Source organism: Lepisma saccharinum, chromosome 28, assembly GCF_977018435.1.
Source record: "Lepisma saccharinum chromosome 28, izLepSacc3.1, whole genome shotgun sequence".
In the NCBI taxonomy this organism is placed as follows: Eukaryota; Metazoa; Arthropoda; class Insecta; order Zygentoma; family Lepismatidae; genus Lepisma; species Lepisma saccharinum.
In genome coordinates this window covers 1844580-1916668 of record NC_139256.1, presented here as the reverse complement: position 1 = coordinate 1916668, position 72089 = coordinate 1844580, and the positions used below count along the sequence as shown (strand labels likewise).

General features: G+C 37.6%; 1 protein-coding gene across 2 annotated transcripts; it reads left to right on the top strand.

Annotated features, from left to right (window-relative positions):
* Positions 1 to 20907: 20907 nt before the first annotated feature.
* On the top strand, positions 20908 to 49023 carry LOC145980966 (uncharacterized). Of its 2 annotated transcripts, none has more exons than XM_083114056.1 (4): positions 20908 to 20990; positions 36596 to 36656; positions 46637 to 46834; positions 48621 to 49023. In XM_083114056.1, the coding sequence occupies exons 2-4, from the start codon at positions 36606 to 36608 to the stop codon at positions 48834 to 48836; spliced, it is 465 nt and encodes a 154-aa protein (XP_082970182.1). In that variant the 5' UTR covers positions 20908 to 20990; positions 36596 to 36605; the 3' UTR covers positions 48837 to 49023. The 2 variants fall into 2 exon arrangements, with proteins under 2 accessions (XP_082970182.1, XP_082970183.1); XM_083114057.1 differs by lacking the exon at positions 20908 to 20990 and adding an exon at positions 23801 to 23944.
* The last annotated feature ends 23066 nt before the right edge of the window (positions 49024 to 72089 follow it).

Sequence of the window (72089 nt, the reverse complement as noted above, 5' to 3'; positions counted from 1 at the left end):
TCGAGATTTCCTGAGCTTCGGGAAATTTCGAAAATTTCCCGACTTGGTCGGGAAATTGCAAATGTTCCCCGTCCCGAATGTCGGGATTTAAAAAATTCCCGTCCCGACCCAAAAAAATTCTGTCCCGCACACCCCTATTATTCATTAAGGCAAGAATTAAGAATACCGGATCATTTTGCAATTTCTATACTACGTCTTATACTCACGAAATAATTAGTCGTGATGATTTTTCTCAAGTTAACATGTTGGGGTGAGGTGAAAAAATTGTTCATTAACGTGTAGAAGTTGTAAAATAAGCTATTCAATTCTCGCAATGATTCTCCGTATACAAGTATGGTAGCCATATTTGTTGATATGAACAATTGACGTTCGCAATTAGTTACGCTGTCTACAGCGTTGCCACACTGTTGATTTCATACTTGGAGAGCATGGATCGTGTAAGAATGCTGGAAGAGAACAGTAAAAAAGTTGTTAATGTTGTACAGATTTTTAGGTGGAGATGGAAGCGGCTCCGGCGCCCACCCAGCGTCGAATAACATGGGTATCTGGGGGAAACCCTGGGGGGTAAAGGCGGTCAGGGGCGTGATGCTGATCACATCACCCTCACTCACGACCGGATCAAGAAAGTGTGGGGCGTTACCCCCACACCCCCTATACGCCTTCATGGCGTGGTGCTAAGCACAGGGGAACACTTTACTTTTTTTTTTAGAGGGTGTGCAGGAGGATTGCCGTAGGGTAATTAATAAACTTACGGATTTCCGTATATTGCCTAAAGAAGGTGATTACATGTGACAGTGACAATCACGATGTAGAAGAACATGTGGAATATGGACTGATTTGATTACAGGTACGTTTGGCAACAGTGCATCGATCGTAAAATTGCAGGATACGAAAATGGCGTCTTCTATGATGAACGTTTGCCGTTAAAGTGCTACGAAAATAAGATTTTTTTATCAGTTCGTAATCACAATTAGCGCAAAACCATTCACGGATAGCCCCACTGACCATTCTCGGTAAGGTTAGGTTAGGTTAGGTTAGGTTAGGTTAGGCAAACATAATTAAAATTTGGGGTCGAAAAACCATGCACGGGTAGCCCACGAACCATTCACGGTAAGGTTAGGTTAGGATAGGTTAGGATAGGCAAACATAGTTAAAATTTGGGGTCGTAGTAATATCAGGAATGTATATTTCGTTTTTTAAGTATTGGAAACACAAAACCTTCCGGTAAATAATGAGCAATCGTGCCGATCGCGGACTACTCAAATTCACTTATTTTGCAATTTCTACAGGTGACCCCCAAATTTTATCTTCAAATTCATGATTAGGAGGCCTCAATTAGTGAGTATGCGAAATATTACAAAAATCGGGGAGGGGTTCTACATTGTAAATTCGCTCCTTCATTAATTGTGGAAGCACTGAGCAGAAAGATTTGGTAAGTAAATATCTTCTGTTTTGCATGATAATGAGGTGTTGCTTTTTTTAATCGCTCTACTTGGCGTAGGGACATTTGGTTAGTTGTAGGGAGATTTTGACTACATCTGTAGGGACATTGCCGGAAAATGGTTAGCAATACTGGCGGCTACCAGACGTAGTGAGTCTACGCTCATTCATGTTCACTTCTGTTTGCGTTTATCAGTACGCGTGTTGTTTATACTGTGTTATTGAGTTGATGTGCTGGTGCTTTATTGTGTGTTAATTTTTATTCATTCATTAGTTATTCCGCTAAACAAATATAGTCATGAACAAAGAGTTTTTATGTACGATAATTACGTGAAAACTAACTCTTGCAGAAAAGTGGTCAGGCAATTACGAGAGACAGAATTTCTTGAACCTAAGAAACGTGTTGTATTGCTGTTGAAGGAGGTCATTTTCAATATCTCTTATAACACACAAGGTTAGTGATCATTATTATTACTTTTAAATATCATTTTACGCTTTTGGTTCGCTTTATGCGCCGGGATGCTGTCTTCCCTTTCTGTCAACTGAGGATAAAGTAGCGATGTCTAATCTAAGATTAGATGTCAGAAATAAGGTGCCAGAAATATTTGTATTTGGGAGGACACCTTTTCCAGCATCCTTGCGACAAGGTACGTGCTTATTTCAATTGTAATTTTAACTGTAATTGTGAAAAGTGGAAACATTACAAAACAAGTGGTTTCTGTTACGGACTTCCTGTAACGCAATTTGCGGGACCTGTTGCATGAAGGTGCCGCTGAGCGGCCGACGGGCTCGCGGTAAACGACTGAAATAACCTCCCTGTAGTTACAATAAATGAGTTCCAGAATCATTTTGTAGCATTCTAGATAACTCTACCTTGTATCATTACAGGAAAAGTGCTTCAATGGAGGTCATGTTACAGTCAACAATACTGCATATGGATATGGAATGGAATGAAATCAATTTCACATTCACAGACTTATTTATCAGACTACCATTCATTAATTTAAGTTGTCCATTTCTCGATACAAAATAGTCAGCTTTCCGTGTGATTTTTTTCCAACGGATAGGAAATTTCCTGAACCTTGAACCTCATCAAATGTGACAGATGCCGGATGCACCTGTCCCAAAAAAGTGGACTTTTGTCCAGAGGCATTTTCAAAAATAAGTTCGTATTCGTAGTTTTCCCCAAAAGATTGAGCACTTTGACACCAACATATAAACAGGTAAGGAGATATCTGTACCTGCTGATAAAGAAAACTTGATTCAGTACAATTATACAAATCCAGGAGTAACATATAATCTTTCAGAGTATGGTTTGGGAAGTCAAACATCTGATCACCATTATGAGGGTTCGAACGCCAATCACACTCTTTGCAAGGTACATTATGGTCTTCCTCGAGGTGATCCTTAAACTTTTCAACAGCTGTCACCATTTCTTTGCATCCTGAAAGAGGGCATTCGAATGGTTTATATAGGCAGTGCTCCATGTGTTCCTTTCTTTCACGTAGTAATGTTTTTTCCCTACATCCATGGATCTTGTATGGACATGGCAGATAAATAATTTCCACAACGGACTCCAGTGTAAGGTTTCTGGTAGAAATTATCTCAGCTCTACAAACAGGACAATGTAAACAATCCTGTTTGCATGCATTGCAAATATGGTGGCCTGATTTGCACATGGAAATTGGTGGTGTTACCACTTCAAAGCAGACAGGACATTCCAGTATCTTCCAAATATTTTCCCTTTCGTCCATTGTCATTTGTGTCTTATCCATGTTCACAGAAGTCTGTATTGTCTCTGAAATAAGAAAAAATAAACTGAGTACTCTATAATTAGATATTTTTCTGAAGCTTATACAGTATATAGAAGTAGCTAGTTACATGCAAAGGAACGTGTGCACATATCAGTTAAGTCAGAATCTCTCTCTTTCTCTAACACACACACATTGGCGAATTTAGCGAGGGGGCACGTGCCCCCTCAAAAAAAGAGATAACTAGATTTTAAGAAAAGAGATGATCCTGTTATATCCCAACGAACAAAAATGTTCCGTTCCAGACTGCCAAAAAATACAGGGAAAAAGTTTAGAAAATTAGTCATTGGTTCTATTTGAAATTGAAATGTGTCGCCACTGAAAATCGAATCCGACAAATTTATATCATAGGTCGATAATGTTAATAGAGTATACGAATGACGTTAATACACTTTTCCAAAACCTGTGGCGGTATTACAATTTTGTCCACCCTCCTCCCCCTCACCTCTGATTAAGGATCCCTGTATAAATCGCATTTCCTAACTTCTCTGTAGTTCCACTACGTTAGATTTACGAATAAATAAAATAATAATAATATAGTTACATTTTACCTATGTAAAGTAGATTTTCTTTGTACTTCGCTAAGACGTGGGTCTCCGAGTCTATTTATATATCTTTCATCCTGTTTACATCCCCACAGACATTGTATTTGTTACGTAAATTATTTTGCAAAATATTGCATCGACGGACTTGTATAACTATTATATTGTCAAAAAAAAAACAAATAGAAACCCTTGATTGATGAATGATTTCTTCTATTAATGTGTCATTAATGTTTCAAATTAAGTTTCATAGAGGGGAATTTTGTATCTTCTTCACATTGTGGAACAAAATATTCCTTAATGTCAGTGATGATTCGGATTCTAAAACTATGGAAACAATATCATGTCAGCAATAGCGCTGTCACGATCAAGCCAATAATCTTGTCCTTCAGTAATTTATCCACATGCCCCTAACAACCCCTAAAGTTTTTTTTTACAAAGGACCCATTTTTGGCCATTTTGACTCTATATTTACCCTTACACCCTCTAAATATGAACTTACACCACCCAGATGGAAAATTCTTGATAAACCTCTGGGCCACTTTCCTTCCGATAATTCATTTATAACTGCACGTACATAAATGTTGCTTATCGTATTAAGATGCGGTGGCATAAAGGAAATAATTCATAATATTTACACTCCACAAGGTGCCTAGATTATCCGTATAGTTTACGAATCACTTTCTAACAGAAATAATAAATGTCAGGAGCCTGTGAATCTTTGATACGTACGTAGTTGACAGAAGCGTACGGTAAAGGAAGGTGGAGCAAGCGCCGCTTGTGTTGCTTCTTAAAAATAATTCTGATATCTTAAGTTCATGATTTTCAATGACATTATACACTTTGGAATGTAATTTATCTACTTTAGCATATTTACATATGCAGACTTTTCAATTCCCCGATTTCCTTTCGTATTAGCTGCAAACATAAACCAGCTGCACCTTTCACGAGGCTCGGCAACGCGGCGCAGCTGATCCGCCTTAGAAGGAAAAGGACTGCTCGCCTTTCACCCCGCTTTTAGAGTGACTTATGCAGTTCTTGCATGGTCACTGTCCTTCCTCCTTCACGAGAAAAAAGGTCGACCGCAAGCGATCCCCGGCCCGCTTCGTCTTTGGCAAGGGTGTTGGAAACACCTCGTCCACGCTGGCCACAAGTGTTGCTAATTTCCAGAATTTTCTGCGCATCCGTAGCACCACCTAACACGGTACGATTATTCACGTGTGAAACTGAACAGTATTGAACAAATTATCATATGAAGTTAGTCAATGAGTACCGGTCGTATGGTATTTATCAGTGGCGTAGCGTTATAGTACGCCCGTACGACCGGCGTTCCCAGATTTAAAATTTCAAAAATGAGTAAATGCTGTAAATATAAAGTAAAACTTGACTAATTTCATATATGTTTGACCTTCATGGCATTATAATAGCTATTTCTCGTGATCCGCTTGCAACGCTCCACTAACAACACTCGTTCTAGCATGTTTTTTTCAATGCCTTTCCTGGCCGGACGCCGGGCAGGTTCGGCGTAAAGGACTCTATATTCCTTGCTGCCTTTCTGGAGGGAAAGCTTGGATATCTACAGCACGAGCGTAAATGCTCTCTCGTACGCCAGCGTATGGAGCAGAGGGCTACGGTCGCTACGGTGATTGGGTCATGTGACCCATTCTGCCTTCTGAAGCAGACGACAGCGGAGAATTCCTACCCGGTTCTTCGCGCTCGTGCCACTCGTGCTATGTAATGCTACAATACGCAATATTGACTGACGTAACTTTACCGAACTCAAATATACCACTTCATAATGGCCAATGTATTGTATTATATAATTTATCGCACGAACAGCGATGTGCATTAAAAACTAAAAGATCAACACAGTTTTTGTCAAATAAGTTGGTGAAGTCCTCGTGGTAGAAGTTCAGCCTGTGGCTGCTCTACCACTTAACCCGCAAAACTATTATTATTTTTTATTATTTTTTTTTCGTTAGAATCTGTCAATGGAAATGTTTAGCATTCATTTGAAAACTCTTAACATCGAATGATCCCTGGACAAAATTATTTTAAAATGTTTATCAACATTCTCAAGATGTAATAAACAGTGGTCTGAATTACTAATCGGCACTGTTACGTCAGTTGAGTGTACTATAGTTGAATCATCCACCCATCTTCGTGTCAAGAGTGTTTTGCACAGCGCGCCAAGATGACAGAGGCCCCTGATTCGAATCCCGGGGTGAGCACGGGTGTTCTTTGTGAGTGTCTCTTCATCAACTTCATCAATATCATCACTCCTATACATATTCGCGATTAACCAAAAGTGGTAGAAAAGCGAAGTAAAATAAACCAAATCAATCAGTAGTTGGATCATCCACAACAATGATGTCTACTGTTGTGCAGAGGCGCTTGTGATTCAGGTAGGTTTTAATGACTTGCGTCATGCAGAAAGGTATATAAGAAAAGGTATAAAACACCAGAGTTCAAAACATTTGTGGCATAGTGAGGCATCTAATTGTCTAGCTAAATCATGCATGGATGATGTTTTATTGAAAACCCAGCCGACTTCAGGCAAATAAACAATACCTGTGGCGACTAATACCATAAGTAAATTATTAAGCAAGAAAGGGCCGACCCTTCCTTCGGACTTGGCGTTCCCACCCGAAATGCCCATGCTACGCCACTGGTATTTATAAGATCTAATACCACCAGCCAATTCTTGGACATATCCGTCATGTGGCCAGTAACTCCGAAATACCTAGGTATAGAGGGTATGCAACACTGCAAACAGGGTGAGGAAGAGGCGCAATTCGAAGAATGGGAGCTGCGGATACGTGTTTACTTTACTGTGGTCATCGTCCAGTGTTATTCAGTTCTTTCGTGTGGTTTTTTTGCTGTCTCGTGTTAAAGTATGGTCTATTTGAAAATAACCAGCAGGTTTGACAAACTAGACGAGCTATCGATTTGGACTTGTGAAGGTAAGGACTTGAGTAGAGATCTTCTTTGAAAACCATTGAGTTCAAGAACTTGTACCGAAATGTTGAAGGAATTGAATCATGAGGGACCGTGTCCTGAACTATACATAACCAAAACAAGTAAGAAAAACGGGAAAGTTTTCACTAAGTAATTAAAAGTGTCTTATTAAAAAAAAAGGAAAAAGTACACTTTATGCACAGAAAGGCTACTTGGGACTCAACCTACAGTTTAAAGTGGGATCCGAAACATTCGACAGAATATCGAAACCGGCCCCTTCATTACAAGGCAGCGACGTTACGTATTGTGTGGTTATGTAGCAGCAATATTATTAATCCGTAAATAATTTTGTTTGAACACGACAATATACATGCCACAAGACTTCATTAATTTCCATAATGCAGTGCAAAGACATGAACATTCCCAAAATCACACTCGTGCAGTGATGTACAAAAGGTGGATTGATGGGGGGGGGTCATAACACTTTTGGCATAGTATTCCTAAAAAAGAAACCTAATGGCAGGAAAACTATTACAAAATACACATTGCAGGCGTCCGGTTAGCGGGGGGAGCAAGAGTCCCCCTTACAATAACAGCCCGTCCTGTGTGTACACCAGTGATTTATCCAAAAACACCCAACACCCACTACCAAAATAAATTTCCTCAATGCCCTCCTAAAATGTTTCACCAACGCTCAATTTTTGGTAATTTTGGTTCCAAATTACCCTTATACCCTCCCCCTATATTACATTTGAAAATGTTATAATTAGCCGAAATGAAAAACACGAAAGTGACCCATCGCTTGCCTATAAATTTCACGGTACGCCCCAGGATAGAACATATAGATTTTTTGAGGATTTGTAGCATCGAAATAAGCAAAAAGAAAAGACCCACAGTTTAAAGTTGGAACACAGTACAATGTGCCTTTACTGGGGATCGAACCTCCTGATTAGAAGATGACAAAGTTGATCATATCTTTATGTTCTCTACCCTCTGTAACATTTCATCGGCGATTACAGCGACATCCCATACATATCCACTTTATAAGCGCGCGCGCGCTCGCACACGCACACACACACACACACACACACACATGTCTATATATTTATGTGTATATACACACACACATACACATTCATGCATATAATGATACACTATGCATGCTTACAGCTCACGCAGGACCCTCCCAGAAAAAGATTATGGATCCGCCTATGCCCTCATATATATTCTGCCTTCACTTCGTTCCGTCTCCAACCTCTTCTGTAATTATTTCGCAGTCATATAATAACCATATCACAGGATATCTGGACTCTAATTAATGCAGTACAGTAGGGTATTCGTCGTCTGTGCCTATTCAGGAAAAGAGCAGTTTTCGGTTCGAGGATTCTTTGGAAAATAACTTCCCCTCTCTTCGGTCTTTGTGGGCTAATCTTTCTTTCAGGGACCTCCTCAGACAAGAAGGTCATTGGCTATTCAAAAAGATGCACGTGTGTAAGACATAATTCTTGGAATATGAAATACTTACTTGAACCAATCTCCATATTTCTTTGTAAATTTATAATTGGTCAGGGGACACAATTATTGTCCGAAGTAGAACAGTCTGCATTCGAGCAGGAGTGTTTCAGTATCATGAAATGTGAAAAAAATATTTTCTTGCATTAACTTGCAATAGAAATCCTTTACCAAAAGCATATATCGAGAGTGTAGTGACGCCGGAAGATTAGGGTACTGAAATTCGTTGCCTGATTAAAAATCAGTTCACTGTTGTTTCATTTACTTCTCTCCTTACGCGTATTTAGAATTTTAGGTTACATATTTGTGTCTTGAGGCTAGTGGTGGAATAGTAAACAAAATCCAACGGATACATTTTCATATGCATTTTTTTTTCCACTGCAACCACCAACGTTCCAATTACAATCCACGAGCCGCCATTGAGGCAGTCATTGAATGATGGATAAGTAGAAAATTGTCCCGCTTACTCATTGGCGTACGCAGAGTTTTTTTTTTGTTCGGGAGGAGCTGGAATTGTAAAGGTGGATAGTACGAGCTGATTTCTAAAGGGGGTAGAATACACGCACAAAAATGGCATATTGGGGGCCATTTAAAGGGAGGTTTGCATTTACCACTCTAGCTTTCCTCGAGTTTTTCACAGTTTCCATTTGAAGATGTTGACTTTTCTCAAAGTTTCGGAGGAGACTTAGCCCCATCAGCTCCACTCTGCGTACGCCAGTGTGCTTACGGGCAACATATTGATGGAGATCTTTACGAGAATGCATTTTTTCGAGCATTTCATGCATTTTTGAACTTGTCGAAAGCTGAAAACTTTTTACATAACCCGAAGCGGTATAACGCCTAACAATTCCTTATCTTTTTAAAATATGAAACTTCTCTTTTATTCTGTATTATATTTACGTAATTTTTTTCTCTGGCCAATCTCGAGAATGATGATGATATGAAATTGGTGAAGGCATTGATTTATCTAAACCCCAAATGCACCCCCCTGTTCATTCGCACAAGTCCCCAACACCACCCTAAATTTTTCGCAATGGCCCAATTTATGGTAATTGTTTTTGGTTCTAAAGTTACCCTTAAACTTCCCAGATTGAAATTTTTGGACAAACCTCTAGGTGAAGGAACATTCACTGCAGAAAACACATGCTCATGCTAGGATTCGAAGGTGAGGCTGTCGGTGACATTGACAATACCACTATAGAACAGTTGATTAGCTGATTTGCTTACCTGCTTGATAGTAATACATCAAATAATGATATCACAATGCTGCTCTCTATGTGCTGACCTGTGATATGAAATTCTAAAATCCGTACTACAGTCAATCACGCACCAACATAAGCAAAACACGTCTGTCCTTAAAACGGGGAATTCCAGCATTGCGTCATCCACTGCCGGCGAAAAAGTCAATAGTGATGTTGCCACATTTCATTACAGTTCCACGACAATCGATTATAGTAGTGTGATATGACGGCATTCTTGATGCAGTGGCGCAGGAATATTTTTAATTTCGTGAGTTACAAAATTCAACCTACACGCACATTGGCGGGGGCACGTGCCCCCTCCAAAAGCAATGACTCGTTATTATGAAAAATAATAATATCGATATATTTCAATCAATGAAGTTATTAGCAATGTAATAATAATAATCATCATTGGTGGATTTAGGGGGTGGTCACAGAGGCAGGTGCCCCTAAAAGAGATTATCAAGTATTATGATGTGTGACACGTTATATCTCGGCGAAGCTAAAATCTTTCCATTGCAGTTCGCTTGGGGCAATGTCACAAAAAAAGCTGTGGAGATGAGATGTAACAGTGCAACTTCAATGTAGGATAAGCGTTTGAGGTCCTTCTAGTAAATAACTCATTAAACAAACATTTCACATTCAGGATGTGTTGGAAAGTGTGAAACAAGATCACAAAGCAGTCACTCCAGCAGAAGCCCACAAAACATCCTCTTGTTTCCCGAACATCAGGGTTCTTCTGCAACTGATGTCAATTCTTCCCATCACGACCAGCACTGCAGAAAGATCATTCTCAGCTTCTCACCGAATTAAAACTTATCTTTGCAGTTCCATGACAGAACAGCGGCTTAATGGCGGAGTGGTTAGCACATCGCGCTACGATGCCAGGGGTCCCGGGTTCGAATCCTGGCCTGGGCATGTTCAGTTCATTCATCAATTTCATCAAGTCATCACTCATCCCCATCTTCGCAAATTAGCCAAAAGTGGCACAAAAAGCGAAGTAAAATAAATCAAATCAAATCACAAGAATGCAAATAAATAGTTGGAGGATAAATATCGATTCAGTGAAAGTAGAAATAAATATAAAGATGTAGAGAAGATTAAACGATATGTAAACAATGCATAGTAGATGGAAACAGAAATTGAAGTTGTGTTCTTCCCTCAGTAAGTTAAAGCGTAATTCAATATAGTCTTTCTGTTCATTGCCACTGGCGTAGCAAGGGGTGGGCGAATTGGGCCACCGCCAGGGCCCTCGAGCCTGAAGGGACATCACGTCCCATGGGGTTGATACGAAAAATATAATGAATGGAAGTGAGAAAGAAAGATGGAAAAGGCTAATTTTTAGGGCCAATAAAATTAAATTTTGTTTTGATCTGGGTTTAGATTATACATAGTTAAACGTTATGTACGTCAAAGCATGGATGTAACATACAGACAGGGCCGAGAAAAGTAAAAATTATTTTTGTATTCCTCATGTGTAACATTTTCGCAAAAATTCACGATAACTTACGTGGACATTTTTACTCGTTTATTCTTTTCTTGAATAAAAATCACTTTGTCCTGTCTTCGTTCTCTTGACCTTGCACTCCCGATTCTAATATTTTAACAATAAATCACCTCCAACTGCCACGAAGGAAGTGCGAGACATTTAAATGCTTGCGTTGTTTTCAACCCAAGGATGATATGTGTAACATTAGCAGTAATATCTTTCTTCCTACAGCTTCAGATCTCAGCTTTCGGAAGACAGAGAAATAGATTTTCAGGGTGAATGAAATTATTAAATATAATTTTCGTCAGTAATTTATTACTCTTATTTAAATATGATAATTTTCTGACGTATCCTGAAGATTTTGTATCGATTCACATCGAGATTTTAAATAAAAAGAACGGATGGGGACCTCGCATTCTAATCTTGTTTAGGGCCTCGCGCAATATGTTGCTACGCCACTGTTCATTGCTATTATTCTTCAAAGGAAAACATATTTAAATTTACTGCTGTATAACTTAATAAAAAAAAAAGAAAAAAGGTAAAGTGTTCCCCTGTGCTTAGCACCACGCCATGAAGGCGTATAGGGGGTGTGGGGGTAACGCCCCACACTTTCTTGATCCGGTCGTGAGTGGGGTTGATGTGATCAGCATCACGCCCCTGACCGCCTTTACCCCCCAGGGTCTCCCCCAGGTACCCATGTTATTCGACGCTGGGTAGGCGCCGGGGCCGCTTCCACCGTTAGAAAAGTTCCCGGATTTGAACCGGCCGGGGATCGAACCCGGGACCTTTAGCATGGTAGTCAGACGCGTTACCGACTGAGCCACCGCGGCCACTTGTATAACTTAATACATTCATTAAATGTAAAAGTCAATTTAAGCTAAGATATACCTGTTATTTGGATGTTATCCAGATATTTAAAAAATGCATACGTACCTAAAATAAACGTATTCTTTAACAGTGATACTTAAAGTACTCTGCTCCACAAAACTTAAAGAACACCAAGGGATTATGATAGCAAGTACAGTATTAGAGAATATTTTAAATCTTGAGAATACCATTACAATAAAATATCCCTTCTGCACATCATCGTCCCAAGTTTATTTAAGCTTTGTCACGCTACACTGGCGTACGCAGAGAAGGGTTGATGACACTACAACCCCTTCGTGATTGAGAAAAGCAACATTTTGTATTCATATGTTCGTAATATCCGTTGAACATTTGGTCCCGAGTTCCTGTTTATGGATGGCAATGCTCGCCTGCACAGCGCACGTATTATGTTGGAATTGCTGGAAACAGGAGATATCGCCCGTATTGAGTGGCCTGAATGCTCACCGGACCTAACTCCTTTCGAGCATGTTTGGGCTGCTCTTGATCATGTCTTATGAACAGCAATAATGTACAGATGCAACATGCAACGAAAACGACCAGCAACATTGTAAAATGGTACACAGGATGAACACTGTTTTTGCGTTTGTTTCCTTCTGTTATCTTGGTGTTCCTTAAGGTTGTGGAGCGGTGTATTTAAAAATTAAGCTATTATTTTCTTATTTAAAGCAGTAAATATGTAACGTGGTCAAGGTTTTATTGAGCGTTGAAAGTAGGGGGACCAGAGTGGAATGGGGTCCAAAAATCCTGCTCGTGCGGGTGAAAATTTTATATTGAGCTTTCCCTGGTCGTGACGGGTAGTGACGTAGTGGCCGCCCTCCGCGATGCGAAGGGTGAGCGAGGTGTAGGTGTCCCTCTGTGCTCCTGAAATTTTATATAACCCCAGAAATTCAACAGAGAGCGTTGCTTGAATAAAAAATCGATTTACGAAACAGAAATCTTTTCCCCGTAATATGACGAAGTCTACGATATTAAGCAGTGCTGTATTGTCTCCGCCAGAGGGGCCCGGCAACTTGGCATGTGGGTCTCAATCCGAAACGCAGAATTAACTTACTTGCTCGCAGATGGCCATCGATAAGAAAATATCCCTCATCTCATACCTTTGTAGCTATGAAGTTGGTCGTGAAAGTGTAGTGTCTCAATCTTCTACAGTTACGAATCCAGTAGAAAGGTTCAGTTTCTCAAAACTGAACCTTGGATGACGATCGGATCAAATTGCAATGTTCATGCAGTTGTGGGTGTAAAGAGTCGACGACCTTTTGCTACACAATAAATAGTAATGGTAATGATAATGGTAATCCATGAACGTTTACCATTAATATTCGTCTTATACGTGATATTTCTAACGTAACTTCCCACAAATATTTTCAAAGAGGCCCGAAGCATTTTCATGTTGAAATAAGAACTGAGATAACGTTTGCACATTGTCCACACCTGTTACGTTTTACTTCAAAGGGGCCCAAAAACTCAGTACGAGGTACAGACCAGGGACAATTATCCCTTTATCCTAAAAGCCAGTTCATCTTCTTCTGCCACGGATGGTACACAGCGTATACCCCAAATCATCGGCAGCACTGCAAAAGCCAAATGAATGCCCTTTCTCGCTAATATAATTTGTTTGCAGTCAAAAATACAATGTACGTGCAGTGTGCAGTGTATACGCTTTATCTTCGACCCTGATTAGGGTTAGTAGGTTTTTCTAATGAATTATATTTTGTGCTGTTTTTGTAAAGAAAATGGCACTTCCTCACACATGTAGCACTGATGACAACACATAACCTCGCGGAACTCATCTCTATTCAGATAAATGTTACACCTACACAAACGGTTGCTTCCTCACAGATGTAACCACTATATCCAGTGCAGGATCTACATAATAGAGGGTTTGCGTATGTAAAAATAAACGTAGTTACTCAGGGGTACAGAAACGAATACATATAGCACCGTGCCATGAAGGCACATTTAGGGTATGTTGGGGGTTTTCGATGTCGGCCATCTTGGATGTGATGTGATCAGCACCACGCTCCGGCCGTCTTTACCCCCACCGAGTACCATTTGACTTGATGCTGGGTGGGCGCTGTTGCCGCTTTATGCGGGGACAAAGCAGGAAAAATTCCGACCTTAGATCAAATTAGGCTAGAATTTCACGAGAAATGCAGTGGTGAAGGTTTCTTTGACCTACCTATGATCAGGAAAAAGTTATGACTGCATGATTGTAACAAATGTATCATTTTCCAGGTGTGAGAAAACAGTGGCATATATATATATCACATCACCACGAGCGCCAAAACCGGGGAAGCCAGGGTGGCCGGGCCCCTCCAGTTCTCGTTTGCCCCCCCTCCTCTATAGGGGCCCAAAGTATAACTTTCAACATATTACATAACTTTTGCACACAGAAACTTCGCACACAACAGGTAGGAAATTACGCAGGATTCTGCTCTGAAATGGCCAGAATTAATAATGTGGGACTATCACTCACTTTGAGTGTCTTTCTTGTGTTTGTGAGTTTACAATTTAAGTATTTCCTTTTTCAAACAGTTGAATGAGTCAGTCCATTGCAAAATAGGCACCTGTGCTTCAAAACAATACGTGTATGTGTGTGTGGGCAGCTTAAGGGCCGGGCGACCCAAGCGATTGCCCGGGGCACCGCCCTCGACGGCACCATAACGGGACTTCCCAATTTAGTAGAGTCAAATCCTTATTTCTGATTACATAAATGTGGATATTTGTTTTATAAGGAGTTGGATTCCTGTAAAGAAAAAATATTTGAAGTTACTTCTCAATGACATACTCGTATGTATATTGCAAAATTATGTAGCAATTTAAACTAAGATACTACTCTTACTTTGATAGCAACCTACATACAATATATGAGTTCATTGACATTAGGGCTTTGAAAAAACAAGGCTATTATTTATCGTCGTTAAAACCATAAATATACAACACGGTCATGTTTTTATTGGCCTAAGGTGGGATCAGGGTAGAAAGTTGAGGCGGGGGGGGGGGGGTGACAGGGTGGACAGTTAGGGTGCCAAGAATCGACGACCTCGCCTGTATGACAATATAAATAATACATTGTCATAACAACATTTCAAAAAGGTTAAGCTAAGTTCAAAGTTCTACATTTGTGCAATATTTATAATAAGTTAGTATTACAGTTATTTTTGACTGGCAATATGAAAAACAAATATCTTCAATCATATGTGTTCTTTCAGACAAGAAAGATATGATATATTCAAATTTATAATTAAATTTATTGAAATTGTGTACATTTGCATTGGCTTCAAGGTGTATATACAAAGGTCAACTCTTTAAAATTGTTCAATGTTCAATGTGATGTCATACTTGGTATTTTGTATCAACATTCAAAAAATGGTAATTGTAATCATTAGATAAGTATATTGTAATTTACATAGTAAAATAGCTATAACAGAGCAAATATGTACATTTACAACACAAACATTCAAGCTGTTAAGCACTTAGGGACAAAAATATAAAACAAAAACAATTGAAGATTGCACATACTAAAAAATCTGGCTTGAACTAGTAGCTCTGATACTAGTTGTCTGTGACTTGGTGAAGAGCTCAAGATGGAACAAAGATAAGTACAAATTTAGCATTATGGAATGGGGATATATTTGTACAATAATTGTTGCTTTTAAAGCATTAAACTTGGCAATGTGATAATAACTTGGATGCTTAAGTTATATAGAAGCCTTTTATGACTTGAATGAACTTTGATCATGATATAATCTGATAAAGATTCGAAAGTTGTGGAATGACACTGATATGTATAATAGATGCCATGTTGAATTGGAAGCAGTGAATAAGTATCTGTTTTCATCTTCCTTAAGGGGCTGGCTTGTGAATGTTAGAGTGCCTCAAATGAGTGCTTGGAGGAAGGTCGCATAGAGTGACACTTATATGTTCTACGTTTGGAGGTGATTTGAGAAGATGATGAATTTCGAAAACTGAAGCTCAGAATTGTAGATACAAAGACTTGCTTTATCCTGGAAGGAGATAACAAAGATATATATATATATATATATATATATATATTCTTATGTATAGCATTGATATCTTATAAATATTCTTGTAAACAAAGGCATAATTTGATGCCATTGTAATTTTTGTTGTTTCTAGTTTTTTCTTTCATTTTTATCAATATAATAATTATAAAGTTATCAGTATATGTAAATTTAAATTTCCTTTCCAATATAGCACCATAGCTACTACCTATTGTGCTGATACTGAGTTTGAATTATACTGACAAACAGGGTTAAACTTAGATTATGAGACTACTGTTCATTTTGATGGACAAAAATACAATATAATATTTTGAAGTACAAGTTTGTGATTTATTTTACGCACAATTTAGTTGCATGATCACTATATTTAAGTTTATTAGACTTAAATATAACTCCGCACGTTTGTGGGAAACTTGGCATTATTATGCACAACAAAAGCAAATTTTAAAACACTTTAATAGTTCATCTATGTAACAAACTTGAATAGCTGGTGAAAGATGTTACCCAAGATGTTAGTTAAGCAGTGGTAGTGTACCAAGAATGGAAGTGCATTTAAAATGCTTATATACGAGAATTATTTTATTTGCTATTAGGGAATTGTTAAGTCAATAATTCCTGAAGATGAATTGTTTCCTTGTATATTTTATGAAGTTGACATGTAGCAGAGACATCCACTAGATGATCCAAGCTCGTCACTCATAATTCCATGCCACAGTTGCATGAAAGCATTGTGAAGTGTTCACGTAAAGGCAATAGTGAGTCCTATTGTGACACTTAATGTAGAAATATTTATTATATGAATATATATATATTTCTTTTTATGATGCACATTTATCTCTGGTGCTTTATCAAATTTAGATTCTTCCAATAGTAATCGTGTAGTGCTGATGGGTTGGGTATTTATGATTTCAAATACACATATCAAGCTGAGCCACAGGATGATGCTGCTGTATATGATGATTGAAGGTTGACTATTTCCACATCTTAGTGGTATAAATTTATGAAGGAAAAATACATATTAAGACCAGTTACACTAGTTTTTTCAGGGAATGTAATGTTCCATTTATGTTATAATATAAATGTACTTAATTAAATAAGTGATTACTCTGAGCCACGTGTCTTATATTTATAATGATCGTAAGTATCAAGTATCTTTTGAGATAACCATTCTTACCATGTTTTGGATTAAATCTATGTTAGATGTATTTTTGATGACTTCTGAAATCACACATGACTACGTTAAAAACGTTTTAGTCAATTAAGCCTCAGAGATATGTTATTTTATCAATGCACTTGATAGGATAAAATATTTATACAGACTAGGATGAAATTTTGTTGGTATGAGGTATATTTTAGTTGTTTTATTCTAAATGAATAACAACATTAATTTGTGATTTATTTTGACAGCTTATTAAAGGACTTTGACATGATCATATAATATATTTGCACTTGAAGATATTATAATAATGAGCTTTCACAAGGTAGTGTCAGTGTGATGTCATTCTGTATAAGTGTGATCTATATTAAGAGTAGACACAGATTGATTAATTATTTGACGATTTCAGATAGTATTTTCTCAATTGCAAACTCAAAGCAATTCTGATAATCAAAAATTGATTCATGGTTGTAAATTATTTTTAATACACACATGTATATGTTTGACAGTGTTATGCATCTGAGATTATATATCCAATATTTATGTTCATACTTCATAAATGTATAATGCAATATTTTCAAACATATTACAAAACATGATAATGATATCTTAACTGATAACATATTGTTTATTTTGTTGGTTTGAAGGACAAAAGATACTGCTTTGTTTCACAAACATACCCATGTGGGTTGGTTGGTTGAGTTCTTCTCTTAGACTGTTGCTTAAGGGTGGTACAGTGAGTCACAGTACTTTATGCACAATTTTTCTTTAGTCAGACGTCAATGTAAAAATTTTCTCATTTTTCGTGCTTCTTTCCTTGAGTATGAAACTTTAGTTCAGGTATGAAGTATTCATGTGTAGAGTTTGCCTTAAGTTGATCTTCGTAATCTGACATTGGTCCTCATTCGTATATCTTGATCCTTAGTTGTGATTAGCGGTGGAAAAATTCAATATAACAAATATTCTTTGTTATGTGTATTTTGGGTGCAAAAAATGTATAATATAATGTGATAGCATGTGCATAATAGATTTTAATATTAAGATTTAGCTGTGGCTTAAAAACATTTTCTAGAGCTCTAAGATTCCAAGAGTTGAATTGTAGGCTCCAATAGAAATAAACTTGACAAGAAGCAAAGACATTTTGATCTAAGCTTAAGTCAAGTAGTAGGTTCCTTTAAAATGATAGAATGCATTATGGCTCCAAAATGTGTTCACAAAGGGCAGAATAGGAAATTCGTGCCGTGACGCTGTGAGTTCAGGAACAACAGTTATTTGAGATTTATAATTTTGTGCGCACATCATAATTTATACATTTCTTGCATGAATTGATTTGTGATGTAAGAAATCTTAGTTTCGACACTCTGTAAATCTGAGGATGTTTGCTTTTGATGCAGGGACTTAGATTCTTGTCTTGTTAGCTGATGTTACTAGACAAATGGATGAATACACAATGGGAAATTTAGTTGGATCATAGGTAACTTACTCTACATATAGAAAATTATAATTAATATATTTTTGGCTAAATAAAGATTAATATAGAAATTATGCTCTCAGATTAAGAATGAAGTTCTTAATGGTGCTTCATTAGTTCATAATAAACAAAAATGTTATGTAGCTACATTGTTTTATGTAAAAATGGTTCATATGGAACTTCACTAGATAATAGTTGTTGGTATGTAGAACTTGATTTTGTTTTATTTGTTTTGCAACATTATTATGTACTAAAAACTCATTATGTGTAGTTGCACTGTATTGGTTCATGATGAACATGTTCTTGTTGTATTGTTGGAAAACAAATATTCAGTTATACTCAGTAAAAAAAAAATATTCAGTTATACTCAGTTGATTATAATGCTAAACATGAAAACAGTTTGTAAATATAGAGGCATTATATTAATTATTATATGTTAAAAGTCTCAGTACTGCTCAGATATGTTGTTGTGGGTTCGTCCCTTGTTGAGCGCCAGTATGACAATATAAATAATACATTGTCATAACAACATTTCAAAAAGGTTAAGCTAAGTTCAAAGTTCTACATTTGTGCAATATTTATAATAAGTTAGTATTACAGTTATTTTTGACTGGCAATATGAAAAACAAATATCTTCAATCATATGTGTTCTTTCAGACAAGAAAGATATGATATATTCAAATTTATAATTAAATTTATTGAAATTGTGTACATTTGCATTGGCTTCAAGGTGTATATACAAAGGTCAACTCTTTAAAATTGTTCAATGTTCAATGTGATGTCATACTTGGTATTTTGTATCAACATTCAAAAAATGGTAATTGTAATCATTAGATAAGTATATTGTAATTTACATAGTAAAATAGCTATAACAGAGCAAATATGTACATTTACAACACAAACATTCAAGCTGTTAAGCACTTAGGGACAAAAATATAAAACAAAAACAATTGAAGATTGCACATACTAAAAAATCTGGCTTGAACTAGTAGCTCTGATACTAGTTGTCTGTGACTTGGTGAAGAGCTCAAGATGGAACAAAGATAAGTACAAATTTAGCATTATGGAATGGGGATATATTTGTACAATAATTGTTGCTTTTAAAGCATTAAACTTGGCAATGTGATAATAACTTGGATGCTTAAGTTATATAGAAGCCTTTTATGACTTGAATGAACTTTGATCATGATATAATCTGATAAAGATTCGAAAGTTGTGGAATGACACTGATATGTATAATAGATGCCATGTTGAATTGGAAGCAGTGAATAAGTATCTGTTTTCATCTTCCTTAAGGGGCTGGCTTGTGAATGTTAGAGTGCCTCAAATGAGTGCTTGGAGGAAGGTCGCATAGAGTGACACTTATATGTTCTACGTTTGGAGGTGATTTGAGAAGATGATGAATTTCGAAAACTGAAGCTCAGAATTGTAGATACAAAGACTTGCTTTATCCTGGAAGGAGATAACAAAGATATATATATATATATATATATATATATATTCTTATGTATAGCATTGATATCTTATAAATATTCTTGTAAACAAAGGCATAATTTGATGCCATTGTAATTTTTGTTGTTTCTAGTTTTTTCTTTCATTTTTATCAATATAATAATTATAAAGTTATCAGTATATGTAAATTTAAATTTCCTTTCCAATATAGCACCATAGCTACTACCTATTGTGCTGATACTGAGTTTGAATTATACTGACAAACAGGGTTAAACCTGGATGAAAATTTTATCTTGGGCATTCCATTTTTATGTAAATTATGTGTGAAGATATTAAACTCCTATAAAGGGTTGTAGGAATAGCTATTATAAACCGAAAATGATAATGATAATCAAATTCTAAGTCAAAAGTTACATGTAAAGTATTGTGTTGTATAATTACATAATCAAAGTGGTACAATTAATTTTTTGTCCAGCTAATAAAGCTCGATGTACCCTGATATATATGTATTGTTGTCAAAGCTAGTTATTGTATTTGCCCCTTCCCCCCCCCCCCCCCCCGCAAACATAAAGAAATCAGTACTCATGCTTTACTTAGCTTTGGGCTCTCCAAAATCTCTGAAGAAATCGGCGCCTATGCACTTCACCCGCTTCCCATATAATAATTTTGAGTGGAATTCAATATAGCGGACGTCCTCTTGGAACACACCATTTAGTACCCTCCAAACCTAACCTGTTTCTATCATGACAAATTGTATCCATCCTAACTCGTTGTGTAATATATACGTGTATGTATGTATGTATGTATATGTATATATATAAAAAGAGGGAGAGTGGAGAGAAAATCCTACGTGTCCGAAACCACCTTGTCAATAGTCATGCGAGACGCTATTGTGCTCCAATTCCAGGAAGCGGATGTTACAGTGATACAAAACTGGGGTGCATCACTATTGAAGCAGGTGTTTTGTGCTGAGGAGTTGGGATAGTTGTCGTTTCACAACCACAGGTTAGTGTTATGATTCCATTTTCAACTAATTTTGGGAAATATGTTTTGTTTCTTACAATAACATGAGCGATGTTCACCGTGCAAAATTGCAATGATAAAAATGTCGTCATTTTGTCAGGAAGCACGAAAAAATGAAACCGGATAATTGTTATTATAGTCAAGCAGTGGCGTAGCAATCTATCGCGAGGCCCTGGGCGTATCTTCAGGGATACGTCAGTAAATTATCACATTTAAATAATAGTATCAAACTACTGACGAAAATTATATTTATTAATTTCATTCACCCTGAAAATGTATTTCTCTGTTTCTCGGAAGCTGAAGGAAGGAAGAACTGCTAATATTACACATGTCCTCCTTGGGTTGAAAACAACGCATTTAAATGTCTGACACTTGCTTCGTCGCAGTTGGAGGTGCTTTATTAAAATGTTAAAATCGGGAGTAGAAGGTCAAGAGAACGAAGAAAAGACAAGATGAAGTGCATCTTATTCAAGAGAAGAATAAATAAGTAAAAATGCCCAAGCAAATTGGCGTGAATCATTGCGTAAATGTTTCACATGAGAAATACGAAAACAATTTTTACTTCTTTCTGGCTTCGCCCGCCTGCCTGTGTTATGCCCCTGATTTGACGTACATAACGTTTTACTAGAATTTAATGCCAGCTAAAAAACAGAATATGGTAATTTTATTGGCACCAAAAATTAGCCTTTTCCATTTTTTTCCTCACTTTTATTTATTACTTTCTTCGTATCCATCCCATAGAACGCGAAGCCCCTTCAGGCGCGATCGCCCACTTCGCCCACCACTTGATATGCCAATGTATTCAAGTCAATTGAGCATACGAAGGTGACACGTCAAGATTTGAGTTTCTACTGCACCATTGATCGCAATGTGGGGAATTTCGATTGATGATGGAAATGGAAGAATCCTTGCTGTACAATCAATGGTAACTTTTTAAAAAAAAAAGGATATCTTGTTTTCACGTTTGATCTAGTTGTGCGTGGACATGGGCGTATATATAGTTCACGTAAGGGGTGGGGTCAACTATTGGTATGATTAGGGTTGCTATATTTCATAAGTGAAATCCGTGACACAGCTGACCTGACCTGACCCGGAGGGGGGGGGGGGGAACTGGACCCGACAAAGTTGTGTGTATTTACGTATGAGCCGTTGCGGATACGAAGGGCGAACTCGACAAAAGTATGTACTCCATATACTGTAGTGCAGCGTAGTAAAATCATCCATAAATAGCATAAACATTATAATAAAAAGAGGTACGTGGTGTGGTTTCCCCTACCCATGGTGATTTACGCACAGCACGTCATGCCACCATGTTGAACTGCAGTTCCTCCCAGATGGTGTACTGGTAACGTCGTCGCCTTGTCATCAAGGGCCCCGCTCCGGGTCCGACTGATTCGAATCTCACTTTAAACTGTAGGTCCAGTCCCAATTAGCCGCTCTGAGCATAAAATGGACTTAGAGACAAATTCAACAACAACAAGAACCGCAGAATCAGAGCTTGCCCGTTTATGTGGAGATTTTAAGAAAGGGAGCCCACGAGAGAAGAACATGACACCAGTTCTCGTGGGAAAATACAACAGTTTTGGTGCCTAAGATAGATCAAAACAGTTCGTTGCAAGACTTCGTCCAGAACAGTTCGTTGCTTATGACAGTTCGTAAAGACAGTTCGTAGTTCGTACAGTTCAGTTTTGTGTAAGGCACTCGAAGTACAGTTCGTTACAGAAGTTCGCACCTCATGGATCCCAAGAGACGGAGTACAGTAGTTGTATTTCTGCCAAAGGCTCGAGTAAGCCTCTCCTTACATAACAATTTCCATTTGAAGGTTATAGAGGAAGGAAAAGGCGCACTTGAGACAAATTGATATATATATATTGCCGTGGATTCTTTGCAGGGGCCGTTTATTTGTTTCTTAGTATGAATAAGAAAAAAAGTGAAGTACGGATAACTTGTATGCATATTTACATAAATCTGACGTTTATATATATTTTAGCAAATATGCAACGACTACAGGACTGTAACTCCCTCCCCTCAATACAACCTTCAGTTTCTAAGAGCCCACTCATGAAATCGTGGTAACGTCCTCCCTCACCTTGTAATCAAGAAGTCCCAGGTTCGATAGCCGGTGAAGGCACTTAGTGGTTCGGATCCGATTTTAAACTGTAGGACTGAAAACCCAAACTTCAAGAACTCACTCACGTGACGGCTTTTGATTTTTCTGGAGAGAGAATGCTATCTAATACCCGAAGTGAAAATTCCTATGACGTGGTGGCAAGTGGCGGGATGCTTTCGCAAATTTGAATTATTGTTCTTTTAAGTCCACATTATGCACAGAAAGGCTAATCGGGACTGGACCTGCAGTTTTAAGTGAGATCCGAATCACTTTGCCATGTGCCTCCACCGGATATCGAACCCTTGCTGGAAGTAAGAAATCCTTTAGTTGACTGGTTTCATCCCGTATTTATTTCACAAACACTTGTTAATTATTACTCGAACTCTAACTTAACTGTTCGTAATTTGTAAACGAACAAAAACACGGGGAGAGTAAGAATCGTAAACAACCCATGACGTTAAATGAATCTATCTACAGATAGGGTTCGAGACCCAAAAAAACAACAATTAGTCAATTGCTTACAATCTTCTGCTTCGTCATTCTAATGGTTATTCTTTCCGAGCGCTGTAACAAAAATAGAGAAAAGCATAGGATTCGAAGTTTTGTTGTGTGATCAGTCGACATAATTACGCAGATCCGGTTCGTAGAATTCCCCCTGGGCATTTCCAGGATGAGTAAGAACTAAGTGCTTCCCCTTGAACATTTACACTTCGACCACAGAGTGCTTCGAACTGCTCCGTTTAGAAGACGTGCTTTGGAATTAGAGTTTATAACATCGACATGCTGTTCTTTGCTGTCTTGTTGTCTGCTCTAACTTTCTGTGCAGGTAAGTTTTAGGTTAATTTTGATTGTTTACGTTTCTTTTATGTAGGGTTGCCACATAATATCTTTTGCCAGGAAAGAAATGCAATTTTACTTAAATGAAGTATTTGACTGTTTTACGAACTGTGAACTTACTTTATGAGTACTATAAGCTGCTTGATCAGAAGTAGTTACAAAATCCTTGTTTGGAAATATCAATTCGTTACTGGATATACGAGTTCGTATATTTATCAGTAATTTGACATTTCTTAATATTCATTTTTCTTGCAAGATAACGTAACCCACAGCGCTACAGCTCTTTGAAGAGCCTTGGCTTACCTACCGACTGCTGGTCTCCCTCCCACACTGTTCCTCCGTCACCTAGTATCGCGTGGAGATCTTAGACCAGTAGTGGGGGTGACGGGTGATCAGCCCGACGAACCCCCAGCCGTTGTTGTAGGTCTTCTTGACCGGGTTACGCTCACTCACTCGGAGCTGTGGGACGGCGTAGGTTCGAATCCGGCTCTGGTCGGAATTTATTCGGCCTACGTATAGGGCCGGTGGCAACCCACCATCGTGAGGAAATTGGGGAGCTCCGAGTGAGTGAGCGTAACCCGGTCGAGAAGACCTACAACAACGGCTGGGGGTTCGTCGGGCTGATCACCCGTCACCCCCACTACTGGTCTAAGATCTCCACGCGATACTAGGTGACGGAGGAACAGTGTGGGAGGGAGACCAGCAGTCGGTAGGCAAGCCAAGGCTCTTCAAAGAGCTGTAGCGCTGTGGGTTATGTTATATAGTCGCTCGAGTTAAGAAAAAAATTGGAGGCAATCAAAGGGGAATCGAACCCAGTATCTCCTGCGTGTCAAACTAACACGCTACCAACCCACCACCTGGTGTCTTTTGTCAGTCGGACAATCTAATCGTCTTATTAGTAACGCTTGCTAAGTTTCTAATCTTTGAAGCACTTGTAATTTTTGTTGTGTGTCACGGAGTTATGTTTACTTCAACATTTGAACACACAATCCAAACATACGTAAATTTTATACACAGAAAACATGGGTTTTCTGCACATAATTACGGAGCATGCGCTCTGTCAAGGACTAGAAGGAACCTCTCGAAAGTTACTGAAGCTTGTCTTCGGTGCTGACAGTTGGCCCCGGAGTCACGTGGTATCTCGGGTAAATGCCGAAAATCCGGGAAAATGACCTAAAACCTGACAAATGGCAACAAATGCAAAAAAATGCACTTTAAAATTACCTTTTTTGGGTTCTAGATGAAGTGTAATATTGTGTATATTTAATGGGCATCGTGTCCGAGATGTCAGAAAAAAGATGACATTTCATCAACTTCCGCTCCCTATTTATAAGTTGTGTTAAGCGAAATTCTCCATTTTTATTCTTTCCATATATGATATCAATATCACATTGCAAACAGTTATTAATGGTTTCAATGTCATTTGTTGGGAAAAAAGTTTCGTATTACTTTAGATTCGAACATGCAAACGCCTATCAAAGTGTTGCTTTACACAGCACTCATGATTTTGAAACGTGGAAAGGTAATCATTTACGGGAAACGTGAAAGTTGGTGTGTGTTGACAGACTGTAGCTACTGCCAAATTAGCACTGACAACTAGGAAGCGTTCTCAATGATCACGTGGCTGCATGTTTTTCGCTAATAAATAAATGCGTTTTTTCAACACATACACAAATACATCGTCGCTTCGGAACATCAAATTTTCATCTTTGCTGCTTTAAACACATTGACTGCCACCGTGTAACTGAAAATGTATCTCTTCTGGGCCAATCCGATTTTCTTGTTACTGACCGACTGTGAATGAAATGTGTATGCATAATATCTCAATACAATTTAAATTAAGCCCATTGTTGAGGTTTTTGTGGTGTGTATGCATTTCTATACACGCGGCGTAGGTTTTCAATTTGACGTTGTATGCCACGTGGATATGATTTCATACACGTAATTATTCGCTTTGTGTTACCACATTTTGTCTTGTTCTTTTTTAATATCACGCTGTTTTAAAATTTTGTGGTGATCAAAGTACCAAAATTATCAGACTACTGGAGCACTAGTGCTTTGTTTGATTTCCTCTTCCCCGAAGTATAATGAGTAGAAACAGTTTTGAACTGCTTCTACGAATGTGGCATTTTGCAGACAATTCACGTGCTGTCTCTAATGATAGATTACATAAAATTACGAACATCACCAACAAACTCATTTCACAATTCCAAGAAATATACTCACCAGGCGGAAAAAATTGTGTCGACGAAAGTATGATACCATGGCGGGGAAGACTTTCATTTCGGCAGTACATCCCTTCCAAAAATAATAAATACGGAGTGAAAGTTTTCAAGTTGTGTGCCAGCAGGGGCTATACATGGAACATTATTCTTTATGTTGGAAATATAAATGGCCGGTAACATGCCAGTTCCTGAAACTGTTGTGTTACAGCTTGTAAGAGATCTTCTCGGTGAAGGCCGGCATCTTTACACAGATAATTATTACACCAGCGTTCCTCTTGCTTACCTTGCCATTGACAATAATACCCATCTGATCGGTACAATTAGGTCTAACCGTAAATATTTGCCAGCAGATGTTGTTCAAGATAAATTGAGGAAAGGTGATATTGTAGGAATGGAAACTCAGGAAGGTGTGACTATTCTGAAGTGGAGAGATAAGAGAGATGTGTTAGTCCTATCTACAGCTCACTCTGCTGAAGAGGTAACTGTAACAGAAAGACATGGTTCAGAAATTAGAAAGCCTACCGCAATTATTGATTACACTACTAACAAGTCCTTCATTGACGTAAGTGATCAATTCGCTTCATATGGGAATGCTCTGCGAAAGACTACAAAATGGTACAAGAAAGTTATTATTGAATTTATATGGGGAACGGCTCTCGTGAATGCCTACATTCTCTACAGTGACTGCATCCAGTCCAGTAACATACACATAAATGAATTCAGGAAACTTGTAATCCTAAATATTCTTTCTGAAAAATTACCTCCTGGACAGCAAACTCACTTTACCTGTGCAACAAGGCAGAAAAACTCAAACTCATCACTTGATAAACAAAGTAGGGGATAATGGAAGAAAGAAGCAAGGACGCTGTGAACATTGCTACAAAATCTATGGCAGAAGTGGAAATTCTGACTCGACAGGGAGGAAGTTTGCCAGGTGGGTGAACACAGTATTTGACAAATGTCCCAAAAATCCTTTTATGTGCCGGGAGTGTTTCAACAAAAATCATTGAACTTCCAAAGTGTTCGGTATAAAATATGCCATTCTTATATCTATCTATATATCTACAAGGAACATAAGTTTACAAAAAAATATTATATAACGAATCGTTTTGTAAGAATTATGATGTACTAGCAATGTATTCCATAATGTATAATCGTTTACTGTGAATTCCAACCAGAAAAAAAATGTATTTACACATTTACCCTTCCTTTTTTAGTTGTCAATACATCTGTACTAGTGAAAAGAATACGTAAGCGTAAATAAAGATTTGAAGATTTTTTTACTCTTGTAAGACATTACAGAAATTAAAATTATTACTGCCCCATCTTAGCTGTACGCCACGGCTATTTAACAGTCATATAGTTTTGCTTGAACTGTGTATGCGTATCCATACACGTGGCCAAGAATCAGGTTCTTGTTTGTGTATGGAGTAGCATACACGTGGCCCAGAAGCAAGAAGCCATGTGTATGACATATCATACACACGGCAGTCAATGTGTTAAGATTACCAACATACGAAGTGGCATGCAATTGAAAAGGTTTTGCAGAAACCTCAGTTTTATAAATAAGATTGGATGAAATTAGACAAAATAAACTTTCCTTTCGCTGGGCTCGGACTCGGGTTGCCCGCATGCTAGTCCGACACGATAACCAACACTCCAAACGAGACAACACGAAACTATTTCGCAAGTAGTCGACTGAAACGCAAGTTAATTTTCAGATTGCTAATTCCCAAGGTATAACATGCCTAGGCAGATGTGTCTTCCATTTTCTGTACTTTTGTTATTTCAGTCGCTTTGGTCTCTCCCTAGGTTAATCACGGCAATAATGAGAAATAATTTTTGACAAAGATGATAAACAGATACACAAGAATAATCACCCTCGCAAAAAAAGCCAGAACTCGAGTCTGGAACCTTCGACGCGAGGTGTGTTTCTTGTTCTAACTATATCTGTGTTTTCGTTAGATATGAAATGAAGTAAATAAATAAGACAAGTGGGTGTAAGGGACTGGAGAACCGCAGCTACGTAACCATTGAGAAGACATCCATCGCCTAGATAGAGAATCTCTATATCCCATTGCGATAGAGAACTTATTAGAAGAATGAAAATACAGATTAAACGAACAAATTTGATGCGTATCCTTTCGTCAAAATGCCTACAAAACAATATTACATACTTCTTCACTAATAGAAAAGAATGAAAAAATTGGCCTTGGTGGGGATCGAACCTGGACCTCACTGATGAAACCTCTGTACGCTAACCAACACTCTATCAATAGCACCATGCTTTCTTTTTTCCAGTCAGTGTGTTTCTTTCCTCAGCACCTGAAGATGAAAATGCATGTTAATTTCTCTCATAATTGTTTCATTGTCTATTAATAGAAACCACGTATGTCACAAATAGACGCATTCTTTCTGTGAAAAATCCCGTTTCGCACATAGTGCTTCTCCATTTACTGTTATTTGGACATTCACTTGGAAGTTAAAACTTAGCTTTGTGCGTTTGTTTTCACGTGCATGTGTGTGAGAAGAATGGTGTGAACGTGTGTTCGATGTTTTTCTGGACATTATTTTCGTTCAAAGCATTAATGTAATTGTAAAATATGGAATTTACTGTAATGCAAGGAGTGAAAATATAAACCCAGTCCGTCAGGTTCGTTCCCAAACAACATTAAATAATGGAACGTAACGTGGACCGAGTATTATTGCATGTCGAGAACACGAGACATTACGATCGACAATCTTCATCTCGTATTTCTCTTTGGCATCACTACTCAATTTACAGAGATGTATACCCGTGACTGGTATACAAGCCGCAGAATTGCAATGCTGGTTGGGTTGTCTAGTCACAAGGCGCTTGGTGGTCAGACATGGATGGCTTGCTTCAGTGCTTCTTCAATAGGGTCGTTACAACCCAGAAGTGTCCGTGACTGTACATTCACGGTGCCAAACATGGTGTTCGCCTTTGCTGATCAAGCACTTTGGACCAGATGTACATGGTTCAGCGCCGCGATCAGGATCACCGCACTTCCCACTTCACACTTGACACTTGAAGCACCACATAGGGTTTGGAAGGTACGGCCGAACATCGAGAATATAATATCCAGCTCGCACTTTATCCGGAAGAGTGATCGTAGCAAACGTTAGGATTAGTGAAGTTGTGGGAACAAGTTCTCCCGATTTTCGCTGTACTGCCGTCTCATGTTGATCAGAGAGTTCCCAGAAACTCTTCCTCGGTAGCATTAGCAGGGCACTGTTGTGACGTCACTTGTCTCTTCGAAATTAAGCGAGCTGAAAGTCCGCACCCGTTTTGGGGGTTTTCCCCGTTTGAAACGTTTTTTGTACCCATAAACAGTAAGATTTGCTAAGGAGGGTACATAAATTCTCGCCTCGACATGCCCTCTATGCCGAGGAAGGCCTACCCCCAAAAATGAAGGCTTCTCCAAGACCAAACCGAAATCAACGAGGCCACGTTCGCGACTGCACCTACCCCTGCAGCCAACACTGCCCCATCGGCACATGTAACTAACACCTTCGGATAGGTTTTTTTTTTATCGAGGTTGTCTCCTCTAGCAGGACCCTTAGTTATAGGGAGGTCAACGGGATGGAAATGAATGGTGTGATGGAAGGAATGCTGAACATTTGAGTTGTGGATATGAAGGATGAACGAAATAAAGATATGATAATGGCAGCCCCCATTCCAGTTCATTATTTCTTCTTCTCCTTTTTTCTCTATTTCCTTGGCCTCTTTCCACTTCCTCACTATTCCTCTCTTCTCCCTCTCTATCCTCCTAGTCTTATCCCATTCTATGTCGTGTCCCGTTTCTTTTCTGTGCTTGAATATAGGATTCTTCTCCTTCTTTAATCTTACGTCATCCTTATGTTGCTTCAACCTCCCTTTAAGTCTCTTTTTTGTTTTCCCTATGTACACACTCTCACATTCCTTGCACTGAACCTCATATAAAGGGTGGCGCAGAGAAACGGCAAAATTTGATTGTGGAATTGGCAAAACTTTAGCGCCGGAATTTGTTCGGGACCGATGCGACATCATTGAGGAGGGTTTGCCATTCAGTAATTATGCAGCACTGGAATAGTTAGGAGCGTACTTTCGCTGTGAAAGCTTTTTATAAGAACGGTGATAGTGTGACTACAGCGCAAAGGGTATTTCGGCAGCATTACCATCTAGGACGTCATGCTAGTGTCCCATCGGCTCGTGCGATTACAACATGGGTGCGTAATTCGAAGAAACCAGTTCAGCGTTAAAGAAGAAGCCCCCAGGTACAGTTTGAACCGTACGTATAACAGAGAAAATTGAAGCAGTTCGAGTTGCCATTCAGAGGATCCCTCGTCACTCCGTTCGACAACATGCATCAGCCCTGCAATGTAGTCGAAGAAGCGTACAAAGAATACTGCATGAAATAAAGTTCCACCCTATAAGTTACAGATTGTACAGCAATTACATCCTGAAGACCCTCTGTTGCTTAAGAAGTCTTGCGAATTGGTGTTGGGTAAGGTTAACGAGGACGCCAATTTCCTTAACAATTTGTGGATGTCTGACGAAGCCCATTTCAACCTTAGCGGCTATGTTAACAAACAGAATTTCCGTTACTAGTTATAGGAAAATATTTGTCAGCTTCACGAGCATCCATTACATAGCACCAAGATTACGGTATAGTGTGCAGTGTCAAGTCATGGTGTTTTCGGCCCTTATTTTTTTGAAAGTGAGGAAGGCATTGCAACAACAGTGACATCAGATCGATATGTTGCTATGCTTCAAACATTCTTTGCACCGAAATTACACGACACACATCTTGACACCGACAACATGTGGTTTCAGCAGGACGGAGCCACGTCACATGCTGCTCGACAGTCGATGGAGGCGATTCGCAAATTGTTGGGAAGGCGGATCATTTCACGTAACGGTGACATTTCATGGCCTCCGAGGTCCCCTGATCTCAGTGTTTGTGATTCCTTTCTGTGGGGACATCTCAAAAGTAAAGTGTACAGCACACGTCCTGCAATCATTGTTGAACTGAAACAGAAGATTGCAGCAGAAATCACTGATTTTCCTCGAGACATGATACAGCGGGCATTCCAGAGTTTCCACAGAAGACTTTCAGAATGTGTACGACGAGATGGAACACATCTTTCTGATGTAGCCTAATCTTTAAGAAGTAAAGTGACATGTAAAATGACATGTAAATGTCATAGTTAATGGCATACTATTGTATGTACAGTGTCTCTCAAATGTTTTAGGACAACGACATTTTAAACTAGGCAACCCAAATTACGTAAGGCGCTGGTGGGTTGCGTGTAGAGTTAGGCTCAATTTCAGGGTTGCCATATGCACAATAGATATTTATGAAATACGCGAAAGAAATAAAACCAAATATTATTGTATAAAACTCTAAAAAAAATATCAGTATTACATTTGTCGCAAATAAGGAATACTTTCTGAAAGAAAAAAATCGATTTTCTAGTATTTCATTGCTGATGAGTCTACACAAAGGAAAAGAGGAGAGAGGAAACGAAAAGGGACAACAAATGAGAGGAGAAAAGAGAGAGCGAAAGAGGGAAGAGGAAAAGTAAAGGAGGGAAGAAAAGATAGGACAGATGTGGATAGGAGAAGCAATGAGGAGAAAGTGAAAAGATGCTGGGAGAGATGAGGAAAATGGAGCAAAGAGGAGAAGAGAGGAGGGAAAGAGAGGAGGGGAGAGGAGGAGACGAGAAGAGGGGAGTTGAGGGTAGAGTAAAAGAGAGAACATGAGAAGAACGAAAAGAAGAGGAGAGGAGAAGAGTGCAGTGGAGTCGGAAATCTAAGACAGTGGAGGAGATAAGAAGAGTGGAGAAGAACGGGATGGATACAAGAGACGAGAACAGGAGGGAAGGCGATGACATATAAGCAGAGGAGAAGAAGGGGAGAGAAGAAGGAGAGGAGAAGGAGAGAAGAGAAAGGAGACGACAGGAGAGATGAGGTATTTGTAGAAAATATCGTCTCAGCGTCAAGAATTGATGCATTGATCAAAATATCGACATGAAACACTCAATAATATTTTAAAATGAATTGGAGAATATATTAGATCGGTGCGAAATGCCTTTTGGCTTTGTTCAGAGCGAGATAAAATCTTCCACGTAAGTTATTTGATTCTACCTGCGATTATACCACTAAAAACATGAATGTAATTTTCATATTTATAAGAATTATCCAATTTTTCTCCACTTCTCAGTTCGTTGAAATGGAGGTTTTGTTATTTAACAATTCTCCTCCCAACATCGTTAATTCCAAACAGAATCGTTCCGTTTCACACTGCTTGGACAATGAACACAATGGGATATGTCTAAAACTTACGAAAATTTTCTGCCACCGGATGGGTTTGAACCTAAGACCATCAGGTTGACAATCTACAACGGTAACCACTACTCTACAAACTTTCGTTCCTGAGAATAGCTATGAGGACGATGTTCTCTTCCCGTGATACTGCAACAGACGAAATGCCTTGTGTACTGACGAAAGTCTCGTGTTCAGAACAGTATTATGAAATGTATTTGCTGTGGCGTAAGAAAACGCAAAACAAGGATATTCTACATAATATACAATGTAGAAGCCTCTAAATATTTTCCATTAATAATGTCTAATCACAATAATAAGTTAGAAGAAATAACTCGCATTTTCACAACAGCTAACAATATTATCGTTTTTTATATCAATTCGAATTTTTTTCTCGAAGATAGCTGCTAATACAAGAAAAGCAATTCAAAATTAAAGTAAAAGTTCAACTACATGAATATCCAACGACATTTACAATATTGGAGTGACTGAATATATAAAAATTGTTGTTTGAGCGGAAGGTAAAGGCGGTGTGTAGTGCTTAAAGTTCTCGACTGGGCATCTAGCGGTCCCAGGTTCGAGTCTCCTTACGACGTGTTTCTTTTTCTTAATTCTCCTTTTATTACACAAGAGCATTGTAACATTATTTGTAATAGTGTAGAGTGGCTACATTGTTCTGTATCTGGAATTTACTAAAAAAAATTAAACAAATAAATGAATTGACACATGTTCAAAGAGATCGTGAATTATGATACTCCAACGATAATTGTGTACTGCTTCAAAGACATTGACAAATATTAATGAAATAACTATTTATATTTGTTGTAATTTAGGACATACTAATTTTACCCCTTTACCCAATCCATTTCAATGCAAGGATAATAATAATAATAATAATCCTATAGCGCTACAGCACAATATTGGGCCAAGGCTTACCTACCGACTGCTGGCCTCCCTCCCACGCGAGCCACCAGGGGGGCGTGGAGATCTGCAGCCAGACTAGGGGGACGTGTGGTCGGCCCGACCGACCCCCAGCCGTTGTAGGACTTCGCGACCGGATTACGCTCACTCACTCGGAGCTCCCCAATTTCCTCACGATGGTGGGTTGCCACCGGCCCTATACACAGGCCGAAAATTCCTGGAGACTGAACACGGGATCAAACCTATGCCGTCCCGCAGCCGCCGTCCAAAGCATGGTGCCTTAGACCGCACGGCCACGAAGGATACCTCCGCAAATATCGAATGAAAAGTTTTCATCATGTGCAATTCTCCATTAAATGTTAGTTCCGATTCGTACTACTTCGTTTTCTTTGTTACAAACAAGTATTCTTTGCACATTACATGTAGGAGGAGAGTTGCATCTATATTTCACACTGGTCAGCTCCTTATAGCTATTCTCAAAAACGAAAGTCTGTAGAGTAGTGGTTACCGTTGTAGATTGCCAACCTGATGGTTGTAGGTTCAAACCCCTCCTCTGGAGGCAGAACATTTTCCTAAGTTTTAGAAATATCCCATTGTGTTCATTGTCTATGCAGTGTGAAACGGAATGATTCTGTTTGGAATTAACAATGGCGGGAGGAGAAATGTTAAATAACAAAACCTCCATTTAAACTGGAGTCTATACTTAGGCCTTCATTCATTTTCATTATTCTATCCCCCACTTTACAGTAACCATTATCCCAAACAGTTTGCAGAGTTTTCACTACGCGTTTGTCATCCCATTCTCCTATTATTTCTTGTCCCATTTTCTTCCTAACAATTTCCACTATGTGTCCCCTCTTGATGCTTGGGAATATGCTTTTTACGTCTAGGCTAAATATTGTCGTCTTGTCCCCACTTACCTCCAGTCCTTTTATAAGTTCCACCACCTGCTCACTGTTCCTCTCTCCTCTGCTTTCTTGCTCTTTCACCAACACTCCAATTATCTTCTTTAACTTCTTCTCCAAGGGTTCCAAAACATTGTTCCTGCAATCCATTACTGGTCTCAATTTTGTCTCATCTTTGTGTATTTTGGAAAAGCCTTACAAACTATGTAGTCCTCCTGCCTCCTTTATGTACTTTTTAAATCCTCTCCTCCCACAGTATTTTATGATCTTCTCTCTAATCTTTTGTTCATCTTCTGAACCACAAATCTCCTCATATATGATCTATTTTAGGTTTTCATTCTTCCTCTCGTACCATTGTTTTTTCCATAACCACAATGGCTCCTCCCTTATCTGCCTGCACCACCACAATATCATTTCTTGCCTTCATTTTCTTCATGCTTTCCCTTTCTTTTGGGGAATAAAAGAATGAAAATGAGTGAAGGCCCAAATATAGGCTCTAGTTTAAGCCCACTGTTAGCAGAATTTGTAATGAACGAGTGGGAAAAGAATGTCATCGAAATAGGAGGGGCAAGATAATTCTGTTCTGCAGATATGTGGACGATTGTTTCGGCATATGCAGGGGAACAAGGAGGCAGCTGGACATATTTGTCAAAGAAATAGAATATGAAGCAAGAGGGCTATTATAGGATCTTGAAATAGAAGAGTTAGAGAAGATAAGTTTGCTGGATATAATGATGAAAAGGGAGAGAGGAAATAAGATTGAGACCACTTGGCATCAGAAAAATTGTGCAGCAGGGATCATCTCTCACAAAAGAAGTGATGTGAGTGAGGGGACAAAAATAAATTTTATAAATAATATTGAAGACAGTATCAACAAAATATGCACAAAAGAAGAAGAAAACGAGAGGAAAATAGAGAGGCTATGGGTGAAGCTTGAAAAGAATGGGTACAAAAAGGAAGATAGACTTGACGTAAACAGAAGAAGAAGGAAGAAAGAAGATAAAGAAACAAAAGAAAGTGAAGAGAAGGAAAAAGAGAGGTGGTTTGGTATAAGGAGTATGGGGAAACCTACAGAGACGATAAGCAAATTTCTTAGAAAAGCAGGTATAAAAACATACAGAAAAGGAGGCCGCATCATTTTATGGATAGCGAACAAGAAGAAGGAATAAAAGAGAGAGGAGGAAGAGAAGGGGAATATATATGAGGTTCAGTGCAAGGAATATGAGAGTGTGTACAGGGGAAACAAAAAGGAACCTGAAAGACAGGTTAAAGCAACATAAGGATGACGTAAGATTAAAGAGGGAGAAAAAAAGCTATATTCAAGCACACAAAAGAAACGGGACACAACATAAGAATGGGATAAGGCTAGGTGGATAGAGAGGGAGAAGAAAGGAATAGTGAGGAAGTGGAAAGAGGCCAAGGAAATAGAGAAAAAGGAGAAGAAGAATTAATGAACTGAAATGAGGCTGAACATCAACAAAGAATTGAAAGGAGTGTATAAAGAGTGGAAAGGCTGAGATAAAGGAAGTAGGTAGGGAGAAGGAAGAATAACGAAGGAAGAAGAGAGGAGCGAAGGACTACAGGAGATAAGGAACATGTCTAGGTCCATTAGTGAGGAATTGATAAGGCCAGACTCTTACCAGGTACCAGACAGGTAGTGTCAATTACCTGTCAGGAGATTCCACACTCAGGATTTCCTGACAGAAAGGGTTTTAAGATAAGGACTGTTGCCTTCCTGTTGGTATGTATATGAACTCTGTCTGGGAGTGTGTATATATAAGATGATGTTTTGTATCTTTCCTCAATTTATTGTGAAGTTTTGTCTGAAGAACACCCTGTTAGAGGGTGGAAACATTACGTTCTTAGTGTATATATTTTGAATACTATAAAATTTTTTGCTTTGGTCAGTATTTTAATATTTTGTAAATATTTAAGATATTTTTTAATGGTTATCCTTCAATTCTAAACCCTAAAAAAACATTGTTAATTTTGTTGCTTGAAAAAAATCTTGATAACAGGTATTATATATTACATTCACACACACACACACACACATATAATACATAATGCATACATACATACATACGTACTCGAGTCTGCATATGTACACTTGGGTCAGTTTTAGCATTTTGACGAGTTGATTCCGCTTCAGAGTAGAAATGTCTTCATAATTAATAAAGTGGCAACAAACTGCCCAATGTTAAACAGAACCCTTTTTTCTTTTTTTAGGTATTAGTAACGGATTTTTTCTTCTTCCGCAGGTACCAGATCATGGCAAATATGGGATCGTCAGTTGGAGTAGCAATCAAAGCCATACAATGCGTAAGTGTCATTCTCTTTTTGAGTATCATTTCACAATATTTTGAGCATCAGATCACAGACATGGGGGACAGATTGAACCGCACAAAACAAAGATGGAAGGAGATGCACATGATGCGTCTCTATTTCAAAATGTATGTCGCTTTTTTGACACTTGTAGCTAATCGTGACAATGAGGATGAGTGATGGTGAGATGAAATTGATGAAGGAACACTCACGAGGAACACTCATGCCCAAAACGTTACACGATCCCCGGAATTTCACCCCAAAGCAGCCTCTCCAGATGCCGCCATGTTGCATTGCACGCTCCTCGCAGCGAAGTGTTGAACCATCGGTGTGCGGGACACGAGAGGCTAGAGACAGCCTTAGCACCTTGGGAAATATATGCTAACAGCACCAAAACCTGACCTTCCTAACCTATCCACGTAGGCATATAAAAGCTTAAATAAACAAAACTTAACCTATTTACATGCCTATTTCTATTTATATGCTTACGTGGATCGGTTAGGTAGGTCAGGTTTGGTGTTGTCAAGGCATCCGCTAACCGATCGTGTGCGGGACTCTTGGAATAAAAACCTGTGTAGCCATCAAGCACAGATGTATACACACACACACAATGACGATATATTTTATAAGTTCCCTGTAATAAAATCACGAAAACCAGTGAGTTCTATTTTAAGAGCCCTCTATTTGCTTCCCAGTTAGAAATTGCTTCATAGTTCTAAACCAGATCAGCAGGCAATTGACAACGGACAGTGACACCAACCATGCCATAAAATTGCTGAACCTGCTTATACTGAACGCCTTTAGCATATATTGTGGAACGATCCTAAGGACGACTCTGCAAAAAGGCAAAATCTCTTTCCAAACATCAGTTCTCGGTCAAGCGACAATACAATACAAGGTAAAATTCCACAAATAACGGAAACACGTGACGTCAGGAGACACTGCATTCTCCATCACTGCCGTGCTCAACCCATCTTCGGCTGGCAAATACGAAAGAGCTGAGCAGGCAGCCAGGAAATATTTGCCAGTAGCTCAAAACAGGTATCCTCCTGAATTCACTCTCATTCGCTACATTGTCAACGCTCACTCAGTATCAGAGAATTCAGAGAAGCTCACAAGTACATGCTGCCAGGCTGGGACCCCAGTTCGCTATTCTGGTCTCAAGCCGAACTCGCGAATCCGAGACGCCGCTTTTCGTCGAGAGCAATCGCTAAGTTTGATGCGGGCTTACTAACTCCAGTAAAATGGCTTGTAAGTTGCAGCAGTTGGTCAGACCGTTGTTTGGGCACCCTTTTAAGAGTGGCCTGGAGGTTGGCATGAAAGTAGTTTCCTGGCCCGATGCGATACAGAGACACCTAGCGACATATCAGGGGACTAAAAATTCTTTTCGGCTGTCCTAAACCAGAGGCCAGAGAACCAGTGATCAGAACGCTACATTTTAAAAGTAGCTTCGCTACAGCTACAGCTATTCTTCCAAAATGTAGCTTTGCTACAGCTACCGCTACATTTACCAAAAAGTAGCTCGCTACGCTACTCCTGTTCGCTACTCGCTACTTCGCTACTTTTTGCGCTACTTCTGCATAAAAAAGTTAAAAATAACCATGTGGATATTAAAAAAATCCCCTACTACTGATAAATAGATTATGTTATTATTATCATGATTCCCGTCACTTGATAATTTTGATAGCAGTGTTACTTCAGTTACTTATTTTTACTATAGTTTTTGAGAATAACATACCTATGCAAGTGGCATTTCAATTCAAATTTGATATATGAATATTGCAATTAGGGTCTTACCCAAATTAATGATTACAACTATACACAAATGAAATTTGGTAGGATTACGTATTTATGTTCACATCAACATATTTTCCTTGAGAATAAATATTTCACTTTTTAATAGACTGATATGAAGGCAGCATTTTGAATTAAAAGTACCTGGGGCTCTTTGTTTACAAAAGGGCTCCAGGTTCGATACCCAGCGGAGGCACATAGTGGCTCGGATCCAGTCTCGATCAGCTTATCTATGCATAAAATGGACTCAAAACAAAAACTAGGAAAGACACCAAGTTGGGAGGATGGGATCCTCCTGCTCCTACATTCCCCACAATGTTCATCATTCTTCCTCATTCTCACAATTAGCCGAAAGTGGCAGAGAGCGACTATAGATAAGAGAATAATTAAATAAACCATTCATCCTCATTGTCATGATTGAGAAGAGTTGAAGAATAGATGAGGAGATAAACAGACGAGGACAAATGGGTGGTGGACTATATCAAAGCGTTCGAACATTAATATGGAACAGGGATGTACCTATGAAATGCAAGAAGGTAATATATAACACATACTATGTGCCAATAATTACGTGACATAGAGAGACAAGAAAAAGATGCAGACAGTGGAGATGAAATTTTTAAGGAGTCTATGGGAGAAGACTAGAAGGGATAGAATAAGGAATGAGGAGATCCGACAGACAGTGGGTGTGGTGAAGCTTCAGGACAGGATAGATCAGGCATGGATGAGATGGTTCGGGCACATGAAGAGGATGGATGCAGAAAGACTACCAGTAAGAGCTTACAATGCACAAGGAGTGGGAATAAGGCCAAGGGGGAGACCAAGATGTCGGTGGAAAGAGCAGATAGCGGAGAGTGTTAGGAGAAGAGGACAAGATTGTAACACCGTGAAAAGAGAGGAGTAGTGGAAGACCAGGAAATAATGGAGAGGCATGACTTCTATGCCGACCCAGCCAGAGGCAGGAAACTGCGAAGGATGATGTCATGATTAGTAAAAGTTACAGAAAAGTGACGCAAAAGTAGAAAAAATACATAAATTTGAAAACTATGCATATTAACTAAAGAAAATTGTCGTTTCTGCAGAAAATCAATAACTCATACGTACTTTTCACAATATGATACAATATATTGATGAAACTGTCGTGTAAACCCGAGTGTTCTTAATGTATTGTAATTTTAAAATTTGTGAACAAATATTATCGCGAAAATAATTGTAATTCCAAAAACTCTATCATTCTTGTAACAATAATTTCTTGCTGGTGAGATCCTATATACTGACAATGATCAATGCTGTTAACGTACTGAACCATTTATTGCTGGCACTATTCCTTTGTCAGTGCAGCGGAAAAACATCACTCGTTTTTGCACTGCAAGTTGTTTTTTACACAGCAATTAATGACATTTTGGTGTCTCTTACACCATGGATATCCACAGGATTTGTTCCGGGGGTGATGCAAACGAGCAGCGATGCAGCTAAAAAGAAACATAGCTGCTAGCTGGAATATATTCATATATGTCAGTTAGTTATCTGGATATCTGAATTATTCAGATACTAATTAAATAACATGCAGATATCTATAATCTACAATCTAGATAATCTGTATTTCCATGTAATAGACTTTGTCTTTATGAACCTCCTGCAAAATTAAAGGTTATTGTCGATTTTTTCTGACGCTGTTGCCACATTCAAAATTCACCTGAAAATGCTGAGAGAAAATGTAGCTGTAGCGAATACAGGAATTTTCGCTACAACTACAGGAATTTTGTAGCTTCGCTACAGCTACAACTACAATTTTCAAAATGTAGCGTCGCTACAGCTACAGCTACAAATTTTGTAGCTAGCTACTGTAGCGACGCTACAAGTAGCGCGCTACTTCTGACCACTGCAGAGAACCTTCCTCCCTTCACCACCCCCTCCCCTCCTCCGTGACTCCCGCAGTGAGGTTTCCAGGAAAAGGGCACCCACCTGTTTCTTTTCATTCTGGTTTCGGAGGCTAAAATTTCTCCACTGGCAAAGCAATTCGCATTTCACTGCTTGCTGGCTGACTCTTGCATGGAGCGAGAAGAGTGGCAGGCTCCCGAGGCAGAACCTTCATCACTGAAGTTTTGATTGAATAAATTTGGTTGATTACAGTGGCTACTATAATTATGTTGAATTTTCTTGTTGAGGTTGGAATTATCAATTGAGAGTAAAGAAGGCGGTAGAGAATATCAGTTGAAAGAAAGTAATTTTTTTGAAGGGGGTGCTATTTTATACAAAATCGATATATAATAATAATAAGGCAAAAATTAGTAACAATTATTATTTCAACTATTAACGAATCGAGTCCCTATTAGAGATGGGCAGGAGCGAAACTACCTGGAATTTAAAAAGGGGAAACGTGGACATGCGTAATAACATATGGGAAAACTGAAAAGGAGAAAGACGGACAAAACAATGTAACAAAATGTACAGTAGTAACAAAGATGTCAGGACACAATAGTTTAATATTGAACTTACACTTTGATGAAGTAGTTTTCTTTGTTATGATCTGAATTAAGCCACTTTGCACAGTTCTCATCGTTGGAGTTCACAGCAGCTTTAATCGGCCAAGGTTGATTGATTTTGTTCATTTCACTTCGCCTTTCTGCCACTCTTGGCTAATAATATGATGAAATTGATGAAGAGACGCTCACAAAGGACACGTATGCCCAGACCGGATTCGAACCCGGGACCACGGGCGTCGTAGCGAAATGAGATAACCACTCCACCACGGGAGCCGGTTAATCGGCCAAGGGTGGGGACAAACTCTTAGTGGTGATGTGAATCCCCTGTGGAAACATATGACCAAAGGCGTAGCATGGACATTCCGGGTGGGAACGCCAAGTCCAAAGGAAGGGTCGGCTCTTTCTTGCTTAATAATTTACTTATGGTATTAGTCGCCACAGGCACTGTTTATTTGCCTGAGGTCGGCTGGGTTTTCAATAAAACATCATCCATGCATGTTTTAGCTAGACAATTAGATGCCTCACTATGCCATAAATGTTTTGAACTCTGGTGTTTTATACCTTTTTTATATACCTTTCTGCATGACGCAAATCAATAAATCCTACCTGAATCACAAGCACCTCTGCACAACAGTAGACGTCATTGTTGAAGATTATCCAACTACTGATTGATTTGGTTTATTGTACTTCGTTTTTCTACCACTTTTGGTTAATCGTAAATATGAATATTAGTGATGATATTGAAGAAGGGACACTTACAAAGAACACCCGTGCTCACGCCGCGATTCGAATCAGGGGCCTCTGTCATCTTGGCGCGCTGTGCAAAACACTCTGACACGGAGGTGGTGGGTGATTCAACTATAGTACACTCAACTGACGTAACAGTGCCGATTAGTAATTCAGACCATTGTTTATCATATCTTGAGAATGATGATAAACATTTTAAAATAATTTTGTTCAGAGACCATTCGATGTTAAGTTTTCAAATGAATGCTAAACATTTCGATTGACACAATATTAAGCAGTTAGATACTAACGACATAATAATAATAATAAAAAAGAATAGTCTTGCGGGTTAAGTGATAAAGCAGCCACAGGCTGAACTTCTACCATGAGGACTTCACCAAATTATTTGACAAAACCTGTGTTTATCTTTTAGTTTTTAATGCACATCGCTGTTCTTGCGATAAATTATACAATGCAGTGGCATATTTGAGTTTGGTAAAGTTACGTCAGTCAATATTGCGTATTGTAGCATCACATAGCACGAGTGGCATGAGCGCGAAGAACCAGGTATGAATTCTACCGCTGTCGTCTGCTTCAGAAGGCATGAAGGGTCACATTAACCAATCACCGTAGCCCTCTGCTTCGTAGATACGCTGGCGTACGAGAGAGCATTTGCGCGCATGCTGTAGAGAACCAAGCTTTCCCTCCAGAAAGGCAGCGAGGAATATAGAGTCCTTTACGCCGAACCTGCTCGGCGTCCGGCAAGGAAAGGCATTGAAAAAAAAATGCTAGAACGAGTGTTGTTATTGGAGCGTTGCAAGCGGATCGCGAAAAATAGCTATTATAATGTCATGAAGGTCAAACATATATTAAATTAGTCACGTTTTACTTATTATTTACAGCATTAACGCATTTTTGAAATTTTAAATCTGGGAACGCCGGTCGTACGGGCGTACTATAACGCTACGCCACTACATATGACCAGTTGCATTTAACAAGTTCCTGCATCACATTAGTTGCTCTCTCCTATTGTGATTTTTCCCAATATTAATTGATTGCTTCCCAAGTGAAATTTCAATCCAACTAATGATAGTATGATCTTTAAGATCAGCTCTATACGTGTTACAAAGTACTCTTAAAAAATTCCCAGCGAATTGGTCAAAATAAAGTGGCAGAATTTCGAGGAGATGCCGAGCCTCTATGGATCCACACAAGGCTACGCCAATATACGTAAGTAAACCCGTGGTGCTACAGCCCCTGAGGGCCAGGCCCCACCTACCGACTGCCGGCCTCACTTCAAGTCCAACCAGTTACGTGCGGTCAGCATGACGAACCCCTTATCTTTGTTGTGTGTTTCCGTGACTCATTCATAGCTTCCCAGTCTCCTCACGATGGTGGGTGGAAACCGGTCCCATAAAGAGGCCGAAATCTCAGGAGAAAAGTTGTTAATCTTCCCTCAGGAGACTCGAACCTGCGCGCGTCCAGTAGACGGAGCCCAAAGAATGATGAATCGGACCATACAGTCACAATGCAGAACACAGGCCCGTAGCCAGAATTTTATTTCGGGGGGAAGACTCATCCCTTATCAGCAGCTGCCATCTAAGGGCGAAAAAGTGGGGAATAGAACACCTGAAGATGAATTTCTCAGTATATTACGTTATTGTACAATATGTTTAAACTAAACCCACAGCGCTACAGCACCTTGAAGGGCCTTGGCTTACCTACCGACTGCTGGTCTCCCTCCCACACTGTTCCTCCGTCACCTGTTATAGCGTGGAGGTCTCAGACCAGTATTAGGGTGACGGGTGATCAGCCCGACGAACTCCCAGCCGTTGTTGTAGGTCTTCTTGACCAGGTTACGCTCACTCACTCGGAGCTTCCCAATTTCCTCACGATGGTGGGTTGCCACCGGCCCTATACATAGGCCGAATAAATTCCGAAAAGAGCCGGATTCGAACCTACGCCGTCCCGCAGCGAACGATCTCAAGACGAGTGAACGCCTTAACCCGCTCGACTACGGAGGAGGACGGACAATATGTTTAATGTAAGTAAAATTAATCACCGCTATACCCTATTTTAATTACATATTTGTAGGATTTCGGGACGGTCTTCAGCCCCCCCCCCCCCCCGGTCACGTGCCTGCGGGACAAAATATACATAAGTGCTGATCCCTTATTCTGATCCCTTCAGAGCATCTCTAAGACATGGTCTTTTAAAAATCAGTTCTAGAGAAGAAACCTTGTCCAATTCACGTTTTCAACTTTTTTCCTTGTGTAGTTTTCAAAGAGGAGAAACGTTATTACAATTGGTAATCTGGTGAACAAGATCGACGTCGAATATGTAATTGAAACCAAAATTTTAATGTACGTACCACGATGTTTTTACTGACTGAAAAGTTTTTGTTTCCTAATTTTGATTGAGCAGATGGGATTCTCTCACTGCACCAGGTGCCACCAACCCTATGCTAATCGTTTGAGTATCTTGAGTTTGAGTTTCTGTTACTTTATATACAGATAGACTAATCGGGACTGGATCTACATTTATAATCGGGTTGAACTAACTATTAGGCATCCACCGGATACCAAACTCGAGACATTTTAAATTACAAGGATCACCTTTACCATTATGCTATAGGGGATGCAAAATATATCTGAAACTAAGAATAAATTTTGAATGGAATGTAGAACGTAGGAGGCACCGTTTACACTGAAGGGGAAGAAGCCAGGAAATTCTCCCTCCCCTTTCCTAACCTGTAAATCTCTAATTTGATTCTCAGCGAAGTCAATATTTTATATCACTTTTGATATTGATAATAAAGAATACGAAGTAATAATTTGTCTTTAAATTTCAAGTTAGCAAGTCAGTCAACATTATGTTTTTATACTAAATTTTACATTAATTGAAGATTTGCAAAGAAACAGTAAACCTTTTCGTTGGTTGGTTGATTTAGTGTTTTAAGTCCACTTTATGCTCAGTAAGGCTAATCAAGACTGGACCTACAGTTTAAAGTTGAATCCGAACCACTATGTGCCTCCACCGGGTATCGAACCTTGAACCCCTTGATTACAAGGCGACGACGCTACCACTGCGCCATCGGGGAAGCCAGTGTAAACCTTTTCGTGATCGTTCCACTCCAAAAACAGATGTTTCTGTAAGAGCCACATCAAGTTTATGCTTGGAAGTAGTGATGTTCTATGACACACACACACACACACATGTATATGTAAGCAACGACAATATTATTATAACTTGGAGAGGATGTGATTTGCGAGCAAAACAAACATGGGAATCTAACGAAGTTTCCTTGCGAATCATCAATTATGTATGCATGTGTGTATATACATGTCTTTCCTGACTGCAGCGTTGACTCACAAAATAATACATATCCGGTAAAAACTGTCGCAATGTAAAAAAAAGGAAGCGCTACTTCCCCCTCTCGCCGCCTTTTCTACATTTTATTCAAATCGGACGCGGTAGGCAGGCACGTATCTAGTATATATTTCAGAGGGAGGTCCTCACGTAATGTCTCAAAATAATAATAATGTTAAGTTAAAATAAGTACGGTTACATTAAATTAATTAAAGTAGTATTAATTGACATATTCAAATTAATTAATATATTTTTTATATATGAATAGGTAAAAAGGCGGTATAACGATAGTGATATAACATCATGTATTCATTATCTATCTTACGTGTAGTTAAGGTCTGCAAAATTTGTAATAAAAATAAATAAAGGAACTGTCCTGGCAAGGAAATTAATGTGAAGTAGATAAAGAATTGAATATTTATTGAATATCGAAAAAGGATGTTAGATTCAATTGACGAAAAGTAAAATGCCTGGTAATGTTTTATGCATATTATTATACGTAGTAATAAATCTTCTTTGGTACTATCATTCAAAGTTGTATGATCCCATTATAATCCTTGCCTTGCCTTAAGTTCTGCGGAAATAAGTAACCGTCTATTAAATAAGTATATTTTCATTATTTAATTGTAGTTATTATATTATTTAGTTATTTTTATTATTTTGAACTTAATAAGTCTTTCAAAATACGGCCTTGGCGGTAGGGTTCGTTATAAAGTGTCACTGATTCCAATTAACCATAAATATGCTCTGCTTCTCTACACCTAAACATACACAAAGGGATGGTCTTCCGGCTTTCTTGGTTTCTTGCCTGGGAAAGAATTCAAGCAGTGACACCTAAGAGACCTTTGCCGAAGAGGGGACGGAACCGAGCTGTGCAGAGGATTCAAACACCCAAGCGAACTAGCCCTCCCCGTCAGCCTGGGGCAATTTTGCAACAGAGGCATCTAGTGGCAAAGTGGCGAACCGCTTGCGATTTCAGAATATGCTGGAGGCCGTATCTTTCGCCGTTGATAATACATGAGTTTTGTAAACAATCAGTTTTGGCTGTGCAAGTGTCTTTTTCAAGAAAAGCCCTTTCTAGATTGGTCATAAAATATTTGAGCATTACATCAGTATGCATCATAATGGCCATTTTCGTTTGTGCTACCCGCAAATCGCAAAACTATTCTGTGCTTATTTACGTATTTTCTTATGGGAAATTGAAAAAAAAATGCAATTTGTGCACATTTATCAAATTGAAATTGCATAAATGTGTCATGTACTCAAAGTTTCATAAAGTAAGTTCACATATACTTCGTGTTTTCCTGCAAATTTATGTCCTAAAACGTTATATTCAACAAAACAACCAAAAAACATGTTAAATTTAAGCGCTTTGTAGGCGACCTTCGCCAAACTCCACCGCCCTCTTAAGGCCAATCTCTCTCCAGCCGCCTATTTTCATGGCCGTGCCTTTAAGAAAGCCATATAACAAATTTTGCGATTTTGGGCACGCTGATGCTCGTTTACAAGGTATTAAATATTTTCATGTGTACGCATCATACAGTGATGTCTCGATTTTACGTGCTCTGTAAGCTTAATTGTTTCATTTATTCTCTTCTACAGCTCCTCTGTAGCATCTGCGCTGCGGTATATGGCGATTTTCTTGGGAATAGCATTATGGCTGCATTCCCTGATTTTCCTTCTGAAGTCTTTCCTGGAATTAAAGCTTCTATTTGTGGTGGAGTCTTCCTCATTTTCATATTCATCAGTGCAATTCTTGCAGTCGGGTCAGCAATGGGAGAGCCGATGCCTAAAAAAGTGGTAAGCATGTGTTTTATCATGAATAGGGAAAGGATTTTAAGGTGCAATGGTCAGAAAAGGGGGGAAAGGTTCTGAAAATGCTTTTAAAAAGGTGCAAAAAAAGGTGCTGATAAAATGCCTTTATTCAATGCTCTGCTTTCCTGCGCCTTTTGTATATAATGCGCGCGGACCGCATAGAGAACTGTGGTTCTGCCGAATAGGTTTTGTTGAAGTTTGTGTTTTCTCTCCCGGGTTTTGTTACATTATCTTGGAAACTATTGGGGCTGCAGTGATTATATTATGCCATTTTATAGCTCGAGCTCTCGTTCTCTACAAAATGAGATCATGCGATTTTATGAATCATCTCAAGAAGAGTAAAAATCATTTATTTTTTGTACAGTTCTTTTAACAAAACATTAAAGAAAAGGAAGGTAAAAGGTGCTGAAGCATCAAAGAGGGGTAAAAAGGGGATAAATGTGGTAATCTAACGAAAAGGTGCAACAAAGTTTGTAAACTTAACTTGATTTCATGTCCTCAAATACATATCTCAAACCATCGGTATGAAAAGAGCTATATTTTTGGAAATGATCTGCACCTTAAAATCCGTTCCTTGATCATGAACTTACAAGCGTGTCTTCATTTCACAACGATTTATTTATGGTTTTAGTTAGCACGAAGGACCCTGATTCTAGGCCATCTATGGTTTACAGGATCACTAACGTTGAGTAAGCCGAAACTTAGGCTGTTTTATAAGAAAAGTACCAGATATTTAAAACTTGAAACAACCCGGTGTACTCATATTAGCTCGCTATGCTTTATTCAACCGACTGTTGTAAATTACTCTTTTTCACTTCAGCACTTACAACAACAGTGCATTTCCGTGACTACTTTTCCAGAAAAAATAAATTCACTGACTTTTCCAGGATTTCCAGACTGGTAGACAGCCAGAGTTTCATATTAATATGAGTACATTTTTCAGTCAAGAAAATATGAAAAATGTTCCGTTTTGTTGTTTTAAAAATCTGGTCATCTTACTCTATTCTTATTTTATTATTACCACCACTATTAATCGTTATGATTGGTTATGCTACGCGAGATGCTATAAAAATTAGGGCGGATGCTATCTGCGCTATATGGCATAGAATGGCATCGAAATTCTAAAGATTTTTTTCACTTTACATCGTATAACGATCGAGCGGAAGAAAAATCCTAAGGAAAATGATTTCGTCTAAAGTGGACCAAAGCCTGTTTTTTGATCAACTAACTTAGATATATTTAAATGTTAGCCCAATTAACTTTATAATAATATATTGTATCTATTGTTTTGGAGATGGCAAATTTCTGTAATTTTGTTATAATTTATTTGTTTTTATGAAAAACTTATTTGAGTTTAGTTTATTTTCCCAATTATCTATTTTAATTCATTTTGTTTAGAAATTATAATTCTATTAATATATTTAATTAATTAATTAAAGGAACTAGGTAAAGATTTATTCTTGCCTGCTTATCAAAAACTTCTCTTCATGGTTTTATATGAGGTATGACCTGTCCAATGACGTTTGTTTAATGGCCGCGGTATTTTGACCGTGCGAAGGTAGCATAATCATTAGTCTTTTAATTAGGGGCTAGCACGAATGGTTGGACGAGGAATAAGCTGTCTCTATTTATTATACAATTTTACTTCAAACTGAAAGGCTTTAATTTTTTTAGGGGGACGATAATATATTTATATTTCAGCCCAAGGTTTGTATTTAAGATTTTTTTATAGAATTAATCACTAAAAAAAAAATTTTCATCTTTCTTGCAGACTGCTCTGATATTGCTGACTGGTGCAGCTTTCTTAATTGCAAGTGGTGCAATATTGGCCGAGAACATAAAAAATTGGCACGATCTTGCATCACACAGTGATCGGTATCAAAAGCTGTCTGATGAGATCACAGCAGTAGTTGCTCTATCATTTATAGCTGCCGTTGTTTTTCTGGGAGATATGGTGTACACTTTGATTAGCAAGCAACCATCGTAATCAGAAATCGTCACTTCTTATGAAGAACTGTGATTACATAAGAGCATATAAATAAACATGAAAAAAAAACCTGCATGCTTTTTTTTGGGTTGGTGTGAAAGAAATCGTAGACATTAAAAATTTCACAGGGAGGTTGGTATCCAACGAGGAGTAAGTGACAACCCAAACCGAAAATTAAAAATTACATATTTCCCACATTATAACACCATTAAGACTTGTTTCCATGATATGAAAAACACAATATGCTGACCAAGGCAGTGATTTCTTTTATTATAAAACATAAACTAAACGTAACGTTTCAACCTTCTAGCAATGTCTTCTTCAGACTCTGCACCAAGTACAAACATAACAAGATATAAAATCAGGACGATATATATATACACACAAACATTACTCCCCTCCAGACTATTAGAAAGTTGTTCTGGAATTCCAGAACAAATGTGCCATCCTTTAATTTTTGAGTGAAATTTCCATATCATACAATTTGGATTGGACCCAGTGAAGCCTTGTTACATTGGTACACAAAACACGAAAACTATTTATCTACAGTATAGCTTCTAATAACCTTTTTTCTTAATGAACTCAGAAATGACCAAAATGTCACAGTGTTTTACACCAGAGCCCTTCATATGTTAATTATTGCATGAACAGATGAATTCAAATTGAAGTAATTTTTTTTAGTGGACAACACTATTTTGGGAAGAAATGTGCCTTGTTTGCTCCTCCTGAAAAATAAATACCTTGCTTGCCCCTCCCTGGAAAAAAATCCTTTGGACGTATATGTCTACAAGTCAAAATTCCATGATGTAGAAACACGTTAAACAATTCATTTCTTTGGACGAAAAACTGATACAAAATACGTGAAAAGTGTCTAAGTTGCAATCATAGTAAATTGATTCAGGTAGAAGACCCAAAGCAACTAGTCTAGATATGTAGAAAATTTCAGAGAAAATAGGGAGGATCGACCAGGACTCGAACCCGGGTCTCTGGCATACCGTGTTATTGCTCTAACCACTTTTTTTTTAACGATTTCATATTATTGTGCATGATTTACATTTGAGGTCATTATGAGGTGAAAATTACATTTAGGAAATTTGCATATAACATCTCTCTTTTACAACGAGGGATCATTTGGTATTCCTGCTACAGGTGATTGATAAATTGGGTGTGAAAATCTTGTTGCCTATATATGGATACAAAAAGAGCATATTGGCCTAAGAGCCATTGTACACTGTGACGTTTTGTTCTTGGATAATATCCAAAGGAAGGATATAAAATAATATCTACTGCAATGTTACGTTCTGATGTACGACAAATTATACTCACAAGTTTTTTTTTTATATATATCAATGATTTTTGGATTATTTGACATTCACTAAGTTTATGCACTAAATTGTCTTATACATTACATGTTGCACACATTGGAGTATTTACTAATTGTATATCATAAAGTTTAACTCCAGTAATGAATATTTGGTGTACATTTATATACCACGCTTATCTGACTCTTAACGTGCCTGTATATTATTCCATACTTCTCGCCAATTGACTCTTGGATTCCGATCTACTATTTTACACTGTTTTTGTGATAGTGCACACATTCTTCTATAGCATTTGATCTTCAAGAGCTTTGGTGCAGCTAAATAGCCATTATTTTCCTGTAGTTTACGGTTTTTACAAGCATAAGAAAACAGTTTTTCTTTGTGACGTTTCAGGAGAACACACGCTCCTTTCATCAGACATTTATTTTCATTCTTTAGTCAAAATGAAAATAAATGTCTGATGAAAGGAGCGTGTGTTCTCCTGAAACGTCACAAAGAAAAACTGTTTTCTTATGCTTGTAAAAACCGTAAACTACAGGAAAATAATTCTATAATGCAAGCAATGCGTACATACAAGAAAAACTATAAATAGCCATTGTAGTATGTTTAGTTTGTCTTTTACATGAGCTGTTCTAGGCTGTATCTCTATTGTACTTCAGTGTACATAAATATTGTACAGTGTATACCGTATTTCAGAAGACAAAAGCGATAATACTGGAAAGAAGGAAGAAGTAGATTTCAGTGAAGAAACATGGATAATAACAGTCATGGAACTTGATGTGCCAATAACATATCACCCAATAAGAAACAGATCTGCAAACATTTAGGTTTTGGTGTTCATGTGATTTATGTTCTACTCTATTAATTGATTGATTGATTTGGTGTTTTAAGTGCACTTTTTGCACAGTAAGGCTAATCGGGACTGGACCTACAGATTAAAGTGGGATCCGAACCAATATGTGCCTACACCGGGCATCGAACCCTGGACCCCTTCATTACAAGGCAACAAGGCTACCACTGCGCCATCGGGGAGACCCTTTCTACTCTATTAAATTAAGTTATTTTTACTACCCTTTTTGCATTCCTTTCAAATAGCTTTCCAATTGTCTTCTCAATGTGAGGTCAATACTGAAACAATTGAATCCCCACAGGAATCAAATCAGGAACATAGTCAATAAATACATTAATATTAGACACAAAATCCATAGTTTTGGATCGTCAATGAAGATGTACCCTAACCAAGCCATACTTCCAATGATGATATGTAACACTTTAAAAATTGTATTGTATTCGGATTTCATTGTTATTTTAAAAACATTTGTATTTGCACTCTTGACAATGCTACGTATGTACTTTTATTAAACTGAAACACTGTTTTTATTAAGTAATTCCTATGAAAATAAATTACAACAGTTTGTGTGGTAATGATAATGTAATTCTAGAGCATAGTTCCCATTCATTGTATTCTACATGAGTGCAAAGATGAGAAGAGCATTTATTTATATTCATAAATTCTGATATTTTGATAGTCATTCCCACTAACCTTCATCATGAAGGGAATATAATGGCCTGGTTTCAATCACAAGTGACAAAGAAACGGCATTGAAATAACAAAATAACAATTACAATTACACATACTGAGTTGAAAGATGCAGTAACACACTCGCATATAAAGTTGGTTAATTTTCATGATTTATAAAAAAAAAATGAAACCTTCTAAAGTTTCTATTGAAACCATGCTTTCATTAAAATGGCCTCACACGCCATATGTTGCAAATATGTTTTTGATCTAATCCTGATAATGCTATTGTATAGTTTCGAAAATATTCTAGTCAATTGCATAAAAAAAAGATATTGTGGAATTTGTTTATATCTTGTTTGCGAATAACACATTTTATCTCAGTGTAAAAATCTATGTTGTGTTAATTAATATAAAAGAGTAAATACCTAAATAGTATCAAAAATTCACAACTTACGTGAGTGAGTATAAATTTATCCAAACTACGTTTCGGAGGTCAATACTTCTTCCTTCAACCTATATCCCTATATAAAACTTTTTACGTGACAGCATGACTGGTGTCTAGATATTCATGTGGACCGAAGAAAGAGGAAGTATTGACCTCCGAAACGTAGTTTGGATAAATTTATACTCACTCACGTAAGTTGTGAATTTTTTATACTATTTAGGTATTTAGCTACTATTTTATATTTGAGGGTGAGTAATACGCACTTTATCATTGTGTTAATTAATATATGGGGAATTGCAAATTCAGTCAGATTGCAATCAATATGTTGGTTCCCTCTGATTCATTTATATTGTGTGTTTTCTCCTTTGGCAATCGTAAATTGAAATTTATCCATGAATACTTTAGTTCATTTTTTTAAAATTTTCTTGTAGGTGTGTTCTGTCTGTTAGTTATATGTGCTGTAAAGCAGTTATTAAAATTTAATACAAAGTGATTTTGAAAATAAAGAATACTCTATTCAATCTACTTAATATATTGCAGAATTAAGAAATATATGAACGCAGGGGCGCCGACTGTCAAAATTATTGGGGGGGCTCTGATCACTGAAAGAAATTAATAAATGACTCACTCCCTCCCTTTTTTAAGTTTTGGCCTCAGTGTTCGGAATCTCGTAAAAGCCCATGAATTCCTCAAAAATATTAAAATTTTCATTTACAGTTCGAATGCGAAGTGTCAATTGTTCACGGATGGATATGTGACAAGTTTCGTCAACCATAATAGCAAAATATTCCCGACTTTTAATATCTGCTACCACGGAGCGCAAAACAGATCTCCCTAATATATCAATGATCTCGTTCTGAATGTCATGTGAGAGCCATTTGTAGCCCGAACGTCCCATCCACTACCCTAGTTCATGCACATCTTATTTTGAAACTCTTTTTAGTAAAAATGTTAACAATACTCATAATTATATACTTAGTATATAGTAATAAGTCATGTGTTTTGCTGTCTCTGGTTATAATTCTCCCAAAGTAGATGGTTTAGGGTCTCAGCCCCCCCAAAGTTGATTATTTCAAATGTGTATTTAACGTTAAGTTAATGTGGCACAATTCAGAGTAAACTTTACAAGAGAAGATCAATAATACATTAGATTCTCTTAAGCAAAATTATTTGAGGGGCTCTGCCCCAAAATCGATAACATTGGGGGGGGGGGCTCGAGCCCCCCAAGCCCCATGGAGTCAGCGCCTATGTATGTACGCAACTATAAGCATATTTTATAACAATTCTTCAGCATATTTTTTCGTTTTTTTCCCTATTCAAAGTTGAGAGCAGGTTTTGTGGTGCGATATAAATTTTCTGTTCGTATTTAAAGTTTTTTGAAGTATTTATGTGACAAGATTATTAATGAGTCAGTGAAACTATGCAACATCATTGTGATGGAAATCTTCCAATGCAATCTGCATGTTCAGATATTTAGAGAAGACTATTTTATGTGATTTCATAATAAATGATACAATCTAAATATAACACTGCACATAAAATGTCATGGATCGAATTCAGTTCTCATAAAAATTATACTACTAGAATTGTAGTTTGTACTTTAATCCTAATTTTATAAATATTCTGATGTGAATATAGCTCCAGTATATTCAATAAACATTACGGTGTATCGGAAAAGGCCCCCAATTTTTTTTTTCGGAAATTCAAAAACATATAATGTGCAAAGTTGCATAATGGTAGCAAAATATCTCACAATTTTTTTTAAGCTAAATTGAAGAATTTCTAACCTCGCCTCCCAAGGGGTCTAGTTATTGTGCCCAATGGAAGAAAGTGCAGCTCTTTGCTTGATGCAAACTGCAACTTTTATAATGAAATGTAACTATTTAGATTAGTTACAACAAGAAACAAACGTTAACTCTGACGATAATATTAGTTCCATCGCAAACAACTGCACTCAGATCTATCAAGTCCACATTATCTTCTTTCAGCTTCTGAATTATCGAACGTCCAATATGGATGATCCTGACCCGATGCATGGCCAAGGTATCGACTGTTTGGTTCTTCAACTAACACATAGTGTTCCTCATTTAGAGTTTTTTGTGTTTTTGATCACCAATCTTATTTAACATTACAGTCTCATCCTCCTTACCGTCAAAATATAAACTTTGAGGTTTAATGCTTTCATTAAGTTCTCTTTTTTGCACAAAACTACTGTTTTTTGCAACCTTTCCTTAAACCTTACTTTTGTCTATCACTTTCTGTTGATCATTGTGTGAAATTATGTGCAAATCTTCTAAAATGGCAGAAGCGATAGCAGCAACCTTTCTTAAACTCACACCAGTTTTATCCTTTACTTTAGCTAAAGTTGGAAGTGGTGCCCTCATCTGTGTTGAAGATTGTCTTTTTCACCTCTTTGATCAAGACTCTAGGGGATAAGACCACTTAAAGTCACTGTCACTTACGGTTTCCACTTCTGATGAACTGCCTGAATCACATGCTGTCGCTTGCATCGCACTGGTCGACGGTTCTTGCAAATCATCTTCTATGGCACCATGTTTACTTACTCTCCTTTCTTCACTTTTCAGAAGAGTTTTAGTTTCCTGTACATCGATGGTACCTATTGCCATTTTTCTGTCTGTTCTCTGATCTATAACAAATTGTCTCTCCTTTTCAGGTATTTTCTTAGATTTTTCACATCTGCGCGAACTGAAATCCGCACATTTCCAACTAGCAATATCAAAACGTTTTTGGGAATCTTCTTTAAATTTCTCTAGTTTTTCTGGTTGCTTATTTTTTTTCACATTTTTTAAAATAGCCTTGGCATTTTGGGATATTCATCTATCATACTAGTAATCCTATAAAAGGAAACTGTGGGAACTGAGGATCGCAACCACATTTCTCCCAATTTTTTGCCAATTCTTCACAAATGGAACGAATGGCAGGTTCTTTGCTCCCCCCTTAAATTCTAGACGAGTAAGTCTATAGCATCTCATCACATCACTGTATGAAGGTGACGTCCTGAAACTGAAAGCACAAGGAGTTCCGAATAGAGATTCATAACTCGCACTTATGTTGCTTCTTGTACGAACAGATGATTGAGCGGTAGCCATGGTCACCACAAACACACACAAATCCAAATCTTTTCTCAGCACAAACACTATTGAATTTTGAAACTTCGATGTCGAAACTACAATGCAGGGCTGAAATTAAGTGTACATGAAAACTTTTAGCACAACCGTGTGAACCAATATGGCAGCAACCCTTCGCCCATGCAGTAGCATGTGGTGACGACGGTCTCTGGCCTCTGCTCCACCTCCCCCTTCCCATTTCCAACCCTATAGACCCAAAATTTTCTATTCTTTCTGGAGTATTGTACTGTGCAGATAAACACAAAGCTACTTTCTTCACATTTTCCCATGACTTTAATTACACAATATATTGTAAATCCACCAAGTGCAATCTTAATGATATCATTGAAGAAGTAAAAGTTCAAGACCGAAAAGGCGCGGCTGGAAATCTTTCAATTTGGCTATTTTTTTTGTGTGTATTAGTACAATAATGCAACTTTTGCGCACTATATGTTTTTGAATTTAATATATATATATTTCGATACACTTTAATTCACATGCTACACCAACCTGTAAGTAATCAAGTGTTGTCTGCATTCTACTTCTGATGATATTATAGGTTCCCCTCATGAGAAGTAGATTGTCTGCATTCCTAGCATCTTCTTCATGATTTATTAGGAGTAGAACTTTAATGAGATCATTGATCTCACAAATATTCGTCTGGGAGTTGTGTCTCCATAGTATCCTTACCACAAACAACAATGAAATTTCCTTCATAGGTAACAATTTGCTCCTCTGATCAACAATGACATTTAATTGACATAAAGTATATCCAGTGTGGTTGCTAAAGTTGTGCAACATGTGACACCACACATTATCTTGGAATTCGAATTTATTTATTTATTTATTATTATTGTATATTTTATTCACATTCATTTATTGTGAAAAGGTGATCATACTAGAATGGAAGAAAGAAAAGAAAAGACTACATTCGCGATACAGCTTTATTTGTAATCAGAATATGTACTACAGAAGATTTAAAAACAAACCTCCTGTAATAATAATAATAATAATAATAATAATAATTCAGTTCTCATATTATTATTATTATTATTATTATTATTATTACTTCCACCATAACACAATTGTATTTCCTTTTTTGTAATCCTAATCTTCAACCAATTTCCTGTCAAGAACTGTTGTTTAAGAGAGCACAGGCACTATTCTGATTCTTTGTGTTTTAGCTTCTACACACCAAATTTGAGGGTGTGCCACCTTTTGCACATTACATGCTTTAGCTTAATTGCGAAGGGATGACAATAGGATGATAGACCACAGCAGAGAATCTTATTCCTGTCTTGAGTAGCTGAACTGTACTCTTCATGTTTTCTGTAACATAATTGTACAAATAACATCTTTTATTTCTAATCTATATAACTAATATGCAATCCAAAAATCATACAAAGAGCTAAAATTAAAGTATGGTATAGCATATGGAATTTGCAACTTAGAAATGTTTTCACACAAGAAAGAAGAATCAAATAGAGTGAACACATTTCTAAATGTGTAGTTTCATTTGTGGTTAACGCACTTGTAGAAAATTAAAAACATTCTGTTTTATACATAAATTGACATCTTGTTCATCCTGTATTCACACAAGGACAGCCAAAAATTAGCATAACCAAAGACCTGCCCTCAATGCTTGAAAAACGAACAAGCAAACACTGTCGACTACATTGATCAAAATATTTGCTCATTTCTACAATTGCATTACATGCACATAATAGTAACCATAGAAACACGACGATGAAAAATGAATCAACTGATATGATCATGTATTCAAATTATTAGCTGTTTCAATATTGAGTTATTTCTTATGAAAGAGTTCTATTAACATATTCATTCAGATATACCTGACTTCAGTAGTATTTTTAGAAAAACAGTAAGATTTCAGTTCATGTATTGTTTTTCCAATGCACTTCAAAATCACTGAAAACATGGTGTCAAGAAATAAATTATCTATTCCTGGAGTCAATAAATTATTTTATAACATATTGTAGCAAATATAATGGATTATTATTCATATTGTGTTTTGCTGTTGAAGTACATTAGCTATACAGTAAACCTACAATTGGTTTTCAGTACATTTCATAGTTCTCAGTGGAAAGCATTTAAAAACAGTAGATTTGTCGACTGTAAACAGTAGAAATTTCCAGCAGGGTGTGCAGTTCATGTAAAAAAGAGCTAATAGTGCTGGTAACAGTTGTGAGTGCCAAAATGAGCATGCGTGTCTCATTTGAAATTAATCACAAATAATTTGATAACTAAAAAGCCTCATTCCAGGTGGAATTTAAAGGGGAAATGAAGGGAATTCCTCCTATGGTTTCTTCATGCCCACCCTGGTTGATACTTGCTAGGAATGGTAAAGACTTTAAAAACAAACAAGTAATCATGCATCACCATCACTTTTGTGAGTTGCATTCTTTTATACTGAAAATTGACATTTGCTATGATCAGACAGGAAAGGATCGCTCTCACGACACGAATATCCATGAATTAAACATAATGTCTGTGGTTCAAATAATGGTATCAAATATGATAAGAAACAATGAATGAATTAAACAAAAGGGTTAAAATCGAGAGATTCATTCTATCAGCTTCTCAACTTGCATGATCCCGCTTCCACAGAGTACTAAGATCTACGTATATATCTGACAGGAAAAATAAATGCCAGTGTCAATGATGAAAATGTAGTGCATGGCTCCATATACACAAAAAAGTTGTTTGTTTTGATGTTGTTTACACGCTGCAAAATTTTGTCAGTGGTTCATGAGAAATACTTGTGTTGAAGAGGGTGAGATTATAATTACGTAATAATTGACATGCACTTCCACTGGTCCTCTAGGGCCTGTGACTTGTCACATATGGGTTACCACGAATCAGGATTCTCAGCTAACAGGGTAAAAAAAAAAAAATAATGGTGTCAGATTTATCCCTTTCTTTAGTTCGAAATGAAAGGTTATTGAAATTGCCTCCAATAAGGTAGTATTCTTTGTTCCTGACACAAATACAATGAAACTTAATCACTGGCAATCTTGAATCCAGTTGACTGATGCAGATCGGCTTGCAAATCTGTATTGGGCAACCCTTGGAAGATTAATCAACAGTTTGTCAGTACCCCAGGAACAATTATTCAAAGGAATTTGTTTGGAAGGAACTAACTAACTAACTAACTCTCTAGCCTTCTTAAACCCGAAGGTTCATGGCTGCAGCAACACAGGCCTTCCATTTGTCCCTATCTTGAGCAAGATCTATATACTCTTTTCCATCTCTACCGATTTCCCTTAGGTCCATCTCGACGTTGTCCCTCCATCTTCGTCTTGGCCTTCCTACTGGTCTCTTACCATCAGGTTTCCCAACAAGAATCCTGAAAACTCCTCTTTCCTCTCCCATTCGTGCCACATGGCCTGCCCACCTAAGTCTTCTTGATTTAATTATTCTAATAATGTCTGGACATGAATACAAATTATGTAGTTCTAAATTATGTAACCTTCTCCACTCACCTGTCTCCTCATCCCTTTTAAGTCCAAAGATTTTCCTAAGGATCCTATTTTCAAATACTCTCAATTTATGTTCCTCTTTCAATGTAAGGGACCAAGTTTCACACCCATATAATACTACAGGCAAAATTACTGTTTTGTATATTTTAACTTTTAGATTCTTAGATATTAAACGAGAAGACAAAAGTTTATGAAGAGAGAAGTAACATGCATTTCCTGAATTAAGCCTACTTTTTATTTCCTCTTTAATATAATTTTCATTTGTTAATATTACTCCTAAGTATTTGAATTTGGAAACTGGTTCAAACGAGTTGTTATCAATAATTAGATTTTGATTATTACCTAACACTTGGTTTCGGCCTGTAAGCATATATTTAGTTTTCTCTTTGTTAACTTCCAAACCTATCTCTTTAGCAGTTTTGAAAAATATTTTAGCATTATTCTTAATTGTATTCACATCATCCCCCAGTAAGTCTACATCATCTGCATATGCTAACAACTGAGTCACACCATTTAATTTTAGTCCTTCTTTAGTTTCGTTTACCTTCCTATATTATTATATGGAACTTGGAAGGAACTGCTTAAGGCTAATGCCAATTTCGTCTGAAAGTATGGAGAGTCTTCCCTACAGGTTTAACCTGTGATACCTGCCTTATGGCAACCAGATACAGTAGGCTGAAAGTTCACAAATTGGTCCATTATTAAACAGAAAAGTTGAAAAAATGTACCATGAATTTTTTTAATTACATCACGTAATTTTGGCTCTGAAAATATCTACATAAAATTATTGGAGGAAAAGGGAATGGAGGAATAATTAAAGGCTAGTGAAGATGAGTGATATGAGCCAGGCCTCGAACGAAAATTGAGGGTAAGATAGGTGGATCTGAGGCCTCCTAGAAGAATGAAAGAATAATTAAAGATTAGGAAAGGAGACAGAAAGAAGCCTGGGCTGCAAGATGAAAAGACGATTATTTAAAAATAGGGATAGACGAATGAAGAAAGCCAGGCCTCTAAGAAAAATGAAGAGAGAAATGAGAGGTATTGAGGGTGAAATTGATGATAGAATGACTCCATGTTCTATAGAAGGGTAAACGAATATGATGTGATGAGGAAAGGAATGTAATAAAGGATACAGATTAAAGGGGGAGATAGAAGTCTTGACTTCCTATTAGAAATTTGGAGCGAGATACTGAGAATGCATAAAGGATACACTTTATTGCTTACCTTTCCATCCTTTCAAACCTGCTGTCTCCCACATTAATGGTGTCTCCACTAAGCTTTGTTATGCTCTTCATGCTAAGTTGAATTAGAATTAAATCAATATTTCCTGGTACTGTTAGGTGCAGTGGATCTTGTACATCTGTGGAAAAAATAAGTTCTACAATAAAAATGTAAACTTTGTAGTGAATTTATCATCAAAAGCAATAGATTATTAAAAAGATTAGTGTCATATTATTTACATAATACAAGGTGGCACAGAAAAACGGAAACTTTTGAAAAGCGTAGATGGCATTACTACGTAGTTGGCAGCACTATATAACGGTAACTTGAGCAACAGACAACCTTACCATTTAATAATCATGGATCAGTGGAACGGTCAACATCGTGCTTTCGCCATAAAAATATTTTACAAAAACAATGGTAGTTTTGCAAGTTGCGCAGAGGGAGTTCAGACGTTTTTTCAGTGTAGGGCATCATGGTAGTGTTCCCTCAAAACACGTGATAAAAACGTGGATAAAAAACTTTGAAGAGACTGGATCGGCTATGAAAAAGAAACCAACAGGACGACAGCGAAATGCTCGTACTGCACAGAATATCGAGGCTGTATTTGATGCAGTCTCGCACAGCCCACGGCATTCAGTTCGGAAGCAAACAGCTGCGGTCGGGTTGTCTAGAGAGTGTGTTCACCAAATTCTCCGCCAAGATTTGAAATTTCATCCATACAAGCTGCAGATCATGTAACAACTAACGAAAAACTATCACCAGTGAAATTCTGTGAACAAATGTTGACCAAAATAAACAAGGACAGTGACTTTCTGGAGAAGCTGTGGATGTTAGATGAGGCCTACTTTCATCTGACAGGCTATGGAAACAAGCAGCAACCCTCAGGAACTTCATGGACGTCCTTTACACAGCAGCAAGGTGACGGTATAGTGTGCAGTTTCGTCACACAGGCTCATCGGACCTTACTTTTTTCGAAAATGAGGAACAGAGCACAGTGACTGTCAATTTGGAGTGGAATGTTGAGATGCTGAAAACTTTTGCTGCACCTGCATTTAACAGGTTCTTACAACTTCACGAAGCCTGGTATCAACAGGATGCAACAGCCCACACTGCAAGACATTCAATGACAACTGTGCGAGAATTGCTTGGTAATCGTGTTATCTCTCAATTTGGTGACATTCACTGGCCACCAAGATCCCAGGATTTGTCCGTATGTGATTTCTTCTAGTGAGACCACCTTAAGTCAGGTGTACATGTCTCGGCCAAGAACAAGGGATGAATTGAAGCAACGAAGTAGAGATTAAATTTGTGCCATTACACCTAACATGTTGCAGCGATCAATGAGGGATCTCAATGGCAGATTGCAAGAATACAGAGCTAGCAAAGGACTCCATGTCAAGGACGTTATTTTCAAAAAGTGATACTGTGGATTACTGTATCTTAAATGGAAAGTTGTAACAGTTCAATTTCTGTCAATATATGTTGTTGTTTTCTTTATCTGATTTCTCTGGTGTCTGGTGGGTTTTTCAAAAGTCCCCATTTTTATATGTCACCCTGTATAATGCATATATTTTACTGTGTCCTAAATTCAGAAAAGCCTCTGTGCAATGGTTGTTTCGTCATTTACTCATGCCAACTAATGAGCTCATATGCTTAAACCTGTAATATCGAACTTTGGTTTGAGACACCAACATATTCTAGAATAGTACAATTGGATCTCTTCATTGGCCGCCTAGTTGGAATAGATGCACTTTGGTAGTTTTTATCATCTATAATATCATCAACCTTAGAAGTTTTCTGTTAGTTAAAAATGTGAGATGGATCAAAATGACAGCAAACATATCAAAAATCTGTTTTAACAAAATCCAAGTTGCTATACACATGCTGTGCTGTTTCAGTGAAAAATCAACAAACGTTTTTGCCAATTTTCTACAGATGAGAAAGTGCTTCCCATCCTGAACAATTGATCCAAATAATTCGGAAACAAGTAGAAGAAAAACCAGACCAGGAAGGGTGCCTAATACAGGACAATCAGCCTGATAACATACTTGGTGAAAATTCTCTTGTGAATGCTAAATAGATATTTATTCACTAAAATTGACAGTAGTGGCATAAAGCCGATTCAGCAACCGAAAATGGGGCTCAGTGGGGCTCGCAGTGTTGCTAACTTGTAGCCTTTTACGATGTATACTTTACCATGTAGCCAACTCAGAGTCTTTTACGATGTATATTTAACAGTATTGCTAGCTTATTGTAGCCTTTTACGCGGTATCGAAAATGGGGCTCAGTGGTGCTCGGCTCTGATTGGTCGAAGAAAGTGGTGCATGGCTCTCATTGATCGAGACAGGTCCATGCACGATCTATCGTGAACTAAACTAACCTCACCCACACACACACTATGCCTTAAAGAGTAAGGATGCTATTTAACTTGTAAGGGCTGACGGTTGCCAACACACAAGATCTATTACAAACTAAATTAACCATCATAAAAGGCTGTGGGCTCTCAAAATATATATCGTAAAAGGCTACGATGAATTGGCAACACTGTAAAAATATACATCGTAAAAGACTACGCCATCTCGCCATTTTCTGGCGCTAAACCGGGTAAAACGTACTACTGACACAGATTATATAACAGTTTCAATAGACTCGCGCAACGCATTGGTCCACTAATGTATGCATGAACTACTTGCATGACCTATCAGTAGGGACTTGAAGTTTCCTGTTAACGATAACACCGAAAAGTTGAGGAAAGCAAAATAAATGGTTTAAAATGTATTTGGGTAGGTAAAGGAGGAATGTTTTTATTGTTTCTGAATCGCAAAATAATGCGAATTTCATTTTTCAGAATAACACCGAATTTTACATTTTATCGCGAAAATATGCAATCTAAACTGGAAATAACACTTCTTCTATTCCAAAAGAACTACCTGAAGTGCTATTAGATCTGTTATTTGTATTGGAGCTGGCGATAGTTCGATTCAAAAGAGTTATCACGGTTCATTTATTGCAGTTTCGCGCAGACGTGACTGACAGTGTTTAACCTCGTCCTGAAATAGAATTCGCTCAGGAGAGATCTTACCAGAAGAGAAATTTCGTAGGAACGGGAAAATTTTTAGGGAGAAGCTCCCGTTGTGTTTCGGAGGGGGGGGAGGGCGTGTATATGTGTGTGTACACAAAATGGTCGCAGATGCATTTTTTGGCATTGTTAGAGAAATGTGATGCATATGATTGTGTTCAAAGATTTCGGTGTTATCATTCAATAAACATTTCATATTTAGTGACTGATAAGATGAAATAGTTTTCCAAATGGAAGAAATTTGGTCATTTCTCACAATATTTCTCTCATATTTTTTTTGTCATTAAAACTTAAATTTGTCTAAATTTTCCAGAACTAGAGCAATGTGAAAATTTTAAGCATAGGAGAAAAAGCAAAAATGCAAGTAAAAATTACACCGATATTAAATTAATAACGCCGAATTTTTCTCTAAACCGCGAAAAATAACACCGAATCGCAGTAAAACATAACATTGAAATTCAGGGGGAAATAAAACGAAAACTTCACGTCCCTACCTATTAGTTATAGGTGATGTCATAAGCATAATAACACTATGGAAATGCCATTTTGTGTCTTGTTAGCGAATGTGTGTTCTTAACTAATTTCGGCATGCTGATTTTAGATTTGCCACTCATTTTTCTCCATCACGTACCATTTTCAAGATACACGTGACGTCATATATGATATAATATGGGTAATGTATACACCACTGAATTCCACTTTAATTGTAATCTGGCAACACTGCAAACTGTTTGCGTGTCAAATCATAAACTTTCAGTCGTGTCTTATGTGTTGGTATGTGAGGTTTATTGTAACCCTGTGTGCTACAATGAAGGATATTACTATATATCGTAATAAATAAATATGCAGTTTACAGGTTTTGATTTGTGCAGTGACACAGGGGACTGTGCTGTGATAAACTATGTCGACTGAAAGAACCCCTTAGCTGTGTATATCACCCGACACATTCTGTTACATTTCTGACCAATGCACTCCAAAACTGCAATGTAAAAACATCACAGATTGTGTAAAGATACTGTACCAACAGTACTTCGGTTGTCGCTGGGAGATCACATGCTACATGTCATAGTTGTGCTGTAACATTTAGAGAATGGTTCAATGGTATTCATTCAATGCCTTTTGATGTGTCTATGATATGGCTTCAACCAAGGGACCACGTGACAGATTGTTATTTTTGTCGTATTGTAATGCGTGGCTATACCCTGAAGAATAAAATAATGTGAACATGCCGATGTGCATTGAAGTCGGTACCACACAGTGAGGGATTCCCAATCCGTAAATCACTATCCATCACAGTGGAATTGAACATTTCTCATAACTAGACCTTGGATTTTTAGGTTCTAAAAAATGTGCTTTTAGGTTCCTAAAATAGGCTCTAAAAATCCTAAAACAGGTTCTAAAAATCCTAAAATAGGTTCTAAAAATCCTAAAATAGGCTCTAAAAATCCTAAAATAGGCTCTAAGAATTCTAAAATAGGCTCTAAAAATCCTAAAATAGGCTCTAAAAATCCTAAAATAGGTTCTAAAAATCCTAAAATAGGCTCTAAAATGCTAAAATAGGTTCTAAAAATCCTAAAATAGGCTCTAAAAATCCTAAAATAGGCTCTAAAAATCCTAAAATAGGCTCTAAAAATCCTAAAATAGGTTCCGAAAACCTTAAATTAGGCTCGAAAAATCCTGATTAGATACAATTGTTAAAAACAAAATTTCACAAGAACCCTAATAACCAAATATTGATTTCCTAAACAAATTTTAATTCCTTTATATAATTTTCAAAATTATCTACAAATTATACAGAGTGTCCGAAAAGTCACGCAACCCGGTGTTTACGACCGTATAACGGAATAGCGAAACGGAATTAGAAGAAACGCTTTCTGCCAAGAGAATGCCCTGTATATTGGGAAAATTTAGAGAGACAAACATATGTAAGAACATGCATGTTTTAATAACAAATAAGCAAAGTGTTGCCAAAGGCGGAAAAAAAATATTTGCAAATCGTTTGTATTGATGCACAGAACTCACTGAGGTAAATTATTGCAACATTTCACAATACCAACGAACAATTTGGATGGCCATCTATTGAATTTGACAGAAAAAGAACTTTGACGAAGTTTCAAAAACATTGCAGAAGGGAATAAATGGGTTGTTCCAAAAATCGATGTTTTCACAATATTACGAGGGACACTGGCAACACTGTTGGTGTCACGTGTCACTAACAGACGTGTTTCACCTCAGGCTATCACACTAAGTCACTTTTAACGACAAAGGAGAAAGTTGGTTATTCTCGAACATATGCAATAAATTACATACACCTTGCAACCCTGAAATGTGGGTATCCCTAAATGCTTCTCTTACGCAAGAATATGACGATGTTCGGATATATTCTTCAACAATAAACACTCTTTCCTGTGTAGAATATGGCATTTTAAAAACACACACACGACGTCAGCATAAGTAGACACAATCTGGAATGCCGTTCGCGGCAAACAGCAACCACCTAAGGCAGAGAAAACATAGCAATTGATACACGTTCTTCTGAACACACATTTCAGGGTTACAAGGTGTATGTAATTTATTGCATATGTTCGAGAATAACCAACTTTCTTCTTTGTCGTTTAAAGTGACTTAGTGTGATAGCCTGAGGTGAAACACGTCTGTTAGTGACACGTGACACCAACAGTGTTGCCAGTGTCCCTCGTAATATTGTGAAAACATCGATTTTTGGAACAACCCATTTATTCCCTTCTGCAATGTTTTTGAAACTTCGTCAAAGTTCTTTTTCTGTCAAATTCAATAGATGGCCATCCAAATTGTTCGTTGGTATTGTGAAATGTTGCAATAATTTACCTCAGTGAGTTCTGTGCATCAATACACACGATTTGCAAATATTTTTTTTTTCCGCCTTTGGCAACACTTTGCTTATTTGTTATTAAAACATGCATGTTCTTACATATGTTTGTCTCTCTAAATTTTCCCAATATACAGGGCATTCTCTTGGCAGAAAGCGTTTCTTCTAATTCCGTTTCGCTATTCCGTTATACGGTCGTAAACACCGGGTTGCGTGACTTTTCGGACACTCTGTATAATACTGCACTTGTGCTGTTAGAGAAAGTTACTTGTTGGTATGAAAAATGAATTACGTATGTATAATTTCCTGCACAATATCAGGGTGGCTACTCACTTGGAATTCCTTGAATTCCGGGAATTATGCGTGAAAGATTTGCTCTGGAAATTATTCATGAATTTTGGCAAGACATGAAAAAAGGTACAAGCGGATGTTTTCTCTAGTCACATTTTTTCTTCGTAGACGTGAAAAATTGCTACTTTTATTAATCCAAATCCCATTAAGTTTATAAATGTTTATACATGCCCTGAGGAAAGTTTCTCTCAGTTTAGCTTTTTTATATTTTATTTTATTAGGAAGAAAAAGAAAGCTACATGGAAAATAAAACAACATTTTCTCAATCCGTTAACTTTGTTAGTGTCTCTTGCAGAACAATCTATCTGACAGACGAAAGATTAATACAAAATAATATATCTTGAAGTTGATTATGTAAATTTTTTGGTACATTGGAATCATACAAACCCTTTACACAAGGACGTAGGAACCGGAGGGCGGGGGGGGGGGTTATGTGTTGTTCCTACGTGTGCTGAGTGTCTCCTTAGTTTCAGCTTTAAGCAATGGTATGGCGATTCTAATAAAGTTTTATCGGTCTTAGTTTTAGTAGGAAGCTCACTTCCGATGAACGTGTTGAAATCAGAACCCCGCAAACCCGCGATGCAAGGGCTTCTCAAAAGGTTGGCTTCTATTCTCAGTCATTACGTTCTTCTAACTTCTAGCCATTGGTAACTTTCTATATTTAAATGATATGATTAAAAAAAAGTCTTGAACAATTAAGAACTTTGATATATTAAGGAGCACCTCTTCTAGATCGTGATTTGACCTCAATGAAGCTGGTATTGCGCCAATGTATACATATCATCACAGTTTAGCTAACAGTAAGAATAAATGGAATTCAATACCTCAACAAAGCATCGATTGGCTTGTTAATGTAGTATTTATAACCGCTTCTTTGTGCAATATTGAGGTAATAACGCCAGGTTGCTATATCTCGAAACGTTGAAAGTGAATTTGATAAATGGCATATGCAGTGTGTGCGTTACTAGCAAGTAAGTCATGCGATTCCTTTGTTCTTACGTCGCACCATTCTTCCCAGTGCGAGTTAGCTGTTTGTGGTGAAAGCGGCCATTCGGAGACGCTGATGTAAAATTGAGAAGGTAAGTTCTTAAGTGTGCAGAAGTTTTTTGCTCACGTTAGAGGGTCGTGCTCTGTATTATTTTTGTACGTGGGTCGTTATGTTTTCCAAACATTCTACTAACTCTCTTTGTTTTGAGGAAGAAGCAAAATGCATTCCGAAAGAGAAACTTGTGTATTATGGGTAATAGCGCAAACTTTAATTTGGGGTAACAACGCCAACTTTGCTATTGTGTTTATTGTTAATATGAGATATCTTCAACACGAGCACTTATTGTTTGCTTTCAGATTGTGTTTTCTCACTTAAAGTTATAGATTTCAAGAGAAATATGTACTGTAGAAAAGTGTATTATATACATTTCCATATGTTTATGTTAATATAATATATTATACGTTGCATGTATGGCATCTTCTAACTAGTTGTAGAATGAATAATGCTTCAAGTGTGTATAAAGTGAGTAATTACCATTTATCTATTTTATTAGGACATTCTTATAGTATGGCGTTATTACCCGGCTATGTGGGAAATAATGCCAAAATGCAACTTCTTAGAAAAAGCCCTCAGAAAATTTACTATTTGAAATAAAGATACCATAATTTTTTTGTTGCTAGCGAAAAAATGCATCTATTGCCTTATCCAGTTTTTACATTGCCAGGAAAAATCGAAGCAGCTTAACATGGCGTTATTCCCCCCAGTTACCTTACCAATTTTGACAGTTTTCGCGTTTGCGAAAAACCTATGTCTGTACTAATTGGAAATTACTTTCTGGCCATCCCTCGTATAAATCAGTAGATGGAAAGTAAAAATTTAGTAGGGCTGGCAGAGAAAAGTCAATTCTTGAAGAAAGTGATTTGCTTTTATGATTGAATGATTCGAGTAAACACGAGTATGATATTAAAATATTTATGTATTTATTATTGATATTTTATTTCATAATATTGGACATTAACTCCACTCAGTGAGAGATTGATGACCATCTCTCAAGAGTTTAAACAGACAGGACAGAGAGTGGCGTTAATTTCATTGCAATACTAGTGTTGCAGTAAATTTGAGGTTGGGAGCATGCACTTGACAATTTTTATATTGTTCACCAATGCAGATTTATGTTTCACTTCTTCGTGATATTATTCAATATATATCCCGTTTTGTTGGATTCTTCTTGATATCTAAGAATAGTGCAATGTCAATTTAAACGTATGCTTAGGCTTACCATATGTTTTTGGGTCCAACCCAGGACATTCGCGATCAACTCTTTACTGCAGAATTTCAGTTTTTTTTTTTACAAAAATAAATTGAAATTACTTAAAACCTTAACATTTTATTGGAACATTAAACTAGAAAAAATATTAACATTATTTTCTAAAATCAATCAATTAATTTTCAAATGTTTAATTGAATAAAACATTTTCTGATGTTTAGGAAACCTCTCTGTTCTAGGTAGCATTATCTGTTAGTTGACTCAGTTGCACTTTTCACTAGACACGAGTTTCTTCAGAAATGGCTCGTTTGTTTTAATAACATCATAAAATTCACAACATGAAAGTTCTGAATTAATTTTAACATTCAACAGATGTTTAACAGTGGATACAAGAAGTTTAACTTCAATTCCATCCTCTATGCTGAAATATCTTACAACAATTGGAACAAGTTCTACTTCACTTCTGTTTGAACTATCCATTGATAATGTAACATAATTAATGTTTTCTAAAGAATGCAACACATTATCGAAAATAAATGGCAAAATAACACTAACAATTATTGCCTCGGTTTTGGTTCTAGCAGATGAAAATGTTGGGTCATAAAACTTTTTAAACAGTTTAGAAGTTGATGTGTTGAAACTGAGTTTGTGTCTAGCAGTGTGGTATGAAAATATGTGGCCCATAAAGTGCGCAACTTTTGAATCTGGCGCCATTTTTTAAATGTTTTGTTGGCAGCCCTGTTCTTATCATTTCTAGTATCTACTATCACTCCGATTTGATTAGCAGTTGTTGTTTTCTTTATTGTTGCAGGTGTTGCCATGGAGCGGTTCACAAATGAACAGCGCGTTGTGATCGTGAAAAATTATTATCAAAATCTTAAAAGTGGGGCCGAGACGGTAAGACGACTTCGCGCGGTTTTCGGAAGAAATGAAGCACCCAACAAGTCTACAGTTCTGCGGCTGATAAAGAAGTTCGAAACAACTGGTTCTGTTGCTACTGTGAAATCACCTGGGCGAAATCGCATTCAACGCAATGCTTAACAAATCGCAGTAGTGCAACAAAGTGTACCAGTAAGTCCAAGGAAATCAATTCGCTGACGGTCACAGCAGTTGAACATTCCACGCAGTTCATTGCAAATAATTTTGAGTAAAGACCTTCACATGCATGCATACAAAATCCAACTGGTGCAGAAACTCAAGCCGGCGGATCATCAAAAAAGAAGACGATTTTGCGAATGGATTGAAGAGAGACTGGCAGCGGATGAAAATTTCGCAAAAAACATCATTTTCAGCGACGAAGCCCACTTCCACCTCAGTGGATTTGTTAATAAACAAAACTGCAGGATTTGGGGGACTGAAAATCCACGAGTGACCCACGAACATCAAATGCACCCGCAAAGGACGACCGTATGGTGTGGTTTTTGGGCTGTTCATTTGTTAACCGCTCCATGGCAACACCTGCAACAATAAAGAAAAATACAACTGCTAATCAAATCGGAGTGATAGTAGATACTAGAAATGATAAGAACAGGGCTGCCAACAAAACATTTAAAAAATGGCGCCAGATTCAAAAGTTGCGGACTTTATGGGACACCCTATAGCTTCTTTAGCAGCACACTCCAGATCACTGTTATTCCAATCTTCGGCTTTAAAAAAATCTCTTTATGTTTGCTGAAGCAGTAGCATTAATAGCACTCCTATGTTTAACTGTTTTCACGTGGTCTTCAATATCACCTCTTCCTTTATGTGCAAGAGAAAATACTCCATTACAGAGTTTACATTGCACACGTTCACTGCCACTGTTGTTACACAGTTTCAAGAATTTATATTCCTGCTGCAGGTTAACATTAAATACAAACTTTATTTTGCCCATTTCCAAATGCAAAGCCCTTGTAAATAATTATAATTATCAAAAACATGTAGAGGAGTTACTTCACACGCGTGCAAGACCAAGACACTCATGGGTGAAACTCTTATGCCTCGAGCTGTGGTCTTCGTGATGTCAGTGATGTTAGCGACATCTATTGGCAGTGCACCCAAGTTATGCGCTTCTCAGTCGCGAAGTATTTCATAGTTCTACGCTAGATGTCACTCCATCATCAACTAACAGTGAAACCAACCACAACATACATACATTTGCTGATCCTAGTTACATTGAACGTTTTTAGGACATCTACGTGAAAGTTCTCGCAGGAATATCTCCAGAAGAAGTCTTGAATTTTAAGTTTGTGTTTGTTGTATGCACAGAGAGGCTAGTTGGGACTGGCCCAGCAGGTTAAAATGGGATCACACCATCCAATACTTGAAATGGACAACGATGAGATAGAAATATCTACGCAAAGCATCCCCATCTGTCCTATATTATAATTTATTATTTTAAAACATAGGATCATTCAACAACTGAACTCACTTCTTCTTTGTAGCTAATCAGTGGTGATTTACTCATTCTAGTTTTTTTGACTTTTAATTAACCACTGTTATTTTTTACAAGAGATTTACAACATGCAATCCGGGGCGGTCCAGTCCCCGGGGATCAAGGTGGAAACCTACCGGTGCCACACGAAGCCTTGATCATGACCTCGACGTGGTCATCTGACGAAGTGGAGCCTGGGCCACTGATAATCCTACTTGGCAATTTTATGTATATAGAGGTCCTTGTGACCAACAGACGCGGTGGAGCCTAGGCCACCAAGAATAATTCTCCAAGGCAACCATTTATATGATCTAACAGACTACACGCTACCCTGAAGACAGAGGCAGATTGAGCCTCCGAAACGTACGTAAATCTCTTGTAAAAAATAACAGTGGTTAAAAGTCCAAAAAACTAGAATGAACTGAACTCACAGCTTGAGCAAACATTCCCTCATCTAAAAACTTCCATTTCGAATACACTCTCCAGTCTCCACCAGTGTGATATCAAACCAGACAAACCTTCATTACATGGCAACGAAGTTACCATTACGCCATCCGGGATGCGACATGGTCTTATGCATCATGTGCATTATGTAATACAGTGTTGAACTTCTTTCCTTGAATAAGAAACATGATAAATCTTATCAAGTGTTCCATTTGAAATAGATTCCCTCATCGAAATCTGGCCCTTAGTTCCCAAAGAATACTGTAGACATCTTAGAACTAATTATTTATTAATAGTATTATTTATTTATTTATTTAATAGAAGATTCCAAACACAGCGTTAGCCATTTTACATTGGAACGATTTTATAGAACATAAGGACAAAAAAAAAATAATAATAACATAATACAACAAAAAAAAATAACAGAAAAATTACATGTGGTTAAGAGACTTGCATACTTTTAGCTAACTTTCTTCTAAAACGGTCCAGATTTTCAAAAATGTCTATTTCGCTTCCTAGATTATTGTATTCACTGGGCATTCTATGGAGCAGAGAGCGCTGGATGAGGCACAATCTCGGCTTCTGAGAAGCAAAAAGTAGAGTGCTTCTTGTTGAGCGGGCAGGCACACGAAAGTGAATTTCCTGAAGAAGGCGGTCACTTCTGATGTTGCCATTCACTATTTTGTGTAGAAATATATGGTCGGCCAGTCTATGTCTCTCTT

Excerpts from the sequence above, each read along its gene's own strand:
- LOC145980966 (XM_083114056.1), top strand. The coding sequence starts at position 36,606 with ATGGCAAATATGGGATCGTCAGTTGGAGTAGCAATCAAAGCCATACAA. Across the intron at positions 36,657-46,636 it reads CAATCAAAGCCATACAATGC|CTCCTCTGTAGCATCTGCGC; the intron begins GTAAGTGTCATT and ends TCTCTTCTACAG. Across the intron at positions 46,835-48,620 it reads AGCCGATGCCTAAAAAAGTG|ACTGCTCTGATATTGCTGAC; the intron begins GTAAGCATGTGT and ends TCTTTCTTGCAG.